At 50.0% G+C, this 70,629-nt stretch overlaps 1 protein-coding gene and 1 long non-coding RNA gene across 3 annotated transcripts; both read right to left on the bottom strand.

Moving 5' to 3' along the window:
* Positions 1-7,331: 7,331 nt before the first annotated feature.
* On the bottom strand, positions 7,332-16,834 carry LOC116797017. Its single transcript, XR_004360558.1, has 3 exons — positions 16,702-16,834; positions 15,936-16,064; positions 7,332-8,442 (listed from the first exon to the last, which is right to left on the bottom strand). It is a non-coding gene; the product is annotated as an uncharacterized LOC116797017 (long non-coding RNA).
* Positions 16,835-17,166: 332 nt separating this feature from the next.
* OLFM1 (olfactomedin 1) lies at positions 17,167-49,464 on the bottom strand. Of its 2 annotated transcripts, none has more exons than XM_032708096.1 (6): positions 48,854-49,464; positions 35,936-36,085; positions 30,469-30,624; positions 27,842-28,061; positions 22,082-22,188; positions 17,167-18,976 (listed from the first exon to the last, which is right to left on the bottom strand). In XM_032708096.1, exons 1-6 carry the CDS (start codon positions 48,917-48,919, stop codon positions 18,302-18,304), a joined length of 1,374 nt encoding a protein of 457 aa, XP_032563987.1. In that variant the 5' UTR covers positions 48,920-49,464; the 3' UTR covers positions 17,167-18,301. The 2 variants fall into 2 exon arrangements, with proteins under 2 accessions (XP_032563987.1, XP_032563986.1); XM_032708095.1 differs by lacking the exon at positions 48,854-49,464 and adding an exon at positions 38,092-38,519.
* Positions 49,465-70,629: the final 21,165 nt, after the last annotated feature.

Below are 70,629 nucleotides of genomic sequence, written 5' to 3' on the forward strand. Positions count from 1 at the left end.
GAGTCCAACCACCATATTCACCACTGAACCACATCCCCAGTGCCACATCCACATGCCTCTTGAACAATTCCAAGGATGGTGATTCCAGCACTTCCCTGGGCAGCCTGTTGCATTGCCTCACTGTTTGAGTGAACTGAATAGTCAACAATTTTTGCTTCAGAGGAGATATTGAAACAAACAGTTGCTGCAATGGCACAATATCACTAATCTTGCCTTGATTCATCTTCAAATTCTTACTAGCTTTATTTTTCCTAGCTTGGCCCTTCCTTGCTGGTGCTGCTCAGCACCTGCTGGGTTCCTCCTCCAACCACACCAGTGACTAAGGTACACCCAAATGGGTGAGAAAACAGCCCATTTCTCCAGTGAGGATGTGACATTCACCTCTCCCTTGTCACGTTGTCACCAGTCACTGAAAGCAGACAGAAGGATGGATGACAGAGGCAACTTCAAAGTTGTCCAGCTTATTCCCTGCAACAGCCTCTGGAAGCAAACCCCAAACCCAGGCTCTGGAGAGGGAATGCTGATGAGGCTGTGCCCTTCAAACAAGGACTTCTTGTGTTTCCACAGCGGTGGAAAAGGAAACTGAGGAAGGAAAGCAGAGTGATGCCATCCAGGTCATGCAGGCACAAGGAAGCCCAATGCTCCCTGCAGATTCCTCCATCTACTTAACCTGAAGGTACTGTCCTCATTTTGGTCCCAGGCACAGCTCCAGCTTCCTGGCCCCCAAGGCAAACCCCGACCCAGAGGAAGATGCTCCTCAGCTGGGGGGACTACCTGGCTTTGGGCAGGTGGAAGCCAATTAGCCTCTTCCTCCTTTCCTTTCTCAATCTCATTTTCACCTGTTTCTTTTGCTAATCCCTTGGCCATTCAGCCTGTTCAATTAGCACCCTCTCTGCAGGGGCTGAGGAACAAGCCTTGGCAACAAAGATGTAACCCTTCCCAAGCCAGAAAAGATGGTGTGAAACCACAGCTGGGGAATTGCCCTTCTCTCCCCAGGTCCTGCTGCACAGTGGCTTTGGCACAGGGGTTACCTCCTTGCTCATGGCCTCCTTGGCTGCAGAGCAGCTGGAGTAGCTGCACTTCCCAACTGGCATTCCTTGCTCAAGGAAACACTTATTTTCCTACAGATTTACTCCTCTGTTTACCCAACAGGAGCAATTACCTGCTTTGCTTTGTCGGATTTGTGTTATGGCAAACAGAAAGTTTGATCCAGAAGGAGCTGGGGAATTGCTCAGTCATCCAGACCCTCCTGAGATGACTGGACAAAGGAACTGTTTTTTGGGTTTGTGGGGTTTTTTTCATTAATTTTGACCCTAACATTTTAAGATTCTGCACAGTGGTTGCTGATAAATGGTAATTCTTTAAGCCCCCATAACTCAGTCTCCTCCAACCCATATCTTGAGCATGGCCAACAGGAAGAAAGGTTGTCTGGGAAGCTATGGAGATTCATAGGGGTGCTTTAGGGCACCCCAATCATCTAATCTTTAGATGTAATTTATATACATGCACCTATAGACAGCACCTTTGTGCTTGCAGCTGGATGTTAAACTGGCACAAACAACAGAGCCCCCAGAACCCAAAGCAACAGAATCCTCTGGTTCCTCTTGCCAACTTCTGGATATTGGTGTTTATTTGTGTGTTTGCAATATCTCCTGCACTGAAGTTTCCACTTGGCTCACAAGCAGGTAGCTCAGAAGGGCATTAATTGGGATTCCCTGCGTGGACCTGGCAGGGTGTGCAGCTCCCCTGTGCAAGCACAGCACCCTGCATCAGTATTCCAGGGAGGCTCCACTCATCAAATCTTCCCTCCAACAATTATCTGGAATCTAGAACTGATCAACGAGTGGATGACACGGCCCAAGAAAAACACACAGCTGGAAATGTGCCAGTTGTGTCTGAATTCTCCAACTTGCATTATAATCCCACATCATACTTTATAATGATGAACCCTCTGGCTGTGTTTGCGCTCCCGAAATATATTAACGTCAGCTGCTCTGCCCGATCCCAGGCATTAAAAGCACTGCTGGATTTGAGCTGTAATCCTTGATGCAAAAGTGTAATCCAAGCAGGACTAGTACATGTGTGTATAACTGGCCAAAAGACCAGATTAAAGGAGCAGCATCTGCCTCCAAACGGCCTTTGGAATTCCTGTGCTGTTCGGTGCAAGGAAATGAAACAATGCACTGGTTTAATTTTCGTTTCAAACTAACCCAAATCCTCGTTTCTCATCTTCTCCCTGAACTTTGGGGAGGATTACAGGGAACCTTTTGGACTTGCTCTCCCCCCCCAGCACGCAAGTTCTCGCTCACACACCTGGACTTGCCCTGCAAGAGGGGGTGCCAGCAGGGTCCCCCACACCCCAGAGACACTGAGCCCCCTTCCCCAGCCCTGCTCTCACAGAGGGTGCAATGAAAGGCTCCAAAAATCAGTGTCTGTTTGTTTGACACTTAACATTCCTCCCAGGTTTTGGGTTGGCAGCAGGAGGGATGCGTGAGAGGCGCCTGGAGTTTGAGGAGGCTGCAGGACCAAATGGAACAGCTTTCAATTATCACGAGCCTCAGCCACGGTAATGAAAATTGCATCATCCTGCTGAGCTGCAGCCACCAACAGCAAGGACAGCTTCCCAAAGCAGGAGCAGCCTGTGGTTCCCCTCCTGCCCACACCTGAGCCACCTTGGCTGCAGAGTAACAGATATGAATGAGGACAAACTCCTTGAAGCAGAAGGAACAAGACCAATTTGCAGCAGTTGAGGCTCTGCCTGCTGGGTGTTGTGCTCTTGCTGGATCTGGGCAGTGGTGGCTGCTGCCTGGATCTTTAGGATGAGATGTCACCCCCACTAGAGGCATTCACACATAGCTTGGGAAGCTCACCTTGGGAAGAGACAGGGATTGCTGGCTCTGCTCCAGGTTTTACCTCTCCCAGCTTGGAGGTTGGGAGCTGGAGCCCTGGAGCGAAGCTGCTCGGTTGTCTGAGCACACTGTCCCAAACCCCATCTCCTGTCAGATGGTAGTGGGAGCAGGACCCATTTGCACACCCTCATCACAACCCCTCCCTGTCTTTCTCCTGTGCTCCTCCCAGCACCCTCATCTGCAATTTTCACGTTTCTGCTCTGTCTCCCTGGACCATAAATCATATAACCAAGAAAGGCAAGCTGGGCTGACAGAAGACATCAGCAATAAGTCAGACAAGAGAAGAGATACCATGGCAGCAGAAAACAGGCCAGTGCTGTAATAATAGCATCTATTTTATTTATTGTGCCATCTAAAAGTTCTCACTGTCTGTGTCTCAATACTCTGTGCCAGGGGACAGGAGGGACAGCTGACTGTAATAAGAGCTGACCTGAGCTGTTGTGAAGAGCTTGAAAAAAAGACAACGAGGAAAGAACCCAAAATAGTCTCAATAATAGAGTTCTGCTATTGCCTTGTCTTTCTGAAATCTTTTACAGGTGATACTCACTGATCCAACACCACTGCTGGATTTGCCCCCAATTTGGGATTAAAGCCTGGGATGGGGTTATTGGGTTATCCATTATACCTGGTGTTGCACTGGGGTCAAATGGGTGTGAAATACCTGGCACTGGCTTTGCCTGGGAGAAGATGAGCATCCAAAGTGCCATGGGATGGCAACCAGACTCCTCAGGCTCACAAACCTTCCTGGAAGGACGTGCCATGTGTTGACCTAAACGTACTCATCCAAAGCATTGTCCTTCCTCAAGCTGTGCTGCTGCTTGGCACACAGCAAAGTGGAACAGGACCTTCTAAATATAGAGCTTTTTTTTTTTTTAATGGCTGCAAGAGGGGAAAATATCCCGGATCCATTTATCTTTGCAAGGGAGCACCATGGGGATTTCATAATTAAACTGTGCACATCCAGTTGCTATGGAGCTTTTACCAGTCCCTGTATCCATCAGCCAGAGGAAAATGGGTCAAGTGTAGCTCTCTGCAGTCACCAGTGCCCAAATCTGGTTCCTCCCTTGCAGAATGGCATTTGAGCTCATGGTGTTGGTGGCCATGGCTTGCACCAGCAGCCAAGTCAGTGCTGAGCTGGGACCTCCTTGGGGCCTTTTGTAGCTCCTGACCTCACATTTGTACCATGGCCAAGCCCATGGAAACCTCCACCATATCACAGCAATGGCCTTGCAAGGACCCATTTGAAAATCTGGTTTAATTTTTTATGTCTTCAGCAGTGTCAGTCCCAACTTAAAAAATAAATAAATAGATAGAAGAAAAACCAGACTTGCTGAAGACCCCAGAGCAGGTTGATTGCTGTTTCTGTCCTTCACCTCCTGGCCTTAAAATTTCAATTCTAATTTTAGTCAGGGATGTTTTGCCCTGAAGGTAGCTTATCTCTACTTATCTTGATTTTCCACGAAAATCATCCAGGTGCCCTCCTACCTTGTGAGTGATTCTTTGAGAAGCTTGTAATGACAAATAAAATACGCCACAGGCAGTTCCTCCAAACGGCTCTGGGAAATACATTATGTGTATTTCTTGGTCACCTTTAAGCAGGTTTATGGAAAAGGTCAGAGTAGCTCTGTCCTCCGTGGATCCCAAAGAGGCAAAGCCAGAGCAGCCAGCAGAGCAGCTGTCCTCAAGGTGGGTTTGACCTTATCAGATGGAGGCAATGTAGGAAAGCACATTAAAAAAAAAAACATTGCTGGTGCAATTAGGCAGATGCCTCTGAGACTGGGACAGTGAAAACTCCTGCACAGCCAGCATGGGCCTGGGACGTGGGCTGGAGCAGCATCACCTCCAAAAAGCATCAAGCAGTGGAAAGCAGCAGGGTGTGTGCATAGATTATGAATTTAATTATAATCTCCCAGCTCACTGTTTGGAGCAGAGGGAGGGAGACGTTATTATTACTCACTCGCAGGAACTTTCAGATCTTCTCACTTTTAATCACTCAAGCTACCGGAGATGATTAGTGCTTTGCTGCCTCAAAAATATGGTTCTTGGCAGGCAAGGTCATCCTGCATCAGCTCATTGCCTCCAGCAAGGGCCAGTCACCTCTTCCTGGGCACAGCCACCAGGGCGGCAAGTACTCTTCCCATTATCATGGAATAATTTGGGTTGGAATTATGACCTTAAAGATCTTCTCATTCCACCCCCACCCCCACCCCCCCCACGGGCAGGGACACCTTCTGTTATTTTTACCCTTGACTTGTGTTTGCCTGAGGGCACTGTAAAAGCCCTAATGAGTGTGCACAAGGAAGAGACACCGAGGGATTTCTTCTCTCACAAACACCCAAAGCTCCCGGCCAAGGTGGTAATTTATCAACCTCGTTATGCCATCAAAACAAATTGCCTCAAAACACAACAAAGGGCTCTTTTGGCGTGTTAACAGCAAGAGCTTGAGGAGGAAAAGGGCCATAAAAATAATGATCAGTAGTTTTACTGTAAAGACTTCCACAGGGAAGAGGTGATGGTTGTGTGTGTCCAGCAGCCAGGAACGCTCAGCTGCTTGCTCAGGGGGACAAAGTGTCAAGCAACCACCAGCAGTTTGCAAATCCTGGGAAGATGCCGGGGAACAGGGCAGGGGGAACTCCCACAGCCACATCCCAAAGCTGTGGCTTTCAAGGGGAAAAAAAAAAAAAAAAAAAAAAAAAAGAAAAAAAAGCTAAATACTTCCCAACTCTGAGCTCTTGTTAGCCCACTCCTCACTCCCACCGCAGGACTAAGCCAGATCTCTCCACTTCCTAAGCAAAATGCAAAGCCCCTTTAATGAGGTTAATTAAAACGTGGAACCTGGGGCCGTGTCCTGCAGCTGCAGGAGCATCAGCTCTGCCATTAGTGCAGCGGGTGCTGGTAATTAGAGCAGCACCAGCAATTACTTGCTTACTGTTTTTCTTGGTCTTGCTGTTGTTTTTCACTCTCTTCCAAAAAGAGATACAGACCCCATGCACCCTTTGATCGAGCTGGAAAGTGGGCCCTGCTCTGAGTTCGATTTGGAGGGTTATCAAAGCCTGAGATGCAGCTGAACTGCAGGGAAAGAGAAAATCACCTAAGTCTGACGTAAAAATTAATACTGTAAAAACAACAAAAAAATGATCCCATTCTTCGGTATTTCTAAAGAAAGGGGTAGTCCCAGATGTGAGCTCCAGCCCTGCCAGAGAGAGGAAAAGCATACTGTGCATTGCTGAGGTTTTCTAGTGCTGTTCTGTGCTCCCGAGGTTGGACCTTGTACATTTATTTATACGCGGGTGACTTAATTAGATGTTCTTTTGTCTCAAGTGGCAGCGAGATGAATCAGCACTCTCTGTACACATGCAAGGTCTCTGCTCAGGGCTGGTTCCTCAGCAACTCACATCCCCATCCTTCCCAAAACCCACAGCAGGGGAAGGGGGGCTGCACTCCCCCTGGCCCAGGACCCTGGCCCAAAGCCTCCAGGGCTGCATTTCCTCAATTCACCTTTGATAACTCTGTTACAGGAGCTAAAAGCAAGGGTGTCCTTTCAGTAATGACTCAGGATAAAGACATCCAAGTTCCAAGCATTCCCAGGAATGATGGTCTCTCTCAGGGCAGAGAGCAGGGGCACGAGTGGAGCTGGTCCTGCCTCAGTCCTGAAGGACCCACCACAGATCAGCTGGGGCTTGTGTTGCCAAAAGTTGCCAGGCAGAAGAGCCAAAGAAAGCTGATGAAAAGGATTCTTGTGAATATTTTTTTCCCCTTCCTTTAGCCACATATCCCAGCAGAGGCTGGTTCCCCCTCCAGTCCTGCCTGCCACCCCAAATCCCAAACCCTCCAGCCCCCAGGGGATTGCTCTCACCTTTCAGCACAAACAAGGTGTCCTCTGAGACAGCTCTGGAAACTCTCCTCTTGGCAGAGCTGAAGTCATTTATCCAACACCCCATTAGCAAGCCCAGATAAGCACCTGCAAGCTCAGGGATGTGGTGGAAGTACCCTCACCTTTGCTCAGCCTAATCCAACCCCACCCAGCTCAGCTGGGCATGTTACCTGTGCCACCCTAAGGATCTGGACAAGATGCAACCTGAGGACATTTGGGTCCTGAGAGGTGTTGGTCTGCATCAAGCCATGGGTTGATGTCCCAGCTCCCCCAAGCAGGACTCCAAGGCTGGTCCATCACCCAGTGGAGAAGCTGGTGCATGGGCAGAGCCCCCACACGTGTCAGTGTAGCTGCTGCAAAGAGGCCCTGACTTGTATGTTGATTTTTTCTGATTTTTTTTCCAGCAGCAGAACTGGTCCCTTGCTGTTTTACACACTGAACCCACTCGGTCATGCCCAAAGTGATGCAAGACTGAACCACAAAGTTTTACACATTTCCCCCAGTGTCTGGCTCCATTTTTCATCAATGTTTTCATACAACGTTGCCAGCATCACATTATAAAGGAAACGCACGGCTCTGTCAGCCAGATGTCTTTCCAGCATTCCAGCGCTTTCATTTGCAACCAGCAGTTCCTCCTGGCTCGGGAAAAGTGCTTCCCATCCCATTCCAAGGGCAGAGTGTGGCACATGAAGCAGGTGCTGATGCCCAGGGTACAGTGTGGGACTCGGTGATTCCTCCAGGCTTTTCTTTGCTTTCACTTGGGCAGGATTTTTTTCTCTGATGGCAGATGGGAGTGGGTTGCAGCATTATCTGATTGCTACCTATTTCTGGCACTCTCACAATATTCTGTTTCACCAGGGCAAGAAGCCATTTGTAGGGGGTTGGATGTGTGAGTGGGAAGTTGTTATGAGTTTCTTTTCTTCAGCCCCAGTAATTGATTATGCAAGAGAAGGTGGATTGTCCAACCTGCAGCTTTTGGCTGGAGGTCTGTCCTGCAGAGCTGGATCTGCTGGAGGGGCACAGAGAGCTGTGCCATCCCCCAGCAGTGTCTGGTGGGACAGGGTGGAGATTACAAACCACCCTGCTCCCTTCGGGCCTGTGATCTGCTCCCATCTCCTCGTCAAGCCCAGCTTGGTGCTCCTCCAAAGCAGTTGGATTTAGGGCTTGGGTAAAGTCTCTTGCATCTGTATTTTCAGTGAGAAATGGTGATTTAGCAAGGAAAAGCTTGGCTAGCCTTGCACTGCACATGTTGCCTCCCCTTGCAAACCAGCCTTCCTCAAGCAAACAACCCCATTATGGAGTCAAACGGCTCCCTGGGGTAAAAGCTCCTAAAATAATAAAAGAACAGTCTAAACTCCAGCACAGGAATGAATTCAACAGGAATGAGGCTTCCCAGTCCTTTGCAGTGCCAGGCTCGCAGCCAGGACACCTCAGGAATGGGTGTCAGAGCAAACTTCTCCCTCTACCTGGGGGTTGCTGGTGTTATTGCTTCCATGGCAGGGACAATATGATTTATTGAAGCTTTTTTTTATTTCCCAGTGGTTCACCCAGTGCCATATGTGTGGGGAAGATAAACTATCTCATTACTGCCCTGATCTCTAATCATGTCACATTTTCAGCTGCTCTGCGGTGACGGTGACACGTTGGTGTTTTGGCCTCCTGTGATGCAAAGATAAAAACAAGAAGAGGGAAAAGAGGAAGGAATGGAAATGCAATGTGATGCTGACTGTAAAATCACATTGGCCTGGATTTCCCCTGAGAGCAGCACGTACATATGTGACTCTGCTCGGCTCTGTGGTGTCACTGGAGGCAACGTGATGGCAGTGTGTGATATCTGCATGCAGGTAGGAAATTTGGGGGTTCCCAAGAGGCAGGTGCACCCTTCCAGCTCTACCTGTGAGGGCCTGCATGCCCAGAGTGAAGGGATGTGGATTACCCACAGCAGAGACCTTTGCTGCTCAGAGCATCCACCCCAGGAGGTCCTGAGCAGGGGCAACACAAGCTTGTAAAGGCTCCAGGAATCTTATTTCGGTTTGTAGAAGAAAGACAGGATATTTATATCCTTCCACATAACAAGATAACGCAGAAAAAAAGCAGAGAAAACCCCTCTGAAACCACCTGTCCACCTTGAAGGTGGTGTAAGAAGGGTGCTCACAGAGAGGTTACAGGGCCTCTTTGTTACCTGCCTAAAATATGACATGTGATATGTAGGGCAAAAGCTTCACAGGAAACTCCTGGGTTTTTTTATGCTATGGTTAAGCAAAGGAATAATATGACCAGATGCTCTGAAAGAGGCTGCTGGATTCATCAGTGAACAACAGAGACACCTGAATGATTAAACATGTTAGAAAGTGAAAGAAACAGAGATTAATTTCAGCACTTAATTAGAATACCTCTAATCTTCCCCTTCATGACTATTTCCCTTCTCTTCCCTTCCCTAGTTTGTCCACATGTGCTTCCAGGGAGCATCCTTCAGGGAAGAGGGAGGTGTGAGATATGCCAATGTTTATTTTAACAGCTCCTTTTTTTAGGGCTCTGCTGTGAACACGCTCCTCCTGTTGAATGGGCTTGTTGCTATGGGATAAAGTGATCCAAGTTCCCTGGTTTTGTACTTTTTCTCCCCTCCACTTACTTGCAGTTCCTGTTCTTCGCTGAGGGACATCACTGGGTGTGTTCCCAAGCCATTGGTGGCCCATTCCCCGGGATGTTCCTCCATTCTCTTCATCAGCATTTTGGGGAAATAATGGGCCACCACCTGTTTTATGCCCGCACAAAGTACGAGCTGCAAATGGCCAGGCTGGGTGGAGCTTGGAGCGACCTGTTGGCCCTGCCCACATCAGGGGGATTGGAATGAGAGGGTCTTTAACCTCCCTTCCAACCCAAACCATTCTGTGATTCCATGAAACCAAACCCAGCCCAAACCACGCCGACCCCCAGCACTTTCTGCAGTGCTCGAGGTGGGTGTTCGACCTGCCAGAGTACCTGCAATGTTCACTTACCGGGTGGCAATTACGACATTAACACTGTATTTAATATTTAAAATACAAAAATGTAGCAGAGAGCAACGCCGTGGACTGTCAGGTCTGGCAGCCTGTTTTCCAGCAGCATGTTCTCAGCCGAGCATTTCGGCTCCTAACACAGTCCATTAGATACCATCACCCCCAGGACAAATTTCTTCCTGACCCTTAGCTGACAAGCCTCATGAGCCCTGGTGCGTGAGGGCTGATTGCCCTTCCGCAGGTTTTTAGCCCATCTGCTTTAACTGCACAGGCTATTTTTACGCCGAAGGCTGGAACACTTTACAGCTCTTTATCCCGGCTTTGTGCGTGCCCCAGGCAGGGGCTGCTGGCCCTGGCTCCCGGCCGGGACCGGGCAGCACCGAGCTCATCAAGCACCGAGCTCATCACCGCTGTAACGAGCCGGAGTGTGAACATCTGGCGGTGGCAGAGCAGCGTCGATTCGCTCACATTATGGTAACGCAGTAACGATGGCTGGTAATTAAACGTCTGACAGTTTTTCCTGTGCAAAACACCGCTTGATTGAGTTTTTGAAAGCGAGTGTTATGGCTGAAAGCTGGGCACAGAGCCCTGCTCCTTTGCAGCAGTTCACCCTCCTCTGCCATTGCAGTGGTGAGGGCTGAGCTCCAAACCCCTGCACCTGAGCATCCATACAAACCTGTGTCCTTAACATGTCCACAACTCAGAGATGCTCAGCAGGAATGCGGGATCTCCTCCTGCACAATGCCCTGCAATTCCTGAGGCTGATTTCCCGGCCAGGGATCCTAAAACGTGCAGAGGAGAGCCAGCACCCAGCCCTGTGTCCAGCAAGAAGACAGGCACACACCTGGCCTGATATCATCATCTCCATCATCGCTGTATCAGAGGATCACATCCCTGTTTGACTCCATTCACTGCAAATCCCAAATACCTCTGGACACTGCTGCATCCATCAGATGTGTTGACTCTTCCAGATGTTTCAGGGGAAATGACAGAACTGATAAGAAAGGTGGAAGTCTGGAAGCATTTCTCTGCTGCTGGCTGAAGGCTGCCAGCTCTCAAGTGCTGTTTGCAAGAGGAAATCTTGCTGGAGAGCACAAATATTTGTGCTCAAAGGCAGTGGGCCTAACCTAACACCTTTTCTTCAGGCAAACTCCTTCTGGATTGCAGGACTCACCCAAATCTCATCTCCCAAAGTGCTGGCTGAGCCCCAGCTCCCAGCACCACCCCTTGTACCTCTCACCATGGCAGATCCTTTCATCCTTCCACAATGTTTGCTCCCAGTTGATCCCACGCTATTCCTTGCTCATCCTGCTAGTCATACAAAGCCAAGCCAAGTGCACAGTTCCACCACTGTATTTTCCCTGGATGTTGCTCCTGCAGTGGAGCACAGTTGACTCTCTGCTGCTCACGCCCAGGATCGCTGGCAAATTCCTACTCAGCTGCTAATTTAAAATCCCAGCACATCTATTGAGCCTCCTCCTTGTGGCTTCACACTGCAGAATTGCAATAAAACTTTAATTGAATGCCTTCTTCAAAAGGGGACCTCCCTGAGTTAATGCCACCCCCCCCGAGTGACCCTTTGCAGCCTCAGTATGTCTGTTTTATTATAGCATGCCATGGCCAATTTGATGGGAAAGGGAGACTGTTCAGGCCATGCAGAGGAAGTGCTTTAACATTCATTCAAAGTGACAGTGCCCTGGTGCAATATGACTGGTAAATGCTAAATTGCCACAGATGGCAGATTTATGTTTCCTCTCCCCAAGGTCCCTTGCCTGTGGTGCTGGGGGCTCACTGTGAGCGTTTGAGGAAGGACCCACGTTGCTGATCTGCCTGAAGACACCTTCTTTTTCAGTAGCTGGCTGCTCAGAAAGTGCCAAAATGGGCCAAATGAAAAAATTATCCTGAAAAGTAATGATGTCTTTAAAAGCCAGATCAGAAAGCCAGCAGGAGGGTGGGAAGGAGCTCAGTCCTTGTCTGTTGAGAGGGAGCTGATCCACTGCAAAGCAGAGCTGGGAGGATGCTGAGGACCAGGAGGGAAGCAGCAGACTATGGCCAAACCTATGGCCCTGAGCCCCTGCTGGGGTCCCAGCCAGTGGTCTGGGATGCTGATCCCTGTTCCAGACCTGCTTCTGAGGAACATTTCTCCCTCCTCTCAGAGGACACCAGAGCCATGGAGCCACCGGTGCCCAGAGTGACCATGGCTGCCAGTGCAGCCAATTCCTTATGTAATCCCTCCCTTGCATTCCTCTTCTCATTCTTTTTTTGGTTTTATTTGACAGATTTGCTTAAAAACCAGCGTGGGAATACAAATGACATGTTCAATAGATATCAGCTCATGGCTTTACAACGTCCCAAAGAACACAAGTACTGTATCATCACAAGTCCTCGGCACAGACTGAGAACAAAGTCCCAGCTCAGGTCGTGTCAGGGCTGTTTGTCATTGCTTGCACAGATCTGCCACACACCAAAGCCACTTCCCTTGGTGGTACATGTCCTCCTGTGATGGTTACACAACAGACTCCTAACAGCCATGAACTCACTCTTCCTGGAGGACCTGGGACTGTTTTACAGGAGGAAGAAGCCGTTGGGGGTTCGTTAAAGCTCTGAGGGCTGTTCTGCTTCAGACAACTGCATCCCTTCTTTGTGCTCCTTGGATGCAGTGTGAAGGTGACCATTCTTTCCAAATGGCTTGGGAACCATGTTTAAGAGGTTTTAAACAAATCATTTAATCCCTCTCCAGGTCAGCAGAGACGTTGCTGCTTCCCTTGCTTCACGTTGGCTCTGCAGATTTTAGGAAGAGCTCATCCCTGGGCTTGTCAAGAGGCCTCCCACCTCCCCATTTTTTTTGGCCACTACAGTAGATCAGGCCACAGGTTCACCTGAGGAACCCAGGGGAAGCCTGTGCAATTCCATGCTTCATAGGAGACCCATTTTTCTTCTGTGTTCATATCTGGTAGCTGCACTCCTCCAGCTCACAGCTTGTGTGATACCGTGAATATAACCCATGCCCATCTGGCTTTTATTTACTCATGATGGTCCTGATCCTACAATGTGCTGAAAAGGAGGGTCTTGGTACCTGTCAGCTGGCAGGAGCATATCCAGGGTAAATTAATATAAAGAGGGATGTGTACATTTGTTTTTACAGTGCTATAAAAGTGGAGCTACTAGGAAATCAGCCTTTAATTGCCCTCTTAATGATTCTAACTCCTCTGCACTCGTTCAGAGCCATCTCTATTGTATCAGGTATAAAAAGAGCAGCTTCATTGACATGGTTTATGGCTTTATTAAACCCAAGGATTTTATATTAATAACCATCAGCTCCTCGGTTATATTTCCCCAGTGAAGGAAATGTGTGTATTGGTGGAGGTCCAAGGCAATTTGTAAACACAAAGTATTAAAAGGCTCAACAATTCTAAAAAGTTTTAATTGGAAACTCAACAAATTGCTTCGGAAGTTCTTAATGCTTCAATATGGAGCTCTCCGATAATGAGGAGCTAATTAAGGGGCCAGGATTCAGTTTTTTATGATAACTGTCTCCATATGGGCTCAGCACTCGGTGCTTGCAGAACTAATGAAGGTCAGAGAAGTAACAGCAAAGGAAGAAAGGAAAATTTTTAGCTCTCGGTGCTGTGATGATGCTAAGCAACAGCCAGTATTTCTGCCTGGGTTTTAGGCCAGGTGCTGAGTGAGCTTCATTTAATTCATGGGACAGTCTGTGTAAGTGCTCTTGAAGTTCAGAGCTGCATTTCACAGCCCAAAGCTGCATTTCACAGCCCAAAGCTGCATTTCACAGCCCACTGCTGCTCCTGTGGGCCTCACCACTGGTGGGGGAAGGATGAGCCCCAGTTTCCATGTGTCAGGCTCTACCCTGCACACAGAACCAGTTACACCTGTGGACAAGCATAGCCTGGAGAATGGCAGAAGTATCCCAGTGATGAGGTGCAGGGAGCTGTGCTGGCTGTGTCTGAGCTGGGCAGACAAACATCTGTGCTGCATTCGTGTCCTACCCTGTCCAGAAGTCATCCAGGCATCCCCTGGGATGGGCGTGAGGGCTCCAGGGAAGGGAATTGTATCAGAGCCAAGGGTAGAAAAGGTGAACTGCAAGAATGAGAGTAAATCCCATCAGGTACCCCTGCCATCCCAAGGCAGGTGTGAACCAGCTGGAGAGCATTGGTCCATCTGAGTCACAGGAAGAAGGACAGGAAAAATTAAATCGTAGAATGGTTTGGATTGGAAGGGACCTTAAGGATCATCCAATTCCACCCCCTGCCACGGGCAGGGACACCTTCCACTAGCCCAGGTTGCTCCAAGCTCTGTCCAACCTGGCCTTGAACACTTCCAGGGATGGGGCAGCCAGAGCTTCTCTGGGCAACCTGTGCCAGGGCCTCCCCACCCTCACAGGGAAGAATTTCTTCCTAATATTTAATCTAAATTGCTGCTATTTCAGTTTAAATCCATTCCCCATTGTCCTGTCCCTCCATGTCCTCGTAAGAAGTCCCTCTCAATCAAATCTGTCTCAGCCATGGAGCCGGGACTGGCAGGGCTGGTGGGGCTGGGAGCAGGACCTGTGTTCTGCACCAGACCCTCACAGATCCCTAGCACAGTGCTTTCAGACTAATGCCTTGTGAAATATTAACAACACCTAAACACACACACAGAAGTATGGTCAGATGTTTCTCTGAAGTAGCTCGCTGACTCCCAGAACTAAATTTGGACCAACAAGCCTCGTGCATCAAATAATTAAGTCATAGGCTATAGAAAGCAATCCTCTGGGATGTACTTGCCTTTGAGTGGCTCATCCACTTCCAAAGTAATACATACCATTAAGTATATGACCATATGGCATCCATTTATAGAATATTGCACTACAGGCAAATAGGACAAAGGTACACCCCTTAAAGCACTTTTCTCATCTCATTAACTTTGGGTACATGTAACAGAGAAGCTGCTCTGTCTTTGTTGTGTTCAAGGACATTTTGTGCTGTGGAGTCTTGTCTTAAATGAATTGCACTAGGAAAATTAGAATCTAAATGTAGCTGTGCCCTAAAGCAAACAGCATTATTTTGCCTTTCTGTAATTCGATTTATTTTTGCCGATCAATGTTTTGAAGCAAACGTGTTCTTTTGTCCTCAAATCTGGCCTAATGACCAAGCTGACTTTGGGTAATTTGTGTGTGTGTGTGTGTGTGTGTGTGTGTGTGGCAGTGTGCCTGGATGGGTTGCTGACAGATTCAGGTGGTGCCCTGCCATGTGCTGTGGTCTACCTGTAACATCTCCCCCAAGCTGGACAGATTGGCTGGGACAAACTCTGTGAACACCTGCAGAGGTCTTAGAGAAGAACTGTCTGGTGCTCAGGGTCATGTAGCACATCTCCCAAGACAGAGGACACCGAGCCCAGCTGCTGGGGCAATAATCTACACCAAAAAGCAATTCAGTGCGTGGTCCAGCCAGGATTCACATCCATGGCAAGGTTGTGCCTGGGAATCACCCTGAAGCTCTTGAGGAGCTGGGTAGGAGCTGGCTCAGCCAAGCCCAGCCCTGGTGTCAGCATCAGCTTCCAGCCCACTGATTGCAGCGTTGCTGGATCCAGCTCTAAACCTTACAGAAAAACCTGTGCTGCCCTTCAATGAGTTTACTCTGAAGAAATACATTAAGTAAATAGAAATTACTGCAGGTGCCTTCCTGCTTTTTGGCATAACAGATTTCTCTTGCCTACCAAAGATCAGTATTTCTGCCAATTACACCATGGGGCTCCAGCCCCCTTTTTTAGCTTCTTGGGGAGAAAATCACTGCTAAATATCGAAGTTCTCCACAAACCTGGCTGGAAATACAGTGTGTAGCAGGGAAACGAGTCCTCAGAGAGCTGTCCCCATTCTGCATTCAGCCAGCACTTCAGTGAGAGCAGCAGTGCTGACACAGGGCAGCAGCTCAGCCCTGTGTAACTGCCTCAGACATCTACGTGTGGAGGATTGCTCCTTGCTTGTGGTTTAATCCAGCTCTGAGAAACCACATTACACCACTCTTTTTTTTTTTTTTTTTCCTTTCCCTCCTCCCGTTGAAGAGCCCAGCAGGGAACTGGTGGAAAGGCCAAGAGGTTGAAATGAGTATGTGCAGTTTGCAGCAAACACCAACTGCTTATATTCAATTTCCTGACCTTGGTGATCCGGGCTCCTTCCAGGGGCCCTCGTGCATCCGTCTGCTGAGTCTGAAGGCTGAGCCTCATCAGGCCACGTGGATGAAGAATCATGTTCTCTGGTGGTGCTAAACATGGTCACTTGATGCTCTGTGTGGGAAGGAGACAAGGAGGGTCTGATGATGCACCAGAGAGCCCTTTGCAGCTTGCACTGGTACCAGTTACCCCAGATGCCAGTGAGATCCAGCTCAGGGGGCTCCCTGGCTGGGCAGTGAGGGAGAGGAAAAGTCCTGTCCCTTCACCTGGAGCTGGCTGTGGTGTGGGAATTGCTAAACAATGCTCTCCTTGGGGTGGAGGGGAGGGATAAGACCCCACATCTCACACCAGAGGGAGGTGGGACCCCACATCTCACCCGAGACAGTGGTAGCAGAATGAAGCTGCTGGTGGTACTGGGTTCCCGGTAAAATGAGCCCTGCCTTGGGGACAAAATACTGTGGAAGGGTGTAAGGGGAGAACAGGGAAGTGCAGGAGTCATCAAAGGTGGTTGGGAGGGACACGTTAACATAGTGTCTTAGCTTCAAAGTATCGAGAAACATCAGAGAGTTCAGCTGGGAAAGTGCCTCGGATGGTTTCAGGGTGTGTGCTGCTGCACTGCTGCATCCTGCAGGGCTGCGAGGGCCCTGCTTTGGCCAAACCAGGGGGAAGGATTGTGTTGGGTGCTCACACCCCTGCAGTGACAGTCACTCATTTTATGTGCTGGCTACATTAAATGGAAGGACATTTTTACCTGCACGAGCCCGCAGTGAGTTCAGGATGGGGGGCACTCCAGGCATCCGAGAAGGGAAGTGATCCAGTTGCCCTCAGTGGTCCAAGGTACTGTGTCTCCAGCTCCAGTGAAGGTAACAGATGACACGATTTCCTCCTGTTGAGGCACCAACACCAAACACTGTCAGTCCTGGGGTGGGTGGACCCCTGTCCACAGCACCAACAGCGATGCAGCCACAGGAGCAGAGCAGGAGTTTAGCTCCTTGAGGCAATGTCTGCTCCAAATGCAAACAGAAAGGGAATCCCTAAAGCAGAGAGACATATCCTCCATTCTCCCAGCCCCTCCAGCTCCCAGCAGCAGCAATACTCCCTGGAAGGAAATTTCAGGATGGCTGTTCAACATTTACCCAGAAAACCCCACAATAATTCCTGTTATCCCTCCCCTGCACTCGCTCACTCGTACAGAGAAGACAATAAACAAAGCAGGGAAGTCTCCTAATATTTTTATTGTTCCTTAGATAACTGTGGATAGTACAAAGTTTTCCTCTTAAAAAAAATTAATTACCTTCACACTTCCATAAACAAAGCTTCCCATGGAAATCTGCTGCCACAGAATTTCCACAGAAGCAATTTCCAACCACCATAATGCTATGTAGATAGTATAACAGTAAGAGAATATTCTCGTAATTATCAACATGAAATTGGTTATCTGTGTATAAGGGTGAACACTGATCTTTTTTTTTTTTCTTTTTAGAAACAAAAACCATCATTTATTAATCCAAACTACATCATTGCATTTACAACATTCATTGCATAAACTGGACATACAAAGTTTTGCCACCTCTGGTAAATAACAGACATACATTATACAATATATTTGCTGAATACATAAGTTCAAACAATATGGGTACAACAACTTGTTCATAATACATACTTAAACCATCGTGTTTAATAGTTACTAAGACACAGATCCATGAGCTACTTCGGGTCTCAGCACAGTTAATCTAAGTGACAAGAACACAGTTGAGAGAGACAGTAGCTGCAATGGAAGGCGAAGAAAACTAACCTGTGATAGGTCTTGTTCAGACAGCGAGAGCTCCTCACGGGTCAGCTTTTTCTGCTTAAAAATACAAATCACACATCCATCACAGCTGACCGTGACGCCAGGGGAATGTCCATGCAACCCACATACAGAAGAGAGCGAGTCTCCCAAGGATAAACTTCCAACAGTCATTGCCTTACTGCTTTTGTATGTACTATAGGTTTGCTATCAGAACAGAAACAAAACAAAACCCCAAACTTAAGTGGTTCTTTAAGTGCAGTTCCAGCTGCAAGTACATGGTGACTCGTTAGTCTATAACACAGAGCCAGACTTCTAGAAATGTAGAGGTAATGCTGATCTGTCAGGTTTACGCTGAATTATCCTCCATGACGTTGGTCTTAATTTTGGCAGCTGTTTATATATTTACTTATTTAAAGTGTGTTTCCTTATTAGCATTTTTTTTTTAAATTAAGTTTCTCCCTTCTTTTTTTTTCTTTTTTAATCCTTTTCACGTTTATTTTATTTCTTTAATTTTTTATTTTTTTTTTTCTCTAAACCGGTCTCTAAACAAGGGGCGGGACTACAACTCGTCGGAGCGGATGACGTGGAAGAGGGTGACGTTGTAAAGTATCTGGTGCCCGTTGTTCCAGGCGTAGAGAGCCCGATCCTTGGGGTTGTAGTCCAACATGGAAATGTGGGAGTACTTGTTCTGGAAAGGGATGTCGATGTACTCGTAGGTGGAGGCGTTGGTCTGGTAGGCGTAGTGCACCTTGGTGCCCCCCGAGTAGCCGTTGGTGACGTAGAGGGTGCCGCAGATGATGAAGGCCTCCCCGGCGCTGCGCTTCGGGTAGCTGGTGTTCCAGGTCTGCAGGCTCTGCAGGGTGTTGGGGTCCAGCTTGCTGATGACGATGTTCCCCGCGTTCTGGTTGGTGGCGTAGACGGCCCACAGCCCGTTCTCGTCCACCATGAGGTCAATGTCCGAGTGGCCGCCCCAGGCGTAGTGGTACATGTTGTTGTAGCCGGCATAATCCAGGCTGCGGGTCTTGAGAATGGTCTCTGTTTTCAAGTCAAACCTGATAATTATGTGGCTTTGGTATTTGTTGAAGTAAATAGAGCCGTTGTAGACCACTTGACCGGTGCCCGACCACGGGTGAGGGAGGCGGTGGGAGGTAAAGTTGTCAGTGTTCATGAAATCTGCCATGGATTTGTACTCGCGCACGAAGCGGTTGTTGTGGTAGCTGTCCATGTACCAGACCTGGGTGAGCAACAGAAACACAGGGGGGTTAGAAAACAGCAGAGACCCGCTGAGACCTTCGCACATCGCCCTAAAAACCGGGCTGTGGGAGAAACCCAGAAATCATGGAATCATCACAGAATGGTTTGGGTTGGAAGGGACCTTAAAACTCACCCTCTGTGACACCTTCCACTAGACCAGGTTGCTCCAAACCCTGTCCAACCTGGCCTTGAATCCAATGACGTCTCCAACACCTGCCCAGAAATAACCCCAATTTCTGAAACTCCAAATCAGCCAAGAAATCAGCTGAATAGCAAAGTTTTCCCGGGGGGGTAACCTGGTATCTCCCCAGGAGCACGAGAGCTTAAGTGCTCCCCTGGGAATGCTGCGTGATTGGCACCATCCTTCCAGAGGGCAATTAACATCTTTTCCCTGGCTAAACCCAGCATTTTATGTTGATGCTGCTTTTGCTTCCCGTAAGCCCCGTCGTGGTAGCACTCAGTAAATTATCCCAGCTGCTGTGCCTAACTCCATTAATTTGGCATGCAGGAGAGAGGGATGCAATCACTCATTGTCAAGGAAATTCAGGCAAAGTCCATATTGGCTTAAAAATCATACACTTCTGCATCAAAAGCTTAAACCAAGGCTGCTAAAATATAAGAGAGAGAGATATCTAAATCTTGCTATTGGTAGATTGGGGTGAGATTTTAGATCATCATTTAAGTGCCAGTTCACTGGGGACACTGTCTAGACTCCTAAAAAAAAAAAAAAAAGCTTTTGTTATATGAAACCAAGTCTGAGGCAAATGACCAAGCTGTGCAGTTAATATCCAGAAGAAATATCCAGCCAGTGATGACATTATGGATGCAGTTACTGCCTAAAAATAGGAGAGCTGCTTTCTGTAAAAACTGTCTAGGAAGGAGAAAAGGTAAATTTAGGAAGGAGAAAAGGTAAATTTAGCAAGAGGGAAGCCTTTAAGGCTGCAGATTTGGGTGATGTAGTGCAAATTTCTTTTGCAGAATCTGACAGTGTTATCTCTGCAGTGTGACTGTCTCCAGGGTCCCTGAGAAGAACAAACCAACATTTGGCTGCTGCCTTTGAAAGGCCAAGTGGGGTCTCCAAAAACTTTGTAGGGAACTTCAGCCCTCCAGCGTTACCTCCCTGGAAACACTGCAGAGGTGGGGAATGAACATGTGGCAAATGCCTCTGGTCCTCACACCTTGGTGGGCTCGAGGGATGTCTGCAAAAGCACCAGAGAACACCCACACACGTCCCTGAGCCCTCGGCACAGAGGTGTCTGCAGCCTGGGAAAGCTGGCAGAGAAATGCCTTCAACTAAACCAGCTTGGGAAATTATAGGGGAAAAAAAAAACAAACCCAAGACCAAATTGTCTCTCTGCTGCTCCTGTTTCATTATCTGTTATTAAAACTTCAATACACCCTGTGCCCGGCTTCTAGAGAGAAGCCCAAGCAGAACCCCACGTCACCACACTGGGGCTGCAAGGTGGCAGAACCCCAGAGCATTCCATGCTTTGGAGAGGTGGAGGGATGAACATCATCTCATCACACCAGCTGGCTTTGAGCAACCTCCTGCTGCCAATGCACATCATCCCCAGCACTCAGCATCCACCTGCTGCCTCGTGCCAGGCTGCTCCTGTGGGACTCACAGTTTGCCCCAGTTGTGTTCCATGGTTTTGAGACTCGAACAAACGGCCACGTGAGCCACCAAACACCTCCTGGGGCTTGGGGACGGAGGATGGGAATGATAAACTGCCCATCTTTCCCCATCTCCACTTTCCCACTCTGCTGAGCAGCCAATAAAATTCACTTAATGGTGTGTTCCTAATAAAATTCCCAGTAGGTTCATGTATTAGACACACAGAGACGCTGGTGAAGCTTCAGCTACAGTTTACAGTCTATTTGCATGAAAAAAATACACTGCAGAAAAAGGCATGGGTGAAAAAATATTAAAAAGAGGGGTTTGAGACAAAACTCTCTGAGGACATGGAGGATCTTTAGCATCTGAACAACCAGCTTCAGCTGTAAATGATGTCAGTGTCAGGGGACACAGCAAACACAGCCCAAAGGGGACAATTCTGTCCCCTCTCTCGAGCAAAACAACATGTGATGTGGTAAAGCCTTCCCATCTCACCTCCAATCAGGGTTTTACTGGGGATATAGGTGAAGTTTTGCTTAATAACTGTAAAATATGGAGGTGTTGAATTGGGGAACCAGTGCTAACCAGTTGGCTGCTGGAGGAAAAGAGCCCAACAAATCAAGTCACCTTCAAAGAAGCCACCCAGGGGTGGCTTCTCCAGAGCATCCCTTGTCCTCTCTTAGCTACAGAGCTCCCAAAATAGCTGCCCCAATACAGCCCTTGCTGGAGCCTTTATCCTTTGATGAAGGATGTTGCATGCAGGAGGGAATTACATGCAGCCAAGCTCTGTGCCTTTTGTTTTGTTTTGCTGCCTGCAAATCCTCAGCAAACACTCGAGATATTTTCCATTCCATCAGTCATGGGAAGCCTGGATTGATTTTCAGCCAGTTATTGGCCTCCTACCTCCTTGGGATCAAAATTGAATGGTCTGAATGGAAAAAAAAAAAGACCAAAACAAAGCAAAACAAATCTCTCTCTCTGGCTGCAGTCAGTTAATTCCTCACAACAATGAAAGTGGAGGATGGAGGACAAATGCAGTCAGATGACATTATCAGAGGCTCTGGCAGGAGAAGAGCAGCAGGGACCAGGACCACGAGTCCCTGTGCTCAGCCTCAGCCCCCTCCTGGCTGCCAAACACAGAGGAGAAACCCAATACTTGAGTATTTCCCCCCTGTTGTGGAGGGGCACAGACCTTGAGGTGACACTTTTAAGACCATGACTGCTCACACTGCAAGGAGTTCCACCTGCCCAGGGGAGGGAGCACTGCGTGGGGCTGCTCACCCCCTCCTCATCCTCCCTCCCTCCCTGCGGGATGCTCAGCCCCTCCCGCTGCAGAGGAGGCCAGCAGAGCCCTGTGAGATGAATTAGGACCTTCCCCAGGTTTCACAGGGCACTCTGGGTGTCTGTGATGAGTTTTCAGTGCCCTCAGTTGTGTCGGTGGGAACAGAGGCGAAGCTGCCGCGGCCTTACCTTGTTCTCTCCCTCGGGAGCGAGAGGATCCGTCATCCACGATCCGAACCGGGACCCCGAGGTTTTAATTGTGATCGGGTCACTTATTCCTGTCAGCTTCCCACAAGCTGGAAAAGAGTGGAAGGAGGCTGGTGAGCACCACATCAGCCCCGAGGCCCCGGCGAGGGGCACCTGAGCCGGCCACCATCCACAGCTCTGCCCACTGCTATGCCCCGCTGATGGCAGCTCCGGGGTTAGTTAATTAAAGGGAATTAAGTCAAGAACAAGTGTTGAATGCTTTTGGTTGTTTCATGCCTCTTACTAACGTTTGTCCTTATCAGACTGTCCCCAGGAAAACCAGCTTTGCTGAACCAGCCTGGCTGCGAATGTCACGGAATAGGGAATGAGGGGAGTGAGCCAGGATCCAGCAGCCAGGTGGAGGAATTAGCTGAATAGCTGCTCATTTCTGCTCTAATACAGTGGGTGCAGCCAAGATAAAAAGACAGACGTGTCTATTCCAGCCCTGCTGGAAACATGCATTTGTTACAGGTTATGCAGAGGAGGAAAAAAAAGAAGTTGGGAAATGATACACAATATAAATCTCGTCCCTGCAAAGACCATTTACCAGCATCTACCAGCCACCTCCTCTGATCCCTGTCGTGTCGGCACACTTAGGAGACACTAATGAATTCACCAGCCTCCTCCCAGCCAGCTCCAGGAGAGGAACCAAAGGCAGCAGGATGAAGGCGGGAGGTGGGGTGTCCCAGGGATCCCTCAGGAGCTGCCCCGGGAATTCTGCCCAGACTCAGCATCACCACAACAGGGATGAGCGCCCGCTCAGTGCCGTGAGCCAGGTTTGGAGCACGCTCAGGTCCCCCACACCTATCAAATTCAGTGCATCTTCGAGCCCAGCGCAGTGCCTTGCTGGGTTTTCAAGCCTTAAACATGAGGGGAAGCAGCAGCACCTCTCCTCCAGCTTGCCATGCCAGCTGCCCACGGCAGCTCTTTTCCCATCCATGGTTCTGTCCCCAGCACTGAACCCAGGAGCCCTCCAGGGATGCCCATGGATAGACGCCTCCTACGGAACGCTGCAGCCTCGGCACAGCCCCACTGAGTTCCTTTCTCCAGCAATATCCCCAAGTTTCAGCAAAGCTGCCACTCTAGTCTCCTGCATCACCAACATTTTAACATGTGTGCAGTGAGGAATGACAGGTGAAGAGACAGAGACGCCTCGGGAGGGGCTGGTGTTGGACACTCTGTTGCTACGGGAGCGCTCATTTAAAACCTGGCCACACTCAGTGCAGAGCTGGTCCTGCAGCAGCATCCCTGGAGCAAGCCAAGCTCAGGTCAGTGGCACCAGGGGGACAGGCACCCCCTGAAGTTCAGAAAGCATTTCCTAACTTCTCCTTTTTGACGTGGAAGCCTCTGTCAGGTTGAGAAGGGGAAGGTGGCGGTGCTGGGGTGGAGCAGCTGCTCTGGGTGCCGGGTTTGAGGACCCAGCAGAGCTGCAGCTGCACTGCAGTACCTGCTCAGCAGGGCACCCAGGGCTGGGGCTGCAGGTGGGAGCCCCTGCAGGTGCTGCTGAAACACAGGCAGAGCTCTGCCAGCTCAGGACAAGGTCATTCTGCTCAAAATTACCAAGTAAAATCATAGAATAGTTTGTTATAAGGGACCAGTAGAGGTTATTTAGACCAACCCCCTGCAATGAGCTGGGACGTCTTCAACTAGATCAGGTTGCTCAGAGCCCTGTCCAACCTGACCTTCATAGAATCATAGATTCCAGACCTTGAATGTTTCCAGAACACACACTCTGCAATCTCTTTAGCTGCCTCCCTCCTTAGCCTGTTCTCACCAGCACCTTTCCATCCTGATCACAGCCACAGGACACATCCTCCTCCCTCAGCTCTGTGCCCAAAGGGGTCACCTTATCCTGGGGCATCAAACAGATGAAGATATTCTTGATATGCACCAGCATGACATGACCAAGGGGACTATCAATCTTCCCACAGCCTTCAGACCCCAGCAGACAGAGAGAGATCCCCAAAAAAAGCAGAGAGCTTTCCTGGCTTCCCTGAGACACGACAGACAGAAATTTGCCCTCCTGCCTACCTGATGCACTCAAAACCTCTCAGCTCAGGGGGAGAGCAAAGTGTTGGCAAAGGGATGAAATGGGTTAAAATAAGACATTTTAATGTCTTGCAAATTCCCCTTGCAGAGGTCCAGCCTTCCTCTAATCACAGATCTGCGCAGCGCTGCCTGCCATTATCACAACCCTACACTGCTGTCACTTTATCTCTTCCTTCCATTTCCCTGGAGAGAAGTGTTGCATAAAAGCTCATTGATTAAAAAAAAAATAGTTAAAAAAATAAAGCAGCAGCAGCTGATAAGGGTGAACTAGTGTTGTTTGCAACATCTCCTACACCTATAGCTGGAGGCACATTCTCAACAGCTCTTCTGCAATGCAAGAGGGTTGTTCTTACACAGGGTAAGGTGTTCTCTCTCCTGGTGTAAATCTATCCCAGGCACTCAGATGCTGGGGGGAAGTTTCTTTAGGGTCCCTACTTAGCCATGTCCCTGCAGCTTTCCTGGGCTTACCACTCAGGGATGGACAACTACAGCCTCTGATCCTCACCCACCCATCCATCCCTGCTGAGATCCACACCACACTCTGAATATCATCAGCAATTTCCCCCCCATGGGTGCTGAGCCTTTAGCAGCAAAGCCACCCTCCTGTTGGAATGGCAGGATCATGGGATGCTGGGCACGTTTCAGGTCACTCAAGGACAAATGTGCAACAGAAAAGCATGTCCTTCCTGCTGCTTGTCCAGGAGTCCAGGACACAGGGGAGGCCCGTGAGCAGCAGCTTTTGGGGCATCACAGAGGAGTTGTTTTCACTCCTCTTTCCCCAGTGCTATTCAGGTCCTGGAAAACAGCACAAATGAGCCTCTCCCCAAGTGTCCCTCCAGGCTGACCAGCCTCTGTCCTGCCCTCCTGCAGCCCCTCAGAGCAGCCATGGAACACAACCCCCCCCAGCCCCTTCCTCGAACTGCATGAGGAATTTTCCAGCAGGAGAAGACACGCTTTCCTCCTGCCAGCTAAAACAAGCTCTACCATCCTCCCAGGATGCCAACACCTCCGCTCCATATTTCTCCTCAGATCCAGCCCACAAGTGATGTTTAGCAGCTCAGGAGCAATTTATCCACCAACGCAGCCACCGGCTCCTTCTGGACTCCAGGGTTCTGCTTGGACTGCTGCTGCCACAGTCAGGATCCTTCCCTGCTGAGGCTTCCCAGGAAGCCAAGGTCTCATCCCCCCATCCCAGTCCCAGCCCTCCACAGCAGGGATGGGGTTGTGGCAGCTGGGGGATGCCCTGTCTTCACCTCTGTTGCCTGGCTGGGAGCACCCCATCCCAAAAACATCAGGGACAGGCTGGCAGGGCTCTATCCCCATCCCTGCACCAGGATTTTTTTCCAAGACTCAGGGAAAGCTTAGGCTGGCAGGCAAACATGAGCCTGAGTTCAATTCCCCCTTGAGCCAAGGAGTGACAACCTCTCCACTCCTCCAAGGCTCCTCTTAGGAACATTAATGGAAACGTTAAAATCCCTGTATAAATAGTGATCTTTGAGAGTGTAAACAGAAACACAGATTGAACCTGCCATTATTGATTTTTTTTTCCCTTCACACACATGCCAGGGTCAGGAAGTGTTTTCACTATTGATCCATCAATAATGCTTAGGAAGCCCAAAATGCAAAACAGGACCTTGTCTAAAGAAAATGCTGCTGCACTGTGGAGCATCAGTGCTTCCCAGGAGAGGTGAACTGGATGGGAATATGGCACATCCTTCCCCTTCCCTTGCCCTGTGCTTATTGCAGCAGTTCCCTGACCCTGTTTGGGGCACCCTGAGCTGCAGCAGGTGAACACGCTCCAGGTGAGCAGCATTTCTGGCCCATGCAGGAGCAACTCTAAGCTCAAAGGTGCTCCTTGAAACATCAGTGAACCCCTCAGAGCACACAACCTGCTGCAAAACTGCAGAAATCCTCAGCAATCAGGGCCTCATTGTGTGGCAGCAAAGTGTAAGATTGTTATTTGAATTTAACTCAATTAACTACCATTTTCGCTGGTTTACACGCCGAAGCCATAAACAACATTGGAAATTCAATCTGTGCTGTTTGCTGTTAAGTGACCAAATAAATCACCCTCCTGGGTGAGCAGCAAATCCTCCTGGATTTGTCTCACCTTTGTGAGCCACAGCATCCATCTCTGCAAGCACCCGGGAGTGCTGCAACATCCCAGGGCAGAGGAGCTGCCCTGACCCCACGGTCACAGAGAGAGCAACAGGAGGGAGAAGGGACACAGCAAAAAAGCCCAAATAAAGACTCAAAAAGATTTAAAAAAAACCAAACCAAAACAAAAGTTTCTGGACAAAGTTGCCTGCTATGGTGTGACTTTCCCCCACTCCCAAACCAAACCTGGGTGCACCAGCGCTCGTTAATAAATGAGAAATCAGGCTCTGCCCTCTTGCTTGGCCAGGGGGGTTGTACCTGCCCCAGGGGTACCTCAGTGCCTTACTCTCTGCATACTCATAGTTCAAACACTCTGAGCATCCAAGCTTAGGTGGGAATTCACTTTCCTCTCTGAGATTTCAAGTCAGGTGGAGCCTGTAAGGGATCAACATGATATCAGAGGGCAGGATGGAAATGCGGAGGGAAAACAGAGGGTCAGCGGCTGCTTACAGACCTGTGGAGGCATCTAGAAACAAGCAAAAGCAATCCCACCACCAGAGCCAAGAGAGAAACAAAGCATTACCTTGCCAGGGATATAAAGTGCTCAGAAGAGATCTGATCTTCCATGAAGTTACCTGAGAGTGTAATTTCGTATGTGCTACCAAAATAGACTGCAGAGCAGTTAATGTGTTTAGATTATCTAAACTGCGTAACAAGAAAGTCAATAATGTAAGGAGAAATTAAATCAAGTCAGAGCTGGCCCAACAAATGGTGGGGGGAGTTCTTGCAGCTGCAGAAGGCAGTGCCCTCCTTCCCCCTCTGTTTGGGGTCAGACGCTGGGTTTGGCGACAGCTGAGCCTCCCCACGACAGACCCACGGGCCTCAGTCAATTAATACTCTCTGAATGAGATTAGAGATGAATCTCTGGTGGTTTAGCACCAGCCTGATGGAAAGGGATCCCTGCTCCCTCGGGGAACAGGAGAGACAGGGAGATTTATATCCTGCCCAGCGGCACAGTCCAGACCACACCACGACCCCGCCCCAGCTCCACCATGCTCTTCTCCGGGGGATGGGGGGGCTTGCAAGATGCAAAAGGGAAAAGGGCAACCAGGGAGACCGAGTCACGGAGCCCCCACACCCCTCCCTCCACGCACAGAGACCTTTGCTGGGGGCCAGCTGCACTTAGCAAAAAGGTGGGACGCGGATGCACGAGCAAAACACGGGTGCATGTGTTCGCTTTGCATAAGCCGGATCCGCCCCGGCCGCTTATGCAAACGCCGCCCCCGGCGCCACATGCCCACTCACGGGCCCGATCCTGAAGCACTTACACCACGAGCAACATTGCTCATGCGAGTAATCCTCGGCAGGACTACTCCCAAGACGAATGTTACTGATAGCATAGCTCTTTACAGGATCCAACCTGGCTGTGCCAGCTCATCCCTTCCGGCCGGGCACGGCACAAGATGGCCAGAGTGGCATCTCTGCCTCCGGACGGGATGAGAGGTTTTTAACATCGATGGTGTTTAGCCAGTGCCACCATGTTGTTTCTGAGCCTACCTAATTTTTGCATGCATGCACGAAGCCTTTCTTCAAGATTTGACACTCTGTTCTGAAGCTCTTCGTAGTCATAGGCGCCAATCTCCTCCTGGAGTTCGTTTAGAACTGACGTCAGATTCTGGACCTCCTCTTTAAACTGCAATACCAATTTGGCATCGGCTTTGTACTCTTCCAACACTGGTATCAAAGGCCTAAGTTCCTCCATTTTCGCTTTTATTGCCTGCAAGGTTAAAATAAGCTCGGTTCAGTGCTATGCGTGCAAAAATCTGCAACACTCTGCCTTGACCTGGTTGCTTCCTACGTGAGCGCAATGTTCATATCCCACAATTATTAGCATTAAAATTAGTTTAATTATTATTTTGGTCCAAATGATGTCTTGGAAAGAACATATTAAACAGGCTGCAGAACACCAAAATATTTGGGAAAGGCCTTTATTTGTCATTTTTAGAATGCAACATCTTAGGGTTACATGCTTCAGATCACATACACAAAGAGTTGGTTTTTTTTTTTTTCTTTCCAAAAATAAAAGAAAATAATATATATATGCATTGACAAGGGTTTCAAACTATTCATGAAATGCATCTACAATTGCATGCAAAGGAAGATCTTGGTTGTGTGGTTCAAGGTTCCTTAGTGAGATATGGTGCTAATTTGGAAAATAATCAAAAAAATCAATGCATGGTGCAAAATGCTCTGTGGCCCTCTTTTCATGGTTACATGGGAGTGAACTGCTTCTTCAGTCACTGCAGCATTGAAAAAACTTGCTTTTAAGTTAGCCCTGTAAGCAAGAAAATGAAATACTGTTGAGGATCTAGCTCACTAACCTGCCTTATATAGATAGCCATTCATAGACAAATACTCTTACGGAACTAAAGAGAGAAAAAAAAAAAACAACACAAGAGCTCCAAACCACTCACATTTTAATGCTGGCATTAGCAGAAACAAAATGCTGTGGCTGTTCTTTAAAATGGTGCTTTGGCAGCAAATTAGACAAAAATTCCTTACTGTTTTTAGGCACAGACCATAAAAATCAAAGTCGTTATCAAATGCAATTCGCAGAAATGAATTTTTTTTTCCTTTTTCTTTTTCTTTTTTTTTTTAAATTAAATGAGGGCCTCGTTTAAAGGCTCGGTATGCAGCATTTTGTTGAAGATGCTTTGCTCCAGCAGCTAATGAGTAGACATAAATATGCATGCACCTATCTGTTAATGAAGCATGTTAGTACACACAGAATACCTGGTGCTGCTTAAACTACTGCACAGTGGCCAAGTTCACAGCGCCCAGGGCTGTGACATCTGCCTGTCTGCTGAAGCAGCTCAGGGCTGAACAGCATCAGAAATTGGTCCTCAGCCTCATTCCTTTCCTTCCCATCCATCCCCTCCTATTTAAGTCAGGAGGTTTTCCCTCCTGTGCTTTGTACATGGGGAATATATTGATTTTATTTACTTGCACTCTCCTGTGCAAGCTCCCTGGCAGACGATGGGGGGGATTAAACTCATCAGAATGGAGGGGAAAAATAATAATAATAAATTAAACAAATAAATAAAAAAGAAAGTCATGCTCAAATCAGAAAGATGGTTCTTACATCCAGACTGCAGAGCTAAATTTAGGGCCCTGCAGTAACTGGAGATGGGGAGCGGAGGAGGTGGAGTTGGTGAAAAGTTTTAAGAACCTTCTTCCCAGCTTTTTATGATATAATCTTGGTATTTAAGTATTTAACATTAAAAATTCTGGTGTAAAATACCAGCCAGCTGGGCAGCTGCCTGAAAATGAGGGTGAGAATCAGCTGGGTGGCTGATCAGGAACATCCCCAAATTTCACTAGAAATCTTCTCAACTTGTTTTTAAAGCTATTAACCCAAACCATTACTAAAATTTCAGACTCTTTTTGGCAATTCAATTTGTTCTCAACCGAGTTCTTGAGGGTTTGGCCACTGCTCTCAGTGCCAGCTGCATTCCAAAGGCTGGCAGCTTCACCCCTCGTTTGTGTGGCACCAGGACACAACACACAGAGTCCATCAGAAGGTGCTTGCTCTGCTGCCAACACCATTCCTTCAAAATTGGACAAGATCCTGGAGATGTGCAGTTTGCCAGCCTGAGGAGAGCTGTAATAATTGTACTTTTGGGTTTTTTTGGGGGGAGGGAGGTGATGTTTGAGTGATTAATACATTGCTACAGCCACCCCAAGGGGGGATGCGGTTCGGTGACAGCCCATTGCAGTTTGCCACGTGCTGCAGAAATGGAAATAGAGCCCCAGTTCCTGGCTTTTCCCAAGAAATGGGTCATGGGTGTGGCAGGGGGAAAGGCTGCCTGGCCATGGAAGGGAACCCACCTCTCCCAGACCTCAGCTGCCCCAGGGCCTCCCTGCAGATCCCCCTTATGGAGCCATCCTACGCTGCCCTACTGGGGCACCGAGGTGGTTTGTGGCTGTGGGAACATGGACATTTATGCTTCTACCCTACAGAAAAATGTACTGAGGATGTGATGCCACAACCTAGAGCAGGCTGTGCTTTGGAGAAGGGGGAGCCCACGGATGGTTCCCCTGATGGGAACCAGGGCCACAGTCCCATGCACACCCCGAGAATTCCCTGGCCACAGCTCCATTAGGAGTTTGGAAAGCAGACATACCTTAAACTGCCTTGCCAGGTGCTGCTTGTGGCTTTCTTCCACTTGCTTAAATTTTGTTTCCAGTCCCCTCATCTGGTTTTCCATCTTCTCCACGTACTGTAGGTCTCTCTGGGTCCGCCTGTCCAACACCTCTATCGACTGGGACATGTTTTGCACCTGTCAAACAAGAAGGGACTCATTAAGAAGGTGCTTCCAGCACCAAGGCAGCCCCTCTTTTGCATCCCAACACTGACCTTTTCCACACAGTCAGCAGAGCTAAAGGGCAATCAGCCCATGCATTATTTACTAGTTAATCAACAGCATTTCATAGATTATGACCCCGTGCTCTAAACCAGACTAAACGTGTTTCCTAAATGCTTTTCCTGCTGCAGAGAATAATTTAACAATCTCACATGCAAAAAAGGGTTGTAGTCGAGGCTAAAACATGTCACTCGTGGCTGCCTCTTTGAGAAGCTGGAGTGGCACCTGCTGTTGCACAAGGAGAGCTCTTAGTTGAGCAGAGGCCCACCTGGGTACGAGAAAAGCCTCTGCTCAGGTGCACATTTCCATTTCCTCGTGCGCGCGAGCGACGCTGATTTGCCTAAATGCAAACTTTACTCCCAGCTCGTAAAACTTCATTATCCAAAACAGCCCAACTGTTTACACAGCATCTGCCACAACAAACCCAGCTGCGGGTGAGGGCATCCTGGAGCTGGGAAGTACGGTGGGAGCTCCCACTCCCCACCGGTTCCTGCCCGCTGGGGCGGTGGTGCCGCGCCGGCAGCTCTGGGAGCCGAGCGGTGCCGCAGCCCCGCAGCTCCCCGCGCAGAGCCCATCTGGCCTCGCCCGAGGAACGAGGCAGAGAAGGTTGGCTGGGCTCATCGTGAGAAAAAGAGCTGAAGGTGTAAGGAGGGGAAGGAAACGCCAGCTAGGCTGACCTGATTTTGAAGGCTGGCTGCCATCTGATTTATTAAGATATTCCCTCCTCTCCTTTCTCAGGCTTGGGAGAGGGGGAACGAAGCTCTGACGTGGGCAGGCACCAAAGCACCTATTTAGCATGAGGCAGTGAGCGACATTTAAGGTCCTTGCATCGGGGACGGATGTGTTTGTACCCCGGCTGGTCCATTACGGGGCTCCTGCCACCGCCACGTCACCCACAGCAGCGCCGCCGTGGCACCGCGGGGATGACGTCCGTGGCTAAAATGAATCAGGCCCCCGAGCGTGCTGCTGCGTCAGGGCCGTCCTGGCTCAAGTCTCCTCGGCTGTGGGCGTCTCAGCAAAACCCAAATGTGAGCCAGCGCCGTCGCCGCGGATCCGCTCCCAGACACTTCCACTGCCACGTCCGCTCCCGTCGCCGTCCTCGCCAGAGCCGGGATGGGGAAGGAAGGAATGGTGCAAGTGCAATATTTCCTGGGGCCAATCGCACTGGGCTGTTGGTGACTTACCTCAAGTGACAGGGCGAGGGCACGGCAGGACACCCGCGCGCAGCCAGGGCCGGGAGACTCCTCGCTGAAACCAGCCCGGGTCAAATGCCAACTGTGGTGTCTGCAGCTTGGGAGCCCATCAAAATGCCCATTGCTCATGCACGATGACAAGAAAACTATTACAGGGATCCATTAAAAATGTATGGGTGACCTGTATTTCAAAGGCCAGCAGCGAGGAAACATTCTGTACAACTCCTCCGGGGGTCTAATAGTCTTCCTCGGCAAAGGTGAAGCTATTTTCAGTCTCTGAGCCCCAGCACATCACCTGGAGATGAACCAGCACCCACCCTGACTACCCCCAAGGACCTGCTCAGAGAGGCCTGAGGAGCAGGGAAGAGCAGAACAAGACTCTCTTGGTTTGGAGAAGAAAAGAGCAAACCTGAGCTCAGCCCGAGACTGTTCAACTCCTGTTTAGCTGTGCCACCCCCAGGGAGCTTCCAGCAGTCACAGCTGGGTGCTAATTCACCTGGGCTGGATGTGGAGGAGTTTGAAGACCTCTCTCTACCCTGAGGCAGGAGAAGGGACAAGCGTGGCTGCTCTGCAGATATTTTTATTCTAGTGATCCAGTTTATTTTCCTTTGAGATGAGCTGTATCTGCCCAGCAGAATTGTTCCAAGGGGTTGGGATAGGAATGGCTTGTAGAGATCATGCAAAATTGATCTAATTGCACTAATGCCTAACCCCAACTAAAGGCCAAGCTGCAAGTAATCAGAAAAGAGAATTTCTGTAATAATAGACAAGTATCTGAGTTCACAGGGGCTGAGTAAGGCTATGGGGGGCTCCTTACGCTGCTTCTTGGTTGGTGGGGAGAGAGAGACTCTGCTGTCAGAGCATCCTGCTGGGGCTGCTGCTCTGAAAACACCTCTGGAGTGTTTCTGCCTCTCCCTGACTGCAGAGGAAAATAACCTCCTCACATGTCTCTAAATGGAGACGCCTAAAATAGCTGCTGTGCTATTTTGGGGGTGGATTTTACAAGCCCAGGCTCGGTATTTGTTGCCTGTATTGTTTTCAACCAGGCGAGATTGTGGCCAGACTTGCAGCATCACCCCTGGTCCCTGAGAGCAGCTTGTGCTCCAGCAGCTGAAGATCTGCTTGTTTTCCATCATTAGCATATCACGCCCTTGATCCAGCAAAGTACTCTGGACCATGATTAGGTTTCAACGAGACTGTTCATAGCTTAAACTTAAGCATGTACAGAAGTGCTCTAATGAACTCAGGCCCAAGGATCCTGTCTCTCAAATTCCCTCAGCTTCCTCCATTAACTGTTGTCCTCAATCATGGGCTACAATGCTTTTTGGCACCACTCTCAACCTGAAACCTCATTGTCATCAAGCTAATGTGAGACAGATACCTGTGATTGTCTTGGAGAAGGAATTATTTTTAGCATTTGAAATAGAAAATTAATACAAATGAAGCTTCCAGAGCTGTTCTTGTCATCTTGTTTGATGAGTTCTTTCAGAATTAAAGCAGAGTAACAAAGAGTCAATATTGGCCTGATGACCTCAGTGAGACCTATAAGGTCAAAGCCACGGTTTAAACCCTGCTCAAGCTTCCCTGTGGATTAGCCTTTCATACCAGCTCCAAAAAGCCTGTTCTAAGTCCATCTTTGGGGTGAATTTTTAGCCTTGGGCAGCTGTACAAACTGGTGGAACAACAGCATGAGGCACCTTGAGCGAGATTTTCATGGTCTATGGGAAAAATTAGCAGAGAAATGGATGCAGCTGATGGTTCAGAACTTGAAAAGTTCATCTTATAAGGTCTGTAGGAGGCAAAGTGAAGGTTGAGAAGAGATGGCATTTTCCTTCGTAGATACACCTCTGAGTGACTATCAAAGGAACAAAAAGACCTGTTTAATCTGGAAATCAGTGCTGGCAAGATGAAGAATTGGCAGGAAACCAAAAATGGTTTGACCATCAGAGGAGGAAGCCCTCCCAGACAACAGGGCCAAAATAAATAAATAAAAATCCATTTGAAGATAAAAAACATAATCTGTTTATAAGCAAGATTGAGGTGATGTCTTGGTTTGGAGGCAGCCCAAGATCTGGACTCAGCACCTGACACATATCAGGCTAGAAGGACTCCGTGTACTCCAGCCAAAGATGAGCTCAGACACCTCGAGTGCCTAAACCTGGGCTGAACAGTTTGTGCGGTGGCGAGCGGCCCTGGCTCCCCTCACCTCCCTGAACGCTGCTCTTTAACCTGACTCGGTGCCCAGCACTCACTCCCCAGCCACAGGAACTGCACTTCCTACACAGATGCTCAGCCCCATGAGCTGAGTGTAGAGGGATGCAGTCCTGGCAGCTTTGAACCTCAAAATTCAGCTGCTGAAGCCCCTGTGTGGAGATTTCCACTGCAGCTGCTGTAATTGCTTTGTGTACACACACACCCCCCCACCCACACACAAATGCAGCTTAATTCTTGCAACGCCTCATCATCCCCATAGGTGACTTCCAGGTCTGCTCCTTTGAAAATCCAAACACAGTTACCTCTTTGACACATTATGCTGCTTCATCTGCTGGCAGAGAGAAACCAGGAGCTGAGAGTTTTGCCATCACAAAGCTAGAGCTAAAACATCAGATGACGAGGGAAGGAGTTTTCAGGTTCAAAATCCTTCCTGGGAAGCTGGGAGCCCTTCGCTGCAGTTTGGTTTCTCCTACAGGGATTGTCATTTCAGCCTTCCTCAAGATCAGATGTCTGGCACTAAGAGCCTATTCTTTATTTTGGGGTTTTTCATTTAGGTTAGCGTGGGAGTGAGATGCAGACAGATTAGCAGGCAGGTAACATCCCCAGAACACATGCCTGGAAATACAGCTCCTCCCTCACTCTATCCATTGGCAGCCCGAGAGCTGCATAAAAAAAAAAAATCACCACGCACTTCCTTACACCCTCCTGATGTTATCCCAGGTCTCCTACACCCAACTCCTGTCCATTAGCAGAGGGCATTGGGTCAAATCCTCCTCATTTAATGCCTCTGAGCAGTTCTGGGAACACAGAGGCTCTCGGACACCCATGGCAGCTGCTCATAAATATAACGCCTGCTGCCTCTCAGGCAAATGGACCCATTGTGTTATTGCTCAGAGAAATAAAAGCTTGAGTAGGATTATTTTTAGAAGCCTCTGACATACCAAAGAATTGTTTTAGGGCTAAATGTTTCCTGGCTCGCTTTATTGTCCTTATCACATGGGAACATCAGTTAAGTGTAGGTTTAATGTTGTTACAGGGAATTAATACAGCGGCTTCCCCAAAGCAGCAGGACAAAAATTCTTTTGTCAGGCACAACACATACCAATATAGCATTAGGGCATGGGGTTTAATTATTTATCCAGCACAGGAGTCAACTTATATTTTAAAGAGAAGAGCACCATTTCACATGGAACAGCATTTCTTTGGTGAAATCTATTATCTGGAAAATTTCTGGTTATTGGGAATGTTTCCCTAATGAGATTCTTTGATCTTTTTGGACAGCAGACTATTAAAAACTAATCAAGTGGATGTCAACATTAGAAAGAAAACCACTAGCTGTCTTCTCTGTGCTACTTGATGTTGACAGCTTGTACAGTTTTACTCGACCTCTTTAATATCAGCTTGGCTAGGAATGCATGGGCTTTGGGGTTTTAACTCTATCTCCTCTCATCTTGTTGAGGCTCATCCTTTGAAACTGCTTGTGTCAACATAATGAAAAAAAGGGTCAATTTCTTTTTTTTTTTTTTTTTTTTTAGCAATATGGTTCAATATTGGCTGCTTTGATCTCAGCAGTTTTACCCTGACCTTAGCCCAGGGTTTCCTCTGTGCCTCAGAAGCATGTAGAGATTTCTCCTCCTGACTGCAGCTCATTATTCCCCCCCCCCCCCCCCCGCCCAACACGGGAACAACTCTGGCACGGGAGATCTGGGCCAAGGGGTCCATCTTCCCTGGAAACCAAGGTTCAGTCCACCCTGCTCAGGTTTTTACCCCCACTGTCACACCAAACCAAACCACTTTTCCCAGAAGGACTCAACCATTACCTTTTCTAATAGTTGTCTCAGCTGCTTTGTCCTGGCATCACGCGAGCACATCGTCTGTTGAGGTGCCACCACTGTGCATATACAACGTCCCTCACTATCCTGGGCAGAGCTGTAGACCTGCCAGCTTTCCTCTGGGTTGGTAGGCAACACCTAATTAACACAGGGAAAGATGGGTTAATTAAATAGCCTGGTAGGGGTGTGGGAGGTGAAGGGGAATGAGTGGAGGAAGCAGGATGGATGTGGCAGAGAGTGGAGCTGTGCTGGAAGTGGAGGGAGGCTCCTCTGAGGGCCCAGCTGGCAAAATTCACTTGTAATGCAAAAATATGGATTGGGGACAAATAAAACAAGGGTCTAAAAAGGAGAGCAAGAGCTCAAAGAGGAAGGCAATGCATGTGGGAGGGCATGGACACAAGGAAAGCCAGGCAGCAGCGAGGGCTCCGGGTGCTGTCCTACACATCGCGGTGGGGACCCGCTGCCCCGCTGCTGTGACAGAGCACTTGGCTTCTCCTTGACACCCTGAGAAGGATGAGCCTGAGCCACCAGTGAGGGCACAGTGTCCTGCTGAGGGCTGAGCAGTGAGCTGCCTCTGCAGAGCTCTCCCGGATCTGTCAGCTGGAAAATCAGCTCTCCTGAGTAAACGGACACCGGGAGTTACGTTTCTCTCTCCTCTGCCAGATTCCCCCGGAGATGGGGAGCTTCACCAGATAACCATTTCTCTCCAATGTTCACCGGGTTCCAGGCAGGGAAAGCCCAGAGCAGTGCCCTGTGAGGAGTGCCAGCAGGGATGGGATGCAGTCCGGAGGGTACCAGCAGGGTCTGAGCTTCCAGGACACACCGTGGAAAGGGAGCCCAGCCCCAAACACAGCACATTCCCCAGCTCCCTTGTGCCCTCTGTGCTCTCCAAACCTCTCTGATCTTAATTTTCCTTTGTTCTCACAGCACTTTGCAAAATACATTATTTAATCACGACCCAGCCTCCCATCACTTGGAAGGTGTCATCATGTTCCCAACCAGAGGGGAAATGTTCTTTCTACTGTTTCACTGTAGAAAATAACCTTGCAAATGCCCACGTTGACAGACATGCCCTAAGACAGACGCTCAGGCAGACACACAATTTGATTCTCTTGCTAAAGCAACCGGGGAAAAAATAAGAGTAAACAGATTTCATAAACCCTGATAACATGGAAAAAGAATTCCCAGCTTCATTCACCAGCAGCAGAACCACTACATGAAATACTCTTGGAACAGCAGAACTGTAATACTGGAGCTCTCTCACAAGGCACAAGCATGCAGCCTGGAGGCGAAAGATGCCCAATTTTCCCTGCTCACGGAAGACAGAGAGACAGACAGGATTGTTTTCCCAGCCGTTCCCAAAGCGGGAAGCTCAGGCACAGCACTAGCCCTCCAGCAGAGCAGGGACAGGGGACGTACGGCACCACCGCGACACACGGCAACTTCTCCACCGCATCTCCATCCCACTGAGGACTGATCGGGAAAGGAGGGAAGCGCAGGAGCCTTCCGGGACTCGCACCCGTTGTCCCGCTGCTTTTGCAGCAGCAGCAGCAGCGAGGGAAACTTTGCATCCCTTTGGCTGCAGGGACGGGCGGGCACCTGGATCGCCCACAGCCCGGAACGAGGGATGGCTAAACCGCAGGAGAGGAGAGGAAGAGGGAGAGGTACTCCCGGCACGGCCATCCTCATCTCCTGCCAGCACCCCCTGTCCCCGCACCGCCCCATCCCCACTCCTGCACGACCCCCGGGGGGCACTTGCAGCGCTGCCCCCCATCACCCCGAGGGGCGGCGATCCTGCCCCTCCCCGGAGCGCCGCTCTCTGCAGCGCGGGGGCTCCTGCAGGGAGGGAGCCGGACGGCCGCGGGGGTCCCCAGGGGGGGCATCGGGGCAAGGAGGGATGTGGCAGCGCGGGGGACACCCAGGCGAGGAGGGGACTGGGCGGCGGCGGGGAGCGGGGTGCTGCAGGGAAAGGTGCCCTGGGATGCAGGGATGCTCCGGGAGGTCGGGATCCTCCGGGCATCTGGGATGCTCCAGGAGGCAGGGATGCTCCGGGAGGTCGGGATCCTCCGGGCACCTGGGATGCTCCGGGAGGCAGGGATGCTCCGGGCAGCCCTCCCCGTCCCCCGCCGCCCCCCGGCACTTACTCCCGTGCTGCGGTCCAAGGTGCCGCCCGTGGCCGCCGTGAGTTTGGTGGTGTTGAGCCCCACGAGGGAGGGCAGCGTCTGCGACATCCAGTTGGTGATCATGGCCATGGTGCTGAGGACGACTCCAATCTTGAGTAAAGGCACAGACATGTCTGCGGGGGGGGGCGGCAGGCACCCTTCATTCTGCACCGGCGCCGGGCTCCATGCCGCTGGGTTCGGGCTGCGCCAGCCGCCCGGCCGCCGCCGCCGCTCGCCGCCGGCCCATCGTCCGCCGCCGCCCCGCCGCCGCCCTGCCCGGCGCTGCCGATGGTGCTGCCGGTGCCGCTGCGAGCGCTGCCGGTGCCGGTGCGGAGCGGGGCTGCCTCCCCTGCGCCCGCCGCCGCCGCCGGGCGCGCCCCGACCGGAGAGAGCGGCTGCAGGAGGCGGGTCGGGGGTGGGACGGGACGGGGAGGGGCGCGGGGAGGGAGCGCCCAGCCGGCCGGGGAGACTGCGGGTGGGAGGGGGGGGGAGAGGGAGGGGAGAAGGGATTTGGGGAGGGGAGAAGGGAAGCAAGGATTTGGGGGAGGGATAGGGATTTTTGTCGGGAGGGAGGTTTGGGGAAAGGGGAGCGGAGGGAAGGAGGCGTGAAAAGATTTGGGGAGATGAGGTTTGGGGAGAAAAGATTTGGGGAGTAGAGGTTTGAGGAGAAAAGATTTGGGGAAGGGGGAGCGGAGGGAAGGAGGGGAGAAAAGATTTGGGGAAGAGGGAGCGGAGGGAAGGAGGGGTGAAAAGATTTGGGGAGAAGAGGTTTGGAGAGAAAAGATTTGGGGAAGGGGGAGCGGAGGGAAGGAGGGGTGAAAAGATTTGGGGAGAAGAGGTTTGGGGAGAAAAGATTTGGGGAGAAGAGGTTTGGGGAGAAGAGGTTTGGGGAAGGAGGAGCGGAGGGAAGGAGGGGAGAAAAGATTTGGGGAGAAGAGGTTTGGGGAGAAAAGATTTGGGGAAGGGGGAGCGGAGGGAAGGAGGGGTGAAAAGATTTGCGGAGAAGACGTTGGGAGAAGAGGTTGGGGAAAAAAGATTTGGGGAAGGGGGAGTGGAGGAAAAGAGGGAAAATAGGGTTTGGGGAGAAAAGATTTAGGGAGAAAAGGTTTGGGGAAGGGGGAGTGGAGGGAAACAGGGAAGAAAGGGTTTGGGGAGAGAAGGTTTAGTGAGAAAAGATATGAGACGAAAAGATATATAGATAAAAGATATGGGGAAAAGGGAAAGAACGGGGGAGAGATTTGAAGAGAGTCAGAAAGGCTTGGGGAAGGGAGAGAAAGATTTGGGGAGAGGGCAAAAGATTTGGGGGAAGGGGGGGTGAAACTGGGGGAAAGGAGAGAAGATTTGAGGGGACGGAAAAGGACTGGGGAGGAGGTGGAGGAGGTTTGGGGAGGGAGCGGAGCGGGGAAGGGGAGGCGGTTCCCCCGCTGCGGCGCTGCCGCTCCCTCTGCCGGCTGCGGGCCGCGCTGCGGGGCCGGGGGCGCTCGGGGGTCGCGGGGACCGCAGCGGAGAAGCGCCGTGCAGGGGACAAAGGGGAGCTGCTGCCAGCCGGGGGAGCCGGCCAGAGCTGCTGCCAGTGCTCAAGCGCTCCTGGAGAACTCCCCGCACAGTCCCGCGGGCTGTGCGACCGACTCCTGCGGGGCACCTGGTGCTCCCCAGCCCTGTCAGAGCACCCTCCGCGCCCCCGCTCGCCCCCTCGCCGCGTTCTGTCGCGACAGCGCTCCGTCAGCGCGAAGGATAAACCGAAATGTCCCGGTAGACCTGCCTGCCCTGTTCCTGCCCCACGCTGCTCCTGTCTCATTCCCAGTGCGGGAATTCCCTGCCGAGGAATCCCCCGGGCTGCAAACACCAACCAACACCATTGGCCAGCCTGGCATATCATGGGCAGCGAGATGGGGCTTGGTCCCAACTCAGGTTTCCTGAAGGCATTTGCAGAACTGGCCTGGTGACCTCAGAACCAAAGTCTCCCACAAACAGAGCTCTGCAGTTCCTTGCACATCCTCCCCTAAGTGAACCTTTGAAACACCCTGTGCAAAGTAAAATTCTGAAATTAATCTGCTGTCCCTCTCCAGAGGATAGAGGTGACACCCATCACTCCACTAGTACAGCACCAGCCCTGGCATGTTGGAATAGCCACCACTGCCCTCTTGCAGGAGACCCTGAATGTTCCAACAGCCACTGAGCTGATCTGTCCCACCTTAGCAGGACCTTGTCCCTCGCTGGGGACATGGCCCTTGGTGTGGGATCATCCCAGCACTGCCAATCTGGGCAAAGGGAGCAGCACCAGCCACAGCCCAGTGGAGCTGTTTCTGCAGGGAGAGCTGTGGAGCTCCTGTAACACACTGAAATAAAGCACATTTAGCAAGTCCACCAGGTGGAGAAAAAGAGATGAGTTAGAGCAGGAGCACTGCTGCCAGGTCGGATCCTGTCCCTCCCAGCAGCAGCAGAATCAGGTGCTGGCAGCTGGAATGCTGTTCCCTTCCCTCACTTCCCAGCAGCATCCATGTCACTCTGCCCCTTCCTCCTGCTCACCTCTAGCCCAGGTAAGTCAGCCAGCTGCTGAAATCAGTAGGGAAACTGTCCTGCCCTCTGAACCACACACTGTCCTGCTTCAGGCTTCCAAAAGGGATAAACTGCTTCCACCCTGTGAAATCAGCTTCACCCAGCCCAGGTGAGGCACCAGCATCCCTTCCATGGCAAAACTGCTGCCAGGGGTGTGGGGTGATACCTGAGGGGCTCTGCAGCAAGGAGGTGCTTCAGGCTGTAGTTACAGGAACAGGTTCATTAGGCAAAAGCCTTGGATGGCTTCCAGCTTTTATAAGGAATCACAGCTCCCTGCTCTGCTCCAGTGCTGCTCTAACAGGTGCTTCTGCTGTGCTCAGCACTGTGGCAGCTGAGGCTCTGATTGCTTATCTGATTTCATATCATATAAAACACTTGAGTGCTACACTTAAATCATCTTAACGTTCATTTTGCAACTGAGTCAGTAAGTAAAGTTTATCCCTCATATTTGTCTACTCCAGGAACATACAAGGGAATTAGACCTATGGATACTCCAATGTGTAAAATGGTATTCAGTGTGGTAAGGGTCATTCCACAAAGCCTCATTTCCCACCAGTGCACATTCATATGTCTTTCAAATGCTTTGCAAGGATTAAAACTTACTCAGATGGGGACAGCAAAGCAAGGAGAGAGGAGCAGCAGCCACAAGTCCCTGCCGAGGAGGTGGCCCATTCCTGGGAACCTTTTCCCAGGGTTTGTGCAGGTGGAGGGAGGCAGAACTGCTCTGTTTCCCTGGAGCAGATTTCATTTCTTTCTCTTGCTCTCAGTGTTTACAACAGAGCCAAAACCAGTAGTTTTGGGGGAGGTTTTTTTGTTGCTGGAAAGATAAAGGGAGTTAAGGCAGGGACATCAAGATGTTCTTTCACACCTTTTCAGACAGTTCAGTGACTTAATGCATTAACAACCTGTGCTGGGAGCAGGATGGTCCTGAGCCTGTAGGATATAACCTGGGGTGAAGAGAGGCACAACCCTCCCCCAAGTCATGGCCATGCAAGCTGAATCCACACCAGCTGCTCCAAAACAGAGACCTGGCAAAAAAAAAGAGGGTCCCAGAAATGCTGCTGTTTCCCTTTTTTAGGGATGGAGGGTTATGCAGAGGGTGGAGGTCGCAGCTGTGCATGGACATGCTGCAGATCATGGGCATCAAGGAGGAAAATGATCGTTGTCATCTCAGTGCCTGAAACAGCTGATGTGCAAACATGGAAACTCTTCCCTACCCAAACAATTTCCCTTGTTTTAGAAGCCCAGAGTGGCAACAGAATGAAAATATTGACATAAAATTCCAATAAACTTGATGTGGGAGACCTGATGTTGCCTTTACTCCTGCTAGAGCACATCAGCAGAAACACTGGTGAAATCAAGGAGGAGGAGACTCAGGTGACTCTTTTTGACCTGATGGTATTCACTGATGGGGCTTTCCAGGGCAAAGCTGGATATGGCCCCTGAAAAGCAACTTTCCATTGCAGAAATCCCTGCAGTACCAGTTCTGCTGAACTGGTTGATCTCACCTTTCTCCCGATCACTTCGGGTTTTTGCACAAGGAATTGCCTTGAAAAAAACCCGTTTTGTTGTCACTGTTTTTCTTGTCCTGATGCACTCGCTCCAGCCGCCCTCCCCACGAGAGCAGGGGGTGCAGGGCTGCCCCAAAAATTAGGGGTTCCAAGGCTGCCCCCTCCGTGCCTCTCCTGCTGCAAGCAGGGAGCAAACAGCAGGAAAAGATGAACTGTTTAGGGAACAAAAGATGCTTCTTGCATGCATGTATTCCGAGCAGAGAAAGAGGAGGAACGACAGATAAAAGCAAAGAATGGGGTCTTCCAAAATAGCTACTTAGTGGAAAATTCCGCTGCTGGGAAGTGATAATGCAAAATGTGCCTGTCAGCCTGGAGGGGCCCTGCAAGGGTCAAGGTGTGCAAAGAGGGACAGTTCCTGTGTGTGAGTGTGCAGGACACGGCGGTCACTGTCTCCCTCTCCTGGTTGGTTTGGAGAAGAGGTGCTGAAGTTCCTGTTGCTCCCAAATTTTGGTGGGGATCGTGTCAATGAACCCCAACACGAGAATTCCTGTTGGCTGCAGGGTGAGAGGACGGGAGCTGCTCTAAAACACACGCACCTGTATTTTAACAGCCTCAGATCTTGCCGGTGCTCCAAGCTGGCTCAGTAAACGCTGGAGGATCTCAACTAACACCCAAGGAGGGTGAATCCAGCTGAGCTGGGTGCCCAGTGGAGGGGCTGGCAGCTCCTGTCCTGGGAGCACAGGACTCAGGAATTTGGCCAGGCACTCCAGCCTGTCCGAGGATTGCTCCGTGGTGTGTGGGACAGCCCCAACTCCTGCTCTTTCCAGCTCCTCCTCTCTGTACTGGAGACCTGTGAGGTGTCCCAGGCACTCTGGGCAGGAAATGTGGGAAATGTCTGTCCTTTCTGGAAAGACCTGGTTGTGTAACTTCAGGGATCCTCCTCAGATACTTAGATTGGATTAAGTGATTTTCCTCCCTCCTACAGTTGATGGAGGGGCTCTGAACAGGCCTCTTGAAGGATTTGCTGCCTCCACTGACTCTTTGCATCCCTCACAGAGCCCTGACTGATGCCAGGCTGCCCCACTGCCAGGTGCTGCTGCACCCAAAGGAGTGTGGATTTGTGGAGACAGGTGAGCTGAGGGGTGGAGAGGAGCACCCCTGTCACATATGGATGGGACAGCATTCCAAAAACCAGGCTGTGGGGATGCTGAGCAGCTCTCTTGGGGCAGGTCCCTGCAGTGGGGCTAAGGCTGAGGACAAGGAGATCCCAGCCCAGCCTTCTCAGCAGGCTCAGGGCTCTAAGCCCAGCCCAGAACTGCACTGGGGGCTCACTGTGCCCCTCTGCTTTCAGCCCAGCATCACAGAGTTGCAGAGGGAAAGGCCTGGACTCTGCTTTGGACAGAAGGATGACATTTCTCATCCCCCTCTCAACTTAGTAAACTTTCACCCCTTTCCCTCACATTCCTCATTCCCTGGAGGTGCCTGAAATCCCTCCAGCCTGAGAAGAGGCACCACCTGCCCTGGGAGGCAGCGTGGGCAGCCATATCCTCATTAGGGAACACACACTTTGTGTGTTGCCCCATCACCTCTGGGGCACAGGACGATCCTCTCTTGCATTTACCATGAGGCATCTGTCCCTCAGCAGGTCACAAATGCCACAGAAAGAAATAGTCCCAGTTTTCCCAGTTTTTTTGGTCTGACTTCCAAACTTCCTTGTTTCCTCTCTGGGGTTTTTTTGTCACTGTTGTGCTACCATCACTCACACAAGCCTCAGTCCCGGGCCCTGTAACAACAAAGAGCAAGCTCTTCCTCTCCTCATGGGAAGGGTATGGATGGACAGACAGGGAAAGCGAAGGAAGGAAAGAAAACAGCAATTTAAGACCTTAAAGTGCTTTGGAAAGAGTGAGCACGATGATGTGGATCAGTGCCAGCCCCTGGTGGGACTTTGTGTGGAACCTGTGCCTGGTCCTGTGCCTCACTCCAGGAGCAGCCACATTTTGGGATCAGGCAGCCCGATGTGCTCTGGAAAGTTAACTCCCAGCTACAGACACTGGGATTGCCCCCACACGCAAAACACTCCCAAAACTTCCCTTTCCTTACCCACACACGGGGAAAAACACTCTGCAGGAGAGAGAACACGCTCCTTGTGCCACTCTGGAAGTGACAAACCCCTTCGCAGGGCTTCACGTGGCTAAATCTGTGTTTAGCTAAAGCTGCTCTTGACATTAAGCCCCTGATCCACCAGCAGGTGCCAAGACAAGTCAGAGCCTCCGGGCTGGCATGGGTTCCGTGGGTTCCTGTTACTCGGATGCTGTGGCTGGGAAGGATGAATTTTTTGGCACGTTCCCCTGGGTCAGGCACACGCCTCCAGTCAGAAGGTGACTTCACAGTGAAAACTTGCTGGAAACACAGCATTGCTCCTGGGCCCAGGGCTGACACTGCTCCTGTCCCACTGTTCTCTTTCCAGGATGGGCAGGGTGGGCTGGGAGCCAGGACCTGAGTCCTGAGCAGAGAAAAAGCTTCCCAGGGCCAAGACTCAGGATAAAACCAGTCCAGAGGCTGGGACCAGGGCTCCTGGGCTCAGCTCAAAGAGAGCAGCAACAACCAATAGCTACAGTAAACAAAAGAAGGAAAATCAGGATTTTTAGACACACTTCCCCCCCAGCTGGGATTTGCTGGTGCTAAGACACGTCTCAGGCTCTTTATCTCAGTTTCCCCAAGTGCATCTTCCCCTGCCTGACTGACTCAACCTCTCAGGTCTCCCAAAGAGCCTGGCTGAGGTATCCACAGGCAACAAACCCCAGAGGGACACTCCTTGGGTATCCCTGTCTCTGCCTTGTTCCCTTTTGTTTGTAGCTTCATCACAGCAGAGCAAAGACAACACTTATCACTCATAACTCCAGAATTAGGTTCTTCTGCTGTCAGCACAGTTTGCAGCCTTCACCTAATTCACTCTGAGAGTAATTAGTTTTGTATTACTTTACGTATGATGCTAATACTGATTACAAGGCCTGATAACTTGAGTAATAAATACAACCCAGGGCTGAAAATTACCTTTCTTTTCTATTGGTTAAAGCTGAAGTTAGTGAAATGAGACACAAATTGGTTTATGAGACGAGGCAGCTGCCTCCTGTTACAGGCTGCAGATTTGCAGCTTAATCCTACCAGTTTCCATGTGTCTCCCTGACAGGGGGAGGAAGAGCCTGGGCATCAAACTGGGCACTGGGAAGTTCTCCATGGACAGAAGGGAGCCAGCATGGCTGGGCTGGGCACTGCTGAGCACGGGCAGCGTGTCCCTGGCACCTCTCCCTTCCCCTGAAAACAGACCCAAGAGGGGCCTGATGTGCTTTTAGGAAAATCAATAGCAAAATTATTATTTTTAGGCTTTTTTTTTTTTTTTTCCTATTGCAGAAGCCCTAAATGTTTAATATCTGCCTGCTCCAGGAAGGTCTTCCTTCCTGTGTGGTTCCAACGATTACGAGAGGGGTGGATGCTGGAGCGCCGGCTGCTGCTCTGCTCCTGAGAAACTTTGGGGAATGCCAAGAGGTTTTCACTGTGATATCCCAGCTCAAGGAATGACTAAAGGACAGCTCAGACAGACAGGCAAGCAGTTGGCACCCCAAACCCCCTCTGTACCACCCCTGGCTGTACCACAGCATCCCAAACCTCTGCCCCTCTGGCAGCACCATCTCGCCGCACGTGACAAGCGGTTCCTTAGAGAGCATAAACTGGCTCAGTTCCTTCATGGACACCAGGAGAGCTGCCCTGGGTCTCTCCGAGGAGAAGACAAGGAGAGGAAGCCCCATGCTTTTCCCAGGAAGCCCCTGCAAAGAGCTGTGTACACAGCAGAGTGAGAGAGCTGCACCCCAGGGTACCCAGAGCACCTTTGCCCCCCATCCCAGCCCCTGCACCCTGAATCCAGCTGCTCAACCCATTCCAGGTTCTGATTGCTGACCTGGGGAGAGTCAAGGCAAGGCACAAAACAACTAAGGAGACCTTTGGCAGCTAAAAGAAATCCCAGTGCAAGTCTCACTCTGGGGCTCCTGACACCCCCCAGCTCTGCCCTCTGGGGGCACGTGGGGGATTGAGGGGCAGGCAGGGACTTCTACAAAGGATTGGGGAGTGTAGGGGCAGTTCTGCCCTTGTTTCACACAGGTAAAACTACCACCCATCTTAGATAGGTCTCCAAGCCCCTACCAAACTGCGGGTGCAGCCCACAGCATGTGCATCACCCCTGTGCTCCCAGCCTGGCACAAGCATCCTTCCTCCCACCTGGGGGGACTGCCAGAGGATGCTGCAGCACCAATACCTTGGTGACAACTCCCTTCCCTCCACAAGAAGAGCTTTCCCAGCCCCCCACTGGAAGGACAGCCGTGTGCTCACCCCCTCCAGCCCCATTTAAGAGCCAGACCTCTCCCCATTCCTTCCTTTCTTGTGCACTGGCCTGTCAGTGTCACTGCAGAGAGGGACAGGAGGGGACAGCAGTACCTTCTGCATCATCAGGGAAAGCTGCTTAAATCAGCAGCCTCTCTCCCCTGAACCTCCATCCTTCCTCCCCCAGCACGGGATCTCTGTAGGGGACGGCAGAGACTCCCCACGTGTGATGGAGATGTGAACCCGGCACCGAATTAACCGTGGAAGACACTGAGCTGGGCGGTGCCTGGGCTGAAAGGCATATTTGGGGATTGCATCTGGCAGCTGTGCTACAGAAATGAGATGCTGAAACTCTGAAAGGGCTCTGCAGTGCCAGGCGAGTCAGCAGGCACGAGGGTGGGAGAGCTCTGCACAGCCTGGCAGCACGTGGATACCTGCCCAGGTAGGCACTGCAGAGCAGAAACCAGCCCCAGCAAGGCAGCTCAGCAAAGCCAGGCTTTAGCAGGGGCTGAAACCTCCTGCCACGGGCTGGGAGGTAACTCTGCCAAGTTCCCTGCAGCCCCCAGCCCCACAGCTCAGGGCAGGTTTGGTTCCTCATCCCCACACCGGTTTAAAGTTGGTCGAAAAGTTAAAGTGAAATAAAGCAGGAAAAGGAAAAAGCAGCCAGGCACAGCAGCATCCTTTTGGTCCTCGAAAAAACCCACCAGAGCAGAGCAATGGGGCTGGAAAGGCCAATTAGGGGGTGACAATCCCTGGGGAGGGGGCACCGCCCAGGTCCCCAGGCCACGGGCGCATCGCATGGGGCTGGGCAGGAGGGGAGGCTGGAGGGGCTACGAGGCCAGGGCAGCCCTGCCACGCTGCTTTGCCACGATGCCACTGCAGCTGCTGGCTGGCTGTGCCCTCAGCTGGGCCAGGAGTGTGGCCAGCAGCCCGTCGTGCTGGTGGCCCAGCGATGCTGGTGGTCCTGGCTTTGTCCAGCGCGGCGCATGCGCACGGCCCCAGCATCTCTCACACAATGGGCTTCTCCTGGGCGCTCACTTGCAGCTCTGCTGCCTTCCCACCCCTCCTCAGCCACACAGCTTTGGGATTGCTTTGCTTTCCTTCCCCTTCCCTCCCTCCTCCCCCCCCCCCCCCCTCAAATTACAGCCTTCTCATCCCTTCTCTGGAGGGCTCCAGATTAAGGCAGCTCTTTGCTTTAGCCATTCCTTTCCTGGGGGCAGCAGAAATACTCTGAGGGTGCAAAGGCAAAAGGCTTCAGCTACTCAAACTTCAGCAGTAGGGCAGTGACAGGAGAGAGCACTGTCAGCAGGAGAAAGAGAAAAATAATCTCCATAAAGCATCAGGATGAGAGCCCAGCTGCTAATTGCTCCTACACTAAGAAGCCTCCATTCCCCTCCTATTTATAGCTTCTTTTTCTTTCTTTTTTTTTGCTTCCAGGCAGCACCACAATTAACCCCACAATCTAGAGCATCCTCTTGTAATTACTTTTTTTCCTTTCCTCAGTGACGGGGGAAAATAACAAAAGACAATCACCCTGCCTGCCTCTCCCCAGTTAGCTTAAAGAAGTCAAATGGAGTTTTAATTCCACTTGCAAGAAAGGCACCACTTGGGTGCCTCCTTTTCTCTCCCGCAGCCCCACTACTCAGACTGTCCAGGGGCCGGGACAGTCAAAAAAACCATTATAAGCCAGGGGATAAAAAAAATAGGTGGAGTGGGGAGAGGGGGATAAATAAGCTACTCCTCTCTCCCACAAGGCTGTCACAGATGGAAACATCAAGGGACATTTAAATGTCACCTAAAATCAGCAAATCTACCCCCACATGAGGAGTGGGGTGGGGACAAGGAGGGACTGACACCCTGCACCGGAGTCTCGTCCCCGTGGGGATCCGGGACGGGCAGCTCTGAACTTGGCCGAGCCCAAGCCCGGGGCGGGGGTCCCGCAGCCCCCCTCTGCTCCCCCAGCCCTTCACAGGAACTTTCCCCGCGGGTGGGTGGGGTGGGGGGTCCCCCACACCCCTCGGGGGGGGTGGCCACGCCGGGGCTGCCCCTTCTCTCCCCCTTTCTGGGGGTCCGGTATCCCGAGCCCCCCGCCCTGTGCCCCCACCCCCGGCTCCCCCCCAGCGCGGAGGGTCCCCCAGCACCGCGGGCTGGGCACAGGTGATGCCCGGGGATGGCGGGGGGCACGGAGGTGCAGCATCCTATCCCAGTTTTCTTTTGTGCTCTCGAGGTTTAACAGAAAATGGCGTTGGGGAGAAAGGGAGAGGAGGAGGGGGTGTGGGAGAAGGAAGAGATAAACCTACTTGGGTGAGTTCTGTGCCCATCAGGATGAGGAAGCAGAGGGTCAGGAGCTTGCTTGCCGGTTGCATCTCTCGCACCCCGTTCTAGGCACCTCGCATACAGATCACCTCCGGGCGAGCCTCCCTGCGCCGTCCCCGAGCCTCGCTGCCTCCTCACTCCTTTATTCTTATTAATATTTTAATTAAAGAGAAAAAAAAAAAAAGGAAAAAAAAAAAGACAACAAAAGGCAATTTTAAAAAAAAAAATCAGCCTGATTTTGCGGGTGGCTCTCAGCACCCTCGGGAAGCGATGCCAGAAATCTGCTCAGCAGAGCCTTCACTTTGCATATTTATTGGGATCCCAGTTTCTCTCCTCTGCTCTCGGTGCTGGCTCTCTGGTAATTTATTTAATTTTTTTTTTTTTTTAATGGCTCCCTTGCTCCAAAGACATTTGCGAAGGGAAATTCAACGGAGCACGCAATGATTATCTCTGCTATTGCCAAAAGTTTGCCTTGAAAAGGGGGGTGATGGGGAGAGGACAGGGATTTAAAAAAAAAAAAAAAAAAAAAAAAGAAGAAGGGACTTGGTAGGGCTGGCTACTAGCAGGGGATGGCTGTGGAACAGGATGTGACATCAAGTAAGGCGGGGGAAATTTAACTAAACACGGCAAAGGGAGAGGGGGAAAAGCAGCCGCGGCAGCGCGGGGTGATGCTGCGGCGGCCCCGCGGGGAGCAGGGCTGGAACAGGGGGGTTAACCCCCCTCCTGAACCCCCTTCTCAATGCCATCCCTCCCCACCCCCTCTCTCCGGCGGTACCTGGGAACAGGGAGGGGTGCACGGGGATCTCACACCCCCCTCCCCAGAGCACCAACCCCCGAGCAAAGGCGCTCCCAGACCGAGCCCCCAGGAAGGCTCCGAGCTGCATCCTCTGCCAGGCTCCGAGCTAATTTAAGTCGAGGCAGTGGGAGGACGTGACAATGCTTTTGCTCTGCAGAGCATCCTCACCTGCATCCCCTCCCAGCCCCCTGCAAAGGTCCCGCTGGCGCAGCAGGGGCTGCAGGCAGTGCCCACTCACACATTCCCCTCCCCAGGGTCCGTGGGGACTGTTTCCCCCTCGTTTCTCTCTCACACACATACTCTGAATGCTTTTTGAACCAGTTTTCCCAGGACCTCATAAATACTATTCATTCCTTTAGTATCTGGTGATGCAGATGAGCAACAATGTTCCAGAGGTGAGAAAAGTAATCAGATCACCTCTTAGGGATTATTGAATAATTTAATGGGAATCACTTGCCACAGGTCCACAATTAGCAGAGACTCTCACTAGAGGATTTTCCCCTTTAGCTACTCATTGCAAAAGGATTTTTTTATTCTGGAGTGCTTGTTACTGGAGCAGGAGATGGGATCTCTGTAGGGTTGAGCTGATGCAGGGCCCTTTCCAAGCCCTGGGATCGTGGAGCACAGAATTCAGGAAATTTGCAGCACTGTGACTGAGCCTCAGTGGGAACAAACAGCTGAGAACAAACTGGAAAAAGCTTTCTGTGTGTTTCCATCAGCAAATGTCCAAGGGAAGGTTGTCCCAGTCCCCCTAAGATGTTTTAGCAGCTTCAGGCAGCTCTTCTCTAGGAGAGAAACCATCACATTCATTTAAAGTGAGCTTAGGAAAAGGCAGCCCAGGGAGCAGCTGTGGGAAAGCTGGCATGTCTGACTATCCCACAGAGATCTATCTGGGAGATACTTCCCTCAGCACCTCCCTTTAAGGTCGATGCTTTATAGCCCATAAAAGCTGAGGATCTTTGAAAAGCATTAAGCTCCTCTTGACTTTATCAAGAGCAGCACAACGAGGCCAAAAGCATCAGTGGCATGACAGGGTTTGAACACATCCTCCCCTGGCACCTCAGAAGGTGTTTCATTACCATGGGCATCACCTTCCCCCAGCAGGGCTCACAGTGGGATAAAAAAAACCCCCAAAATTCAAAGGAGGGAGGAGGACTGGTGAGTTACACGTGGCTGGATTTCTCTGTGGGTGCACTGTTTAAAGTGCCTTCAAAAACCACCTGAGCAGCTCCTGATTAACCCTGGCAGCACGTGGTTGATGCAGCTCAGGATGCTCCATGTGAGGGCCCAGGTGCAGCTGGAGCTCACAGGGCTTAAAATAGACTTGAGAGATGCAGAAGCCCAGCAGTGAGAGCTTCTTTCACACAATTTTCAACGAGATCAGCTTCACCTTAGGTTGCTGCAGCCATGGAGGGTGACTTGGTTTGGGTGTTTTAGACCTCAGAAGAGAAGAACTCCTCCTTGTTTTACACAGATAAGGCTCTGAAATTGATTTTTCCAAGACACCAACAGCATGTTCCCAAGGGAAATCACTTTGCTCCCTCTCCTTTGGTTTTATACCCACCCAGTTTCATTGACTTTCATGGTAATAGTCATGGCTTTCACTTGGGTAAATGGCAAAAGCAGCAGCTCTGCATTTTGTTGTAATTTATTCCTCTTTTGAAGTATTTCTGAATTAATATCAATAACCTTGTTATTGAGTATGAGCTCCAGAATGTGAGGCCCTGTATGGTCCTTCCTCTGGAAAAGAGCCCTGTCCCACAGAGCTCCCAGGACATAAATCAAAGAAACCAAGAGAAATAAAAGGAAAAAATTGCCCAGTGGGAACACGACTCAGATCTTTTGATTCCCACAGTGTCTTACCCAGACTTTGAAAAATGCCTCTTTAGAAATTTGGAAAGGATTCGGGGTCTGGAGAACCTGCCCATGGAGTGGGACTAAAGATGATCCAGCTCTTTCACCAGCACAAGGACGGGCTGAGGGGAGGCTGCCAAGGGGAAGGTTTCTGTATATGAAGGCTCTTCCATCTGCCAAAAAAAAGTCAAAGCAAGAGTCCACAGTTTGGAGTAGAAATAGGGCCTGGTTTCTTTCCTCAGGGGAAGATAATCAGACTGTGAAACAACCCAGCTGAAGGCTCGGTGCCCTCTCCATCGCTTGACACAGTTAAACCAGAGCCAAGAGCCTTTCCCAAGGATGCATCCCAGCTCCTCCAGAAATTACAGGAGAGCTGCCCTCCATGAAACTCTTGCTGTGCGATGCAGGAGAGGAGATAAAAACACACCTGGCTTCTCTTCTTGATTTATAGGATGAGATTTAGGCCAGCACTTTGCTTTCCAGATCACGCTGTTCTCTAGGGCGGGAGGACACAGAGTTGGACAGAAGGGGATGGCAGGGGTTGGCAGGGGTTGGCAGGCAGCCCCTTCCTCTGTGCTGGGAGCTGCAGGAACCTGCAGAGCCTTCCCATCTCTCCCCTGTTCATCACTCTTGTGCCATCAGCGAGGTCAGATGCATCTTGTCCCCTCCTGGGACCACTGGCTCGTCCGACACTTTGATGGTGCTCCTTCAAGGGCTGCCCAGCGTTGAATTGATTTTCCAAACAGACCCAAACTATCGATCCCTTTGTCAGAAAAGTGTCAGGGGGAGAGATGCCAGGCATGAGCCTCACTGTCATAGGACTTCAGAGTGTGTGACAGGAGGACTCGCTGCAAGGAGCCCCCTGGGAGCTCTCATTGCTGGGTTAGCAGCATCTGATAGCGGGGGAGCAGGAAATCTATCCTCAGAGGAAATCACACCTCTGTGATCCTCCTCAACAGCCCGTTTCATGCAGGCAGACTCAGTGATGAACACAGGACGTGGCTCCTTGCAGAGCTCTCTGTGCTGAGCTGTCTCCCTGTTCCTGGCTTCAGCCCACAGCATCTCCCTGTCAGAGCCTCTGGTGGCTCAGCCCCTCCTGGGATTGTCCCTCCTCACCTTCAGCACCCACAGGAGACACTCTATGGACATTCTGGTCGTGAGGATCTCATGGAAAAGTCATGGATTAGCCAAGCCAGAAAGGTGACAACACCCCCAGGTCCCAAACAGACCTTGGTAGGAAGGAAGGACTGTGGCTGCACAATTGATGTCCACTTGGACACTGAAAAGCTGCCTCGGTATCTGCCCATCCCCTGATGGGCTGATAAAAATCTAAGACCAATTCCAGCTGATTTCAGGCAAATTTCATTGATCTTCTCTAAGGACCTGATCTCTTGAGCAGTTGGTTTGAAGTCAGACAAGGCCCTTTCCATGCATTTTCACCTGCTGTCTCAGCACTGGGAATTCCAGATGCCCCCAAAGGACAAAGGAGATGGGAATGAAAAGCAAGGCGCACGCACAGATCCGAAAAAGTGGCGTGTTGTTTTTGTTTTTTTTTTTTTTAAACAAACATCTTTCATTCTTTGCAGCTCTTCACCTCCCTGCTCAGAAGTGGGTTGAGGAGCAGACACTGCCAGACTTCAATTCATCCCCTAATGCTTCAGGGAGACCGAGGGAGAACAGGTCAGAAACCGGTGGCGCGCACGAGGAATGGTAAGAACCAGCCTTCGCCATCAGAGAGAAGGAATAACACAAAAGCTGAGGAAATCGGAGCTGCAGAAGACAAAGAGCAGGAAGGGAACTGGAAAAGACAGGAGAAAAACCAAATGCCATCCAGGTTGTTTTTTTTTTTTTTTTTTTTTTAGGTTTGCAGCTTCTCTCTTTGTTTGCTGCGCCGAACCGGCGCAGGGCTGGGAGCGGTGAGGGGACGGGGCTCACGGTGGGTGGATGTGTGAGACAGCAGCCTTGGTGGCATCCAGCCTCGGTGGCATCCAGCCCTGGCACTGCAGCCAGCTCCACACCTCCGATCTCTGGGAGCTGCTGAATCCTTTCCCCATTGGCACAGGAAGTCTCAGCCGACCCCAAGGCAGAGTCGGCTGTCGGCAGCAGCGCCCCAGGCAGGAACAGATTTGTTACATTCCTCTCCCTGTCATTTACCTTGAGTTCCCTTTTTCCCGGTGAAAACGGCATGTAGGGATTCTTCTTTTTGTCTCAGTGACTTCCCGGACCTTTCCAGGTGTATCCAGGATTTCCAGATGGTGGCACAGCCAGTTCCACTGGCATCACTGTGTTTTCCTTCGCTTTCTGGTCCAGCCGGACTTTTCCCCTCATCAAATGCTTCCAGTCCAAGCCTCACAGTTGGAAATTTTGTTTTGCTACTTCTACAAAGTAGAACACTGGCTTTCCTGGGCTTTTCATTATCCAAATAATTCAAGGACCTGAGCAAAGGAGATAAAACCCCCACACCAGGGAAACCTGGCGCAGGAGGGCAGAACTGTGTGAAGCAGCTCCTCTGCAAACATCCCCTTCCTCACTGGCACTTTAAAGTTATTTTTACACTTGTTGTATTTGTTTTGAACGAAAATGAAATCCACATTAACAGATTGAAAGGGTTTGCAGCTTCCCAGCAGCCTTGAATGCACACAATGATCAATCCTTCATCATAACAAACTCCTCAGCTACCCAAGCCAGGCAAAACCAGCATATTCCCAGTGTTTCTGACACCTGGAGGGAATCCACAGTTTATGCCACATTTTGTTAACAACAAATGGGGTCAAAGAGGATAAAAACTAACATCAGAGCTGCAGTGAGCCCGAGTCACACAGGGAAGATTGCCTGGGCAGTTTAGCAGCCTGATCTCTTTTAAAATAGCACTGAAGTGCTTCAGGAGCCCCTTGCTCGGGAGAGATTTCAGAGGGAAAAACAGTGGAAAAGGTGAGAGTCAAGTAATTTTGCAGCGTTTACCTCTTTATTTGTGGTACACAGATAACAGGCTGAGTGGTTTCTGGGGCTTTTTCCATGGTGTTTCTGGAGGGCAGCTCTCAGATGGAACGCAGTATTTGCAAACATTCAGGATTCTGGCCTTTCAGAGATTTTTCAACTCGTGGAAAGATGCAAAAAGCCTCAGATAAAAAAAAAAAAAAGAGGAAAAAATTAAAAATAAACCAAATAATTTCCCAAATTTCCAGAAGTAATATTGGCTCAAAGGGAGGAAAGTGCAGATAACAGCTTCTGTTGCTAAAAAACCCTGTTTGCACTGTTTTGGGTTCAGCATTATAGCCAACTGCTAAGAACTTTAGAGTAAAACTCAGCATTTCCCAGGGCCCAGATTGCATATTGGACCATATACCCTGAAATGTTTTTATTTAATTTGAGTCCACATTATGCTGCCTACATATGGTGACACACACATTTCATTTTATGTAGCAGATGCTGCTTTGCTATTGAGGATGTAATATACTGAGTACATTATAGTATCATTTGGTCTAGGGTAACTGCAGTGTTTTTAAACTCTGATTAGCCTTAATTTTAAAGCTGATTTCCTGAGGAAATGAAGCCTGTGACATCCCACTCTGTGCATGCTGGTGGATGTTGTACATCCTTTCGCTTGTCCATCATTCTCTTGTTTTTTTTAGAGCTCGAGGGCCTGTTTTAGTGCAATAGGGGAAAAGCCAGTTTGCTTCCCTCACAAAATGACTTCATGTGGGAGATTAAGTTCATGATATAGGTTCATGTGCCCTGGGAAACCGAGCTGACACAGCACTTCCCCCTAAACCACAAGCACTGCTGAAAATTGAAGAGATAAGAGTGGTGAGCACCAGGGAAGAGGCATCAGTCAGGCTGAATTGTGCTGCTCTACCCAAGGACAAAAGCCCATCTCAGTTTTAATTGGAAGCTGATTAAAGTCTGCAAGTGATTTCAGCTCTGCTGACCTCCCTGCTGGCTCACCCCGTGGTTCCACGGTCGGATCCCGTTCCGGCGGCGATGCTGTGGCATCCAGGCAATCCCGAGTCCTGGCACCGAGGGGGTGCTGTTGGTCACAGCTCCGACCCATCCTGCTGATTGCACCCAACCCACCCGCTCCCGTTGGCAGCTGATTCCCACAGAATGAGCAGAGCTCTCTGAGGAGGCAGCAGGGCACAGCTGCGGTTGGAATGACCGGCTCTGGGAACACCAGGAGACGTGTTCCTGCAGCTGAGGTTGATGGTGCTCTCAGCAAAATGCCACGAGAGAATAAACAGCAGAATAACTGCATGGCTGTGCCCACCCTCCAGCTGGCACAAGCAAAGGCTTGGTCCTTCTTCAAGAGGCATCTTCCCTCCATGGATCTCCAGAGCTTGGAGCGAAGTGTTTCGGGAACGCTTTCGTGCCGTGGGCCAACACGACGAGCAGGTCTGTGGGAGGACAAGAGCCCCAGTGCCAGGCTGCAGGACCTCAGCTGTCCCATCAGCTGTGCCCACCGCGTTGGAGGTGGTGCCCAGGCTGATGGATGGCACAGCCAACACCCCGAGCTCTGCACAGCTCCAGATTCATGAACTCTGCCACGATCCAGTACAAGCTCTGCCAAAAATGGCCATAAACAGCACTTAGTGATGCATAATATATGAAAATGGCTCCTGCTGAGCTTTTAGATGGAGAAGGATTTTTTTTTCCTCTTAATACTATTACAATATTCTCCTGCAGCCATGGAAGCACCATCATAAATATTTAAAAGGAGGTTTAAAAGACCCAGTCTGTGCAGTTTGAATATTTATGGCCACCAAACCCCCGACCTTTAGATTTAGGGTACAGCATACATAAAGCAGCCTTATTTAACTATACACCACAGGTCGCCTGGGGATCAAGTCTGAACTGAAATCCTCTAAGCATTTAACATTTTAAAAGTTTCTAGTAGTAAACAGAGTGCAATAAATAGGGATTTCAGTCAGAGGATGGGGCAGCACAGGGCTGGGACTCCCTTCCCCTCCCCTGGGGAACAGCCTGAATTCCCCGTGCACCTCAATTTTCCAGCATCTAAAGCAGAGTGAAAAATAGCAATGAGGTAAACTAACAACAGTTGGCCAAGGTGTTAAGTGAAGAGAAAAATGGAATATGGGGAATAACAGGGATCACTTGTTTCTGTGGTTTCCACCAGCCAGCTCTGCCACGGTGCTGAATCCCCGTCACACACAGCCGGGCGTGCTCAGCCAAATCAGGGCCTCAGCATCTTCATTCAGGATTTTCCAGCAGACCCAGTGCTGTTGAATGCTTCAATCAGAGCCAATCAGAGATTTTCTGAACCACCCAGCTGGCACGTATTTGTTTTTTGTTCCCTTTTTTTTTTGAGAATTATGACTCAACGCTCGGTGTTTTCGAGTCAAAGCCTCGCATTCCCTCTGCTCGCTCAGCTCGTCATCCCAGAGCTTTCCTCCCCGAAACATCTGCTTGAGATGGAGCTAGACAAGGAGGAAAAGGGGGGACCCCACTGCCTGTGCTGCTCTGAACCCCACAAACCTCCCCACAAAAAAAATTCCCAGGTGATGCTGGGAATGGGAGGACAAAGGAGGTTCTGGGAGACAGGACTGGACCTCACGACAGGAGTCACAGTGAGGGAATGTGCAGTATCCATGCATTTGTGGTTGTTTATTCTGTTAGAGTAAGTCAGGAGCCTCTCAAAAGCTCAAAGGCCCTTCAGATCTATTTGTAGTCCGGGGTTTGAAACCCTCCTCTGATGTATTTGCATATTTAAAAAACAAGAGGGAGGCGAGAAGATAAAAGGGAAGAGTGGGTGCCAGGCAAACACTGACCTGCAAACCCTGCGCTCACGGGGCCCTGCTGGTCAGGCACCTGATGAAATCCCACCCGAGCTCCTGGAAAAGGCAAAACACATGAATTTTTTAATCCATTTTTGTTTGTTCTCAGCCTACTCCTGCCTTCCCCCCTCTCCCCCCCCCGGATTTTTGTTGCTCTGAGGAGCCTCCCTCCCCAGCAGAGCACACGCAGGGCTGGGTGTTGGGGTTTCTGGCAGCTCAGTCTGGGCTGGGTGTGGCAGAGCCCATGTGTTAAACAACCCCAGCCCGGCACAGATGAGTGAGGAGCAGCGGCTCGAGTGCTGTTTGAAGCTTAATGGGCTCGGTAACAAATGCTGGTGGTTCAGTTTGGCCAGGCACACTGAACTCATCTGCAGTGATGCCAAACGGGCACCACTCAGATGCCACTTCCAGGCCTGCAGGGACAGGGGTGTTTGCAGCCGAGTTTTTGTGTGTGCTGCCAGGTTTCCAAGTGCAGTTTTCCCATCCAGCCAGTGGCCAGTGTTTCATCCACGGGGCAAATCTGCTCTTATTGCTTTTCTGATGGTTGGGTTTTCTAAGATCCACTTGTGTGAGGTGTCCCCGTTCCCCCGACACAGCGCTGGGTTAATTACAGTGCTAACGACCATCTTCCAGGTGTACATCCCAAATTATCTGTGGGAACTGGACAACACTTGTCTGACATTCCCAGTTTTGTTGGCTGGAACTGATCCTGCTGCTACATTAGCTGGAAAATAAACAAACCCACAGCCAAGCTGGCTGTGTGCCCACTGCTGGGAACCTGCTGGAAAAGATGGAAGATCCAATATTGCAATTAATAGGTCCACGGGGGGGGAGTTGGAAAGTGTTTCAGTGTCTCTAACCCTTCACAATGTTTTCAATGCTGCCTTTCAGACCAAGCCAAAAGCTGCTATGGATAATCCCTGCTCTTCCCAAGCTTGCTCCCCATGGAGACCCACCAAGATCTGCCTTTCTCCTCCTGTTAGCATCCTCCCAGGACTGCTGACAGCTTGGGGGGTTGAAAGGACAAACAGGGACAGCTGTCTCTGCTCTTCCCATCTCAGTTCCTTGTAGAGACACTGAATCAGAGAAGCCTTTTGCCATCCCAAGGCCTGACTGCAGGTCCCTTCATACAAAACCAGACAGCAGCTCTAGGTGCTCAAGGCCAGCAAGCCTGGAGCCTTTACCTTGGGCCTTTCTTCCTCCAGCCTGTGTTTTTTAACAAATCCAGGGAAATATCCTTAAAATCCCTCTCCTCCTTTCCAATTCTGATGGTGCCAGGGTTCCTGGGGGTGGAGCTGGCACGGAGGCAAGGAGGCTGCTTCTCCTTGCTTCCCCGGGAAACTCTCCTGCCTGCCAAATCAGCCAGTGATGGTTCCTGCAGCCTGGGCAGCCAGAAAGAATAATTATTTTTGTATGTAAATAGTTGGGAGACATTCAGATGGGAAGAGCTGTGCAGATCACAGGAGGCCTTAGGGGGTGTAGGAAGGATTAATGTGAGAGTGGCCATAGGATGAACAGAAACATGTACTGGCTTTGGGGGGTTCAAATTGTTGGGGTCCAGCTCTCATCTGGGGTGAAAAAGGCAAAGAAAACATCAGAATAGGTGGAAACCAGACCTGTTTATGTCACTAAGGGGTCTGTCCCTCTCCTGTTGCTTTTGGGATATAATAAACTTTGCAGAGGGAAGCATTTTCCCAGAGCCATCCAAGGGGGTTTCTCTGGGGAATCTTTGGCACAGGAGAATTTGGGAACGTTCTCACTGCTTCGCTCCCTCGTGTTTTCAGCAACCTTGTCTCCTGTCCCAGTTGTTTGTACAGGCTTTCATTCACCATATCCCCATCCCTGAGCCTGATGGTCTCCACGGCAGGGAGGGAGCTCAGGGAATCACTCTGATCCCCAGAGATCCCTCCATCCCCGCCTGCCATCCCAGGGTTTGTACTTCTGGTGCTCCAGCTCCCTGATTTTTCCTCACCTGCCTGGGAAAGGGCAAGGAGCTGATGGAGTTAAGCTGTTTGAAGGAAGAGGAAGGTTATACACCTCATCAAAGCAAACCTTTATGGGTGTTTGACTAGCAGCTGTTTGCAGGCACTCAGCACATTAGCAGAGCTGCTGCCAGTTATTGTGCAATCATCATTTTAAACTCTCTCCTTTTCTTCCCTTCAGTCCCCAATAACCAAAATGGAGCAATAAAAATCCAACCCGAGGGGAACAAATAATTCTCTTTATAGTTCATCCCTGGGCCTGATCTCTTGCTGTTGGAAACTGGCTGGGATCTCAGGTCTGTCTGTGCTGCCTGGGGAGGAGCTGAGCAGCCCAGGGACACCCCAAAACTGTGCTGCCACCCTGCCTGGGGTGTCAGTCCCCCAAGGTGGGACCTGAAAGGTCCTGAAGGCCATTTCAGAGCAATTCCAGCCAAGCCACCTGACAAAAACTCTCCTGTTTGAAACTGGTCCTGCTTCCCTTTCCTGTCCTCAGGGAGAATAAAAAGCCAAAACCATGAAGGGAGCTAAACTGTTGTTTTCTCTGGCTCAAAGGCACTGCAGTAGCCGTGTTTTTTTAAAAATTAAATGCTTGCATCCAATTGTATTTGCACTGAGTAATGTCCTTATCCAATGCAATCACTTCAAATCACTGTTTTTCAAATCCTCTGGGGCATCTGCAGTGAACAGAGGGCCCAGGTCAAATATAAACCTTCTGGCTTATTTGGGAATGCGTGTGTCAGTGTTACCAGTGCATTAATGAACCATGTAAATCATAGCCAGTTGTTAAATAACACAGGGGGGGAAGGAGGAGAAGGCAGAAGGGACTTTATACCCTTTACACAGAGAGCTTTGCAGCTACAAGAAAATCTGTGTCAGTGCTACGACTTGCCAGCTTGGAGGACATAAGTTTCCCATCCAAATATTGCTTCTTGGGAGGCTCTGGCTGCTCCCAAGAGGTTCAGGGGAAGTTTGTAAAGCCCAGCTTCAGCCTGCCTTTAGAGGCACTTACAGAAGGCTAATAGGAATGGGAATATTTTCAGTTATTAAAAAAAAAAAAAAAGGAAATAAGAAGGGAGGGAGGGACAGGTTGCTTGTTTTCTCCCTGTAACGTTCCCTGCAGTGCTGGGATGCAGGGAATGGGCTCTGCCGTCTGTCACTGGCTCCCAAACACACAGTGATGTGCCTTGGTTTGTCACTCCCCTTGATAAAAACCCAGTCCTGAGAGGGGTTTCTCCGTTCCACATAATGTGCTGATATTACTTTAATATTAAAGGAAAAAAGAGAGGGAATTGGGTAACTGGACATATTGCTTGGCTGGAATTGTATTTTTTTTCCTGCTGCCTCCCTTTCCTCTCCATCTGTCCCACGAGGCAACGTCCTCTCCGTTTCACAGCCCATAACAGCCCTGCATTGAAGGGTACCTGGGTTTGCCATTTCATCCCTACTGGGCTGGAGAAACCCCTTTCCATCCCAGGAATCAGGGCTGGCTGTTCATGGGCACCAGCTACAGGGTCAATCCCACATCATTTAACAGCTTGGGAGGTGTCAGATACCACAGCTAGAGCAACATCTTACCAGGAGTCCTCCTGTCCTGCCCTAAGACAAGCCCCCATTGTTAATCCATATGCACCAATGTTAAACAGTTACTGGATGGGGAGTGATTGGGGAGGGGGGGTTATGCTCCTTTTTTCACTGCTGCTCATGTCACCAGTAAAAAGTCTGCTTTTCTTCTCCATTTTATCAAGGAGATTTGATTCCCACCGTGTTTCCCCTCTAGAAGCTTGGCACTTACCTGACCACTTGAAATCTTTAGTTGCTGTGCATGGGTTGAAATTGTAATACAGCTTCAGTGTTCTCCATGTTGTGTTCCTGAAAATACAAAGCAGGGTGGTATAAGGCAGAGTTGTCACTGTGGTTGTCATTTTCCTAAGTCATCTTTACTGAATTCATAGAATCATAGAGTAGTTTGGGTTGGAAGGGACTTTAGAGACCATCCAGTCTCACCCCCTGCCATAGGCAGGGACACCTTCCACTAGCCCAGGTTGCTCCAAGCCCTGTCCAACCTGGCCTTGGACACTTCCAGGGATGGGGCAGCCACAGCTGTGCCAGGGCCTCACCACTCTCCCAGGGAAGAGGAACATCATCATGATGTTCCTGCCTGCAGTTTGGCTTGGGATACCATGGACTTCGGGAGCTTTGTGTTTTGACAAAGCAGAAGAGAGAAAAAATAAATAGTTCATAACGATCCTCGTCTATTACAAATAAACAAATGGGTTATTTCTTAAATTAGCTCTGAGTTTTTTAAATACTGTCATAAAAAAGGAAAGGAATTTTTGCAGTTATGTGATGACCATCATCCGTGTCCCTCCCACAACATCCAGCACTCACACGTGGAGCAGGAGCCTCCGTTGGACCCCCAGGTGTGAACTCATCCCACAGGGAGAGAATTTGGCTCCAGATCTGCGTTTGCTGTGCTGAAACACACTTGAAAAGCTTTGGAGAAACAGAGCTGGTCCTTGAGTGTCTGAAAGCTTGGGGCTGGGCTGAATGGTGATGAAAGGGACTCGGAATCGAGGTGAATCATCCCAACACTCCACACGTGAGGCGGCCGGTAATGTCACACCCACCACAGGGCCACACGTCATCTGAGCTTTGATGGACACATCCTTCACCACTCAGATCCCAAACATCCTGCTAAACAAAAGGAGAAAAAGGCATTAAGCTCACCCAGCAACCCTGGGACAATATTTCCCCTCCTCTCCTCACTCTCAGCGTTAGATCTCCTAGATCATTTACCAGAGCTACGGAGGAGATGTGTTTACTTACACCGGCTTGCACTGGGTCAAGTCTGGAATCACTCATCCACGGGGGAAAGCGTGACAATATTTCATGCCCAAGTAGTCTGCCTCGTGAAAGAAATGAAGCTTGTGTGGTGCTTGGGCTCATCTGCTCTCTATTTCCCGTCCAGACACATTTCCAGTGCTCATCACGATCATTAACACAAATGTGCAGAACCGTGTGCACCAGGCAGCTGCTGGGAAACATCCACAGCCCGACTGGATCCAACTGCCCTGCCTTTAAAAGCAGAGCTGGTCCTTGAGGAGCCAAGGTGGAAGCTGGTACTTGGAGGTGGCTGGAGGGATAGTGCCTTGATTCCCATTTTGGCTCAGCCGGCTGTGATTCCTGATGCATTCCCAGGGCAGGGCATCTCTGCATTGTGGGTGCAGCACCTGCAATTGCCCCCTCTCTGGGGGGACCAAAGAGACTGAGGGTGAGAGCAACAATAGACTCAAACTTACTGGTCCAGGATGGAGGTGTTGGCTGGCTCTCAGGTTTTGGCTGGTTACAGGTGTACCAAGGCATCAGCTTCCAAGAAGAAAGTCCTTTAACACCCTCTTCCAGTCAACTCCATACAAGAAGACCCTCTACTTTACGCCAGGATCATGCAGTGCGTGTTTAGTTGGGAATGCAGGCAGAATATGGCCAAGGTGTTGTTGCCCATAGTCAAAAAAAGAGGTTGGAAGAGTCCTGTTTATTTCAGAGAGCAAGGTGAAAACAAAAGTACTGCCCAAATGTTTTTCCTTTGCTCCAAACCCAGCCAACGTGCTCCTTTATCCCTAGAATGGTCTAATCCTCTACATTATCTATTTCCCATGACGGATCCCGAGCAAGATGGATTGGTGGCTTAGGAAGGAGGGGAGAAAAAAGGTAGGAATTACAAAAGGAAGTGGTTTTACTGCTTCACCCCTCCGTAACTAATGCTGTTGTACACTGGTCCTCTGCTGAGAGCGCGTGGCCCTGGTCTGAAGCCTAATGGAGCATGTTGGCATGTGGGATGTGACTTGACTTACCCTGATATCCTCCAGCACCAACACACCTGCAGCAAAGCCCTCCTTTGTTTCACTTAGTTCCCTCTGACATGTGGAAAACTGATCCCTTTCCATCCCTGCCTGGCTCACGAGTTCCTCTCCCTGTTTTTAGGCTGACGTTTGCAAAGCCCTGTATTTATGCACAATCCCTTCTCTTGCTGAGATGGTTTTTCTAACCAAGCTGGAATGAGACAGATATACATTTTATTTGTTTAATAGCGAGATGCCATCGGTGCCTGGAGCTGCACATTTGGTTTCTGCAGGAGTCAGGTATTTCTGTGCTGGAATAATGAACCGTCGGCTGAGTCGCCGCAGAGTGACAGGGACATCCTGCATTTTATGGCTTTTTGTGAAAACAGTCCCAGTCAATAAGCACAGATTTTCTCAGGAGGAGAAAGGCCCTATTTGCAATTGATATTTTCAGGGAAACAGTGAGCTCTGAGCTGGGATGAATCAGGGCAACAGCACAGGGTGAGGTGTCACCATGTCGGAAATAGCCAATGATCAGTCCAATGGATTGGTGTTCCTCTGGGACCTGGAGCTGAGAAGAGTAATAACAACATAAATTTCTATTTTCTCTGCTGAGATTAGTGGCTTTGAAGCTCCATTACCCTGCCCTTTCCCTGTGATTTGGGTTTAGGGATTTTTTTGCAGTGGTTGATGCCGAACACCGGGTAGGCAGCATCCTCCACACCGGAGTGTGTTGGTGGCAGAGGGACATCACCCCGAGGGGGTCACAGCTCTGCACTCACAGTCCACCCCCAACCTGCTGACACAAACAGCAGAGCTGGAGAAAACCTGAAATTCCCACCCCTTGGATGATTCTGACACTTAAAATGGAGCAAAAGAAAGAAAGCCCAGAGCCAAGTTGAAGGGTAGTGCAGGGGTTAATAAAACCAGCAGCAATGAAATGTTTTGAAATGTTTGATAAGAAACTATTCCTTGCTTCCAGGCTTGCAGTTTCCCTTATTTTTCTCCCTCTTTGAAAGATTTCAGAGGGGTAAGGATTTTAAATACATCCATATAATGCAGCTTCAGACAGCAAACAGGATTAAAACCGGGATCCAGAAAAGGAAAGGAAGTCAGATTACTTGTCAAAATTAAATTTGCCTTTGGATGCCATTACTTTCTACATTAAAAAGCTCTGGGGATTAGGAGATAAAAGAGCTAAATCCAATCTGGAGACAGGCTCAGAGGAAAATGTCAGCCAGGCAGTAATCCAGGCTCTTTTCTCTAATAGGATCTTCCCGAAGTCAAAGAAAGTGAGAATAATTATTTAATTCCATTTTTGGAGCCTGGCTTCTTTATCGACCTGGCTCTGCATCGCTGTGCCAGTGGTAAATCAACTGGTGGCACAGACTTCACAGCCCCAACCACCTCCACGAGCAGTTTGCTTTACCCTCTGTGCCAAAGGGTCTTTGTGTCACTCACCGATGGATTTAACGTGACTACACTGTACCCAGCCCGGGAGCAGGGAATGGTCTGATGGACCCAAGTGGGTCACTTGGGTGTAATTCTTCACCCTGACCAGCAGGAAAAGTCCCCTTTGGGGTATTTCTTTCTTGTTTAAGGGTAATAAATAAAAAAGCACATTATGCTGAGGCACAAATGCGCCGTTGCACGGCTTCGTGCCACAACCACCAGAAGGGCCTGATATTTTCCATCCTCCAAAGACCCAGAGGAGCAAAACCTTTTCTAGCAGACTCCCCTTCATCTTTCGAAGTACTGAGCCAAAATTACAGTCTGCCCCAAATATCCCAGCACCTAAAAGGCTGTAACCATGGTTGCACAGTTATCTGCAGGAGTGATAATCCACACAGACACACGTGTTGACTCAGAGGATGAGTTAATTCCTGAGCGTGGTACAAAAGACACAGAAAGCCCTGTTCCATCTGATGGATTCATGCCAAGGTTATTCTTTAACCTGAGAGCTGGACAAAGCTCTTTGGCTACCACAGGGGATGGAAATTAGGAATCAATAAACATCACTGGGGCTTAGCGAGGAGCTGTCCACGAGCAGGGCTCTGGCTGCCAAACCCAGGGAGATCAGAAGATAGGTTTGTTTAATGCAGGCCCAGGAGATCCTGGGGGTTCAGAGGTGGGCAAGAAGGAAATGGTAGATATGAAAGTTGTTTTTTTTTTTAATAGGAGAAGAAAAGCAGGTGTCTCGGGAGAGCCAGAGAGCTCCTGCACTGGAGTTCAGTTGAATGCACCTATCGAGCTGCAGGTCAAGAATTATTTATCCAGAGGCACTCTTCTGCTCTAAAAAAGAATCAAAAACAGCCTTGGAAAGAAGGCATAGGGCTCTACCATCAAGTAGGGAAAAGAAAGGCTCTACTAGACCCCAGTGACTTTGGGGCTGGAAATGCACCTTCTCATGTTGAGAACGCAGGTGAACGCAGGAAGAAAAGCAAAGAACCCTCCACATCACCTCAGCCCCTGCACAGCCAGACCCAGGGGACCCTCACCACCTCCATTCCAAAATTAAAGACCTGCTCTACCCTTCAGATCTTAAACATCACAGAGGTACAAGTGATAAGGACAGCAAGGGCAGCGTCTCCAACAGTGGCAGCCTGGATTCTGCCACTCATGAGTAGGACAGCACATGAAGAGAGGCATCACTCCCTGCATTTCTTTCTCCTTTTGCAGCATCTGAGATGTTTGAGCCCCGGGGGTATGATAATTTATACAATTAAAAGGGCAGTGAGGGGAAAAATGTGCAGCAAAGCTGGCCAAGTGGATGCACTGGGGGCGTTTCTGGAGCTGGGAATGTGGGTTTAATGACACAGGAAACTGTTTGGGTGACATGGTCACCACCAGTGCCTGTGTCAGCCCTGCCCTTCCTGCTTTGACACAGGGGAGAAGGTCCTTCATGCCTGATGCATTGTTTTTTTATTAAATTGAACTGGCCATGGGGAAATATAGCATTTTCCTTTAGTAATTCATCCCCGTGGCTCCCCTATTTTGTCATTTTAATTAAAGCCAGCCCCAGCCAGAGTTTGGATGTTTGCAGTGATTAGTATTAAATCAAGCTCAGGCCTTGGGGACTGGCTCCTCTTTTGCATTTTCTTGGGTTTTTGCAGGAAAAAACCAACAGGTTCTGAGGCTGAATGTGTGAAAAGGGCAGCCCAGACACCGACTCAGAGACATCACGGGGGGAGTTTACTCGGTTTCCTGAGGTCCTGCTGGCTTTGCTCACCAGCTGGAGAGATCTGGGGCTCTGCTGGTGTGTGTGGGGAGAACCAGCTCCTGGGTCCAGGACCAGCACTGCCACCAGCATCTCCTCCTGGGAGCAGCTCACAGCTTTCTCTGGGATGGGGAGCAGGCAAAAGGTTTGTGATGTCCCAAAACTCAGCCTTGGGGCTCCTGAGTTTTTCAGAGATCTCAACTCAGTTTTGCTTTGGACAACAGCCAGTTCTGTATTTTAATTGCCTCTCAGTAAATCCAGGCTGACCCCTCATCTTGCACACACAGAGCAAAAGACCATCCCAGACCTTACAATGCAGGAGGCAAAGGAGGTGGGAACTTTCTTCCCTGCCCCAGGCAGACAGCATCTGACCTGGCTCTGACCTTCCATCCCTCCCTCCCAGCACGTGCCAATCCTTACAACTGGAATTTTCCTTAATGCCTACCATGAACCTTCCTTTCTTCAAGGTTAAATAATCTTCCCAGAGCTGCTTTGATCACTGGCAGTGTTTTAATCATGAGCTATAAGGTATTCAGTGTTTTTCTTAAACCCACAGCTCCAAGGCGAGGTAGTTACCTGGGAATCACACGTTCTACTTTAAAAAAGCCTTTCATGTTAGCCTTTAGAGCAGAAAAAACATCTGCTAATGGATCAGAAACATAGAAGTGAAGGAAAGAGAAAGGAATCCAAGAAGAATTTCCTGAATCTGATTTTTTCACACAATTGCAAGTTTTCCCTGTGCCTGATTCAGAGTATTCCCGAGCAGAAGCACAACAGTGCTCAGGGTTTCTGATACCAGTGATTCCCAGAAGTTAGGAGAAGGCTAAAGCCATGCAGGACTGAAAAATAAAACTCCCTGAATATGAAAGGTACCTTCTGTTGCCATTGCAGGCAGGGATGTCTCCTGCAGCACAGGGGGATGCTCAGCACTTCACTCCTGCCTGGGCTGGGGGGAGCAAAAAAGAGGCAGCACAGCCAGCTCCAGCTACCTGAGGAAAAGCAGATGGAAGAAGCAGGAGGAAGTATGGCAGAATGAGTCAAGACTGGGATCCTGCACGAGGGAAAACTGTTCTTTCCAAAAGCACAAAAAACACACTCAGTGATCTTGTCAACAAGTCCCTGAGATCGTGGCAAGCTCAAGGATCACACCCAGCTTCCCACAAACCATGACTGTGGGAGTGGAAATGGGACCCTGCAAAGCCAGGGAAGCAGCATGTCAGGGCTCTTCCCTGCTCTCCTGTTTCCCAAAACAGCCAGTCCCTGACTGACAGGATTAGCAGGCAAAGTGCTCCTCTGCAGCAACGCTGCAGCTCGGGAAGGGGAGATGCAGCCCCCAGGCCCTGCAATGAAACCCTGAACAACTCTGCTCTGACCCTCCTGGAGCCTCAGGGTGGAGGGATCCTCGTGCCCCTCAGCACAGCTTCATGTGAGAGCTACAGGAACGCTGAGGAATAAATTAAATCGTCCGACTCCCCTCAGAAAGACGAATCAATCTCATTTGCACGTCTCACCCACAACTCTCAAAGTGCTGATGCTGGGAGAAAGTTTCTCAGATTTTCCTTTTTTTCTCACTCTCTGTCCTCACAGACTGTCGTGGTTTAACCCCAGCTGGCAGCGAGGTACCAGGCAGCTGGGACTGGGTTTGGGGGGAAAGAGAAGAGACCAGTGGAGGGAGGATGCTGGAAATTCTCCCCCTTGGAGGAAAAAAACAGGATTGTGACTCCTGTGCAAGCACCCTTTGGATTGAGGCACTCTGGAAGGTGAAGAAGACACATTTCTGAGATTTCATCCCAATCACTAACTGGTATTATCTACTTTCAAACTCAACATGGTTTATGGTCAGGAAATCTTTGGTCATAATTAATGAGGTCTAAATCAATTAGAGCCACCTGGGAAAGGACTCTGCAGCCCACTGTGGTTTTCCCCATTAAAATAACTAGTTGGAGCACAGCTGAATGGTCTGAACCTGAAACACCTCCCTGGGACTGCAGAACTGGGAAAAGAGCATCCAATAGTTTTAAGCTGAGAGAGGGCAAGTTTAGATCAGATATTGGGAAGAAATTTTTCCCTGTGAGGGTGGGGAGATCCTGGCACAGGTTGCCCAGAGAAGCTGTGGCTGCCCCATCCCTGGAAGTGTCCAAGGCCAGGTTGGACAGGGCTTGGAGCAACCTGGTCTAGTGGAAGGTGCCCCTGCCCATACTAGGGGGTGAGATGAGATGATCTTTAATGTCCCTTCCAACCCAAACCATTCTGTGATTCTGTGAAAGAGATGTTTGATATGAACGAGGGACATGTTTTGTCAGCAAAACTACTTTTTAGAAGCAAGAATGAGAGAGAACTTGGTACTTTTCTCCTCACAAGCCTGAACCTCTGGACAAACTCTCCAGCTGGCACCAGCGCTCAGCAACATCCCGGTTGAACCCTCAGCAGCACAGGGGAGCATTTAGGCACCACTTTGCTTGGAAAGAATATTTACAAGCAATGAATAATAATAAAAAAAAAAAAAAGGATGATGTAGTATCAGCTTTACAGGCTTGGCTCACTGGCACAGAGTAGGAGGAATCCTGCAAACCCCAGCGTTCATTACGAGCCATCCATCCTCGGCTGTTGTGTGTAATAGTCTGCTCCTAATGAAGCTTGAACTGAAGCCAGTGAAGTTGTACAGATGTAAGGGAGAGGGGAGAAAAAAAACAACTCACCAGGCCCCGTGCCTTAAGTCTGCATTAAATCTGGTCTGCTGAATAGATATTAAATATTACAGATCATTTCGCACCCGTGGGTGATGAGGGCAACAACGCTGAAAGCAGCACCTGCTGTATTTCATGTTTAGGCCCAGGATGAGGGGTATCCAAGAGAAATGGATTGGGAAAGATAGCTCTGCACGTGTTGTTAAACACGATATATGTTGTACCAAATCCTTCAATGGTTTGGCACAGCCTCTTGAACCACTGGAATGAGGAGGATCCTTCGCACAAGACCACTAATTTATGAATGTGGACTTTATACACTAAGCTTGACTGCTATTTATCAGCCTAAATCTGGCAGCTCTGAGAGGGTTTTGGAAACAGCAAATCACTTAGCACATTGCCTCCCAAACTGAACTAAATAAACCTCCAAGGAATAAGCCACTCTGTGGTCACTGCTTCCATCAAGCTCTTTGCTTCTTGACAGGTTTTTATCTGCAGTTGTATTACAGTGGTGCTACAGGAGCATCTGTCTCATTTTTAGGGGTATCAGCTTTCTAATGGAGATATTCCAGTTTTATGCTTTCCATTTCCCCCTCTGAACACCAGGAGAAAGGAAAGTGTAATGTTGTCAGAGATATGAGGACAGAAACTATTTCATCAGGCTGCTCGGCTATTCCTGTGCTCACACACTCACAGCTGGTACCTGCTGGATCTCTCTGCAACCTTTTCTCCATCATTCCCTGATGAAGGGGGGAACACTGGCTGTGGGTTTCAAGGGGTTAATCAGAATTTCAGCCTGGAAATAACTTTTTCCCGGTGTTCACACTCCGAGAACTGAGCCAACAGGTGACAAGCAGTAAATGCCTCCTGTCACTTAAGCTGTACTGGTGCAGGTCACCACCACAGTTTCAACAGCAGAGGATTTAATTGTAAGACTGGTTCAGGTTGTTCCTGGAGCTTTGTCAGACACAACTGAGATCATTAAGAGCTTTGGCAGTGACTTTACCAGGAGCTTTATTCAACTCCCAGTGGATCCAGTAAGAGCTGCCCTTGCTCCTGTTGTTGCTGATCCCTCCTTGGCCCCACCTCACACTTGAGGGGTCCCTGAGGGTCTCAGGAGTTTCCTACACTGGCACCTGGAAGCTGAGCAGAATATGGGTGCTGCTCTGGGATCTGCCTTTCCCTTGCTTTGGGGAGGGGTGTCCCCACACAGGTGAGATGCACAAGCCCCACATCTACTCTGACCCCTTTGTTCGTCAGGTGAAGAGCAGTGCAGTGGAAAACTCTCTGTGACAAAAAGATTTTCCCTAAGAATCTTGGAAAGGGCTTGGAAAGGACGTTTATGGCTTCATAAAGCACTTTGCTAACGACTTGCTTTACCACTGCTAAATCAACTGGAATCATTTAGCTTTGGAACGTGGAACTTTCCACATTTGGTCTACGGGGAGGAAGGAAAAAAAAAAAAAAGAGTGCTGACATTTGCAAAATACATCTCAACCCATATTAGATGGTGTTAATTAAAATGACTTGCTGGGTAATGAGCTACAAAAAAAAAGAAAAAAAGAGAAAAGGAAAAGAAGAAAAGGAATCAATCAG

Source organism: Chiroxiphia lanceolata, chromosome 21 (genome assembly GCF_009829145.1).
Source record: "Chiroxiphia lanceolata isolate bChiLan1 chromosome 21, bChiLan1.pri, whole genome shotgun sequence".
In the NCBI taxonomy this organism is placed as follows: Eukaryota; Metazoa; Chordata; class Aves; order Passeriformes; family Pipridae; genus Chiroxiphia; species Chiroxiphia lanceolata.

Coding starts and splice junctions, on each gene's coding strand:
- OLFM1 (XM_032708095.1), bottom strand. CDS start 38,241: ATGTCTGTGCCTTTACTCAAGATTGGAGTCGTCCTCAGCACCATGGCC. Junction 22,189..27,841: donor TGCATGCATGCAAAAATTAG/GTAGGCTCAGAA, acceptor ACTCTTTTCCAG/CTTGTGGGAAGCTGACAGGA. Junction 18,977..22,081: donor CTCCCGAGGGAGAGAACAAG/GTAAGGCCGCGG, acceptor TTGCTCACCCAG/GTCTGGTACATGGACAGCTA.